Source organism: Miniopterus natalensis, chromosome 20 (genome assembly GCF_054644295.1).
Source record: "Miniopterus natalensis isolate mMinNat1 chromosome 20, mMinNat1.hap1, whole genome shotgun sequence".
Taxonomy (NCBI): Eukaryota; Metazoa; Chordata; class Mammalia; order Chiroptera; family Miniopteridae; genus Miniopterus; species Miniopterus natalensis.
In genome coordinates, this window is record NC_142100.1 from 18,914,382 (window position 1) to 18,985,233 (window position 70,852).

A 70,852-nucleotide genomic window follows, 5' to 3' on the forward strand; every position below is an offset into this window, starting at 1 on the left:
AGCCAATGCCGAGCCCGAGGAGGACTCGCTCAGGCCCTGCGAGCTTCCCTTGCCGGGTTCCAGCTAATGGGCGCCTGGCCGGACGTGGTTTGGGGTTATAATGCCTCATTTAGCTTTCCGGGCACCTGGACAGTCAGCGTGATTTTCCCAGGTGACATTGAGCGCATTATAAGAACAAAACTCCTTTCAAGGTCAGAAACGCCCAGAAAGCCACTGGGGCGGCCAGAGAGAGGCAGAATCGCGGGCCTCGGCCGCCTCTGGGCTCCCCGGCTTCCTGGCTGGAATTACACCCCTTGGGATCCTGCCAAACCCCAAGGAGAGGCTGATTTGGGCGGAGGAAGGAAAAAAAAAATCCATCTTCCCTCATTCAAAGGGCCACATCTCACTTGCTGGATGGCAGCCATGCGGTTATTGTAATCCCGGGAATAAATAGTCTATGCAACGTGACCCTGACCTACCTACTGCCCAGGCTTCCCTCTCCCTCCCCCGGCAACACACACGTGATTTTATCCCCTCTGACCTTCACAACAAGCCCCACCCCCATTTTCCAGAGGTGAGGCGACATCCCCAAGGTCACAGCACTGGGAAGGGGAGGGTGTGGTCTGTCTGCTTCTTTCTACAACATCGCCCCGCTCAGTGACTGAACCCAGTGGCACCTGCCCCTTGGGATTTCTAATCCGCTCTCACAAATGGAGAAACTGAGGCCCAGAGGAAGGGGCAACTTGCCCCAGTCACACAGCTGGGAAATGGTAGGGTGACTGGCCAGCCTCCATGCCCAGGATTCCTGCCATATTTATAGTGCCGGGCAGGCTTAGCGTCCCAAAGTGAAACCAAGGTTGAAAAGGACTGGCCCTGGGAAGTCCATGTAGGTGCCCTTGGCGTGGCTGGCAGCTCAGCTGCTTTTGACCTTGGGTGCCCTTGGGTAGGTCAACCCTCTGGGCTCACTTCTGGCTATTATGATGTAGGTAAGACTTTACATGGACTCACCTTTTCATTGAAATAAATTTTAATTGCAAATGGGCAACCAGGATCATGCCAAAAAATAAAACAGAGCCACCACAACAAATACAAGGAAAATCCAGCTGCATCCCCGGATTCCCACGTGTCTCCGTCACCTGCTCAGGGCTCCCTGTCTTTGAAAGGGAAAGAATGACACCTGAGAGGTGTTTAAGACCCATCAGCTTCAACAGGGACTTTGTCTTTGATGTAAAGAAAGGAGAAGTGAGAACTAAGTAATTCTGGCATTGCAGCTGACATTTAAGGCTGGGTCCAGGTGCCACCTGAACATCTCCCCCAGGGACCACCAGAGGCACCACGGCATCCACATTCCTCATTTGGAAGACTCTAGAGCAGGTAGGCCATCGAGGCCCTTGCAGTGCGAGGTTATGTCCCAGCCTCTCCGTATTTGTGGATGTGTGTGTCGGAGGGAGCGGTGTCATGCCCACCCCGTCAGGGGGAGATTGAAGGACTCTGTGGGGGTAGCCATGGGTGTCTGCTGGTTAGTGGCTGAAGTGGGGTCTCGCCTTCCCTTTGGAGCAGTTGGCACCCCACGGTCTCACCCTTCCTGTCCTCTTGGTCCATTCTCAGTTCTCCATCCATCGCTGGAGTCCTTCCCCTCTGCTCCTCCCCTCTCTCTCTAGGAGCCAGCCACGGGGGACAGGAGCTTGGGGAAGAGGAGTTGAAGGGATATGGCTGGGGGTGGAAGGGGTGTTTCTTTCTATAAACCGGGGGGGGGGGCAGGAGTATAGGCTTCTATTCCAGTTTCCCCCTCATTTGCCAGGGGGATCTTGGGCAAGTCACATAATCTCTCTGGGTGTCCATTTGGTTTTCACATATAAAATAATGCCATTTACTTAAATGAAAAATACATGTGTACCGATCAATATCAGTTTTGCAAAAATGCCTCCAAACAAAAAGATACACATTGCATAATTAAAACGGTCACTGACTGGCAGGAGTTCATGGGCAGGGTGATTGCTAGAAATGCAGGATCTCAGTGTGATTTAGAAAAGGCACCCCCTCTGGGCAGAAGCAGCCCTTTTGGATAGTGCAGGGCCTGATGGGCAGAGAGAATGAATGAATGGATGGATGAATGAATGAATGAATGAATGAATAGGGAGGGAGGGGGGAGGGAGAGAGGGAGGGAACTGCGAGGGGCCTGCTTGAAGCAGTGACGACATGCAGGGCAGAGTGGGATTACTCAAAGTTCTAAACACTAACATTTATTCCGAGATTTGGGGGTTCGACTTCCAGAACTTGTTAGGGCGAATCCCTTCTCCACACTGGTTGTTAGCATCTCCCATTGCATGACAAGGTCGCAGGGAACTGATGGCCTCGGGTGTGAACACAGGACCATATCCCTGGCCGGGGGCGGGGGCACCTTTGAAGCCCGTTTCTCTCCTTGCCCCGCTGTCTCCACCACTAATCTTGCTCACTGACCCCGGGTTACTGACACTCCATGCTGGTGGGCAGCGTGTGGGCAGCTCTGGGGCTCTCCCTGACCTGCATCTTGGCCTTCAGCCTCATCTCCCCTGCCTGGCTCCAGACCCCTACCTTCTTTGGTGTCTTCTCCTACTGCTCCTGGCCTCAGGGTGACAGCTGGAGCCAGAGCTGTGCAGCCTTCAGGTCCCTGGATGATATTCCTGACTTTGCGTGGAAGGTGAGTCCTCAACTCATCAACTCACTGGGACCTCGGGGGGGGGGGGGGGGGGGGGTGGAGGGGGGTAGACTATCAAACCCACAAGAGCAAAACAAAGACAAGCTCTGAACACCCCCCACCCCACCCCGATCTGAGCCTCTGACTCTGTAGGGGTGGGGTGGGGTCTGCCTATTTGCATTTTAGCGGACCCCCCGGGAGGATTCTAAAACCCACATAGCACCTTGGCACACACTGAGGAAAGGTGCCCCTTCTTCGGGACACTATACTGCCACCTGCTGGAGTTACTGTGATCAATATGCAAATCTGTGATGACCCCAAGGCATCTCCTAAGAGGCGCGCAGTGTAGAACCTGCACACACCTCCCTGCCCACCCTCTATGCACTGCCAGGTGGGAAAACCACCACCAAGGTGTTGGGCGCCTCTGTTACCATGCACATTACCGAATTCAACAGTGGGGACAGTGGGTCAGGACGCCCAGTCCAGCACCTCTAATTACCCGTGCCTTCCAAAGGCTGGTAATTACGAAGGTAGCCTCTCCTGGGGACCCTCCATGCAGGGAGTCGATACAGGCAGGGTATGGTGGTTGCAGATCTAGATCTTAATCCTGGCTCTAACACTTAATTAGCAGGATACCCTGAGGCAAATGACTCTACCTCCTTGGGCCTCGGTTTGTTTACATGTGAAATGGGGAAAATAACAGCACAGACCTCATGGGGTTTCCAGCCTCAGCAGCTGGTCAACAAGCAAAGGGAGCATCCTCCTGCCCCCAGCCCGGTCAACACCCTCTCCTCTCTCTCTTCTCGGCAAGTCTCAGCTGCGCTTCTCCTTGAGGCTGGCTCCAGTTGGCCTTTAATGCAATTCTCCTCCTGTCCTGGGTCCTGGCCCCCCAAGAGCCGCGTCCAAAGAGGGACAGTGGGCAAACGCCAGGGGTGCAACCAGCTGCAGGTAAACCCACTGTCACAGACACATGAAGAAATCCAGCTGAGACCAGAAGAACCTCCCAGCTGAACACAGCCCATATTGCTGACCCACTGAATCCCAAGCTAAATAAGTGTCTCTTTTAAGCCACTAAGATGTGGGGTGGTTTGTTCTGTGTTACTCCTGGGAACCGCAAAGATACAAGGGATGTGAAGTGATCCACCTGCCTTGAACTTTCTGGGGAGAGACCAGGCAGCTGTTGTGAGAATCTGTCCCCATCTGCGTGTGAGTCACTGCGGTGGGAGGACAGGTCCTTCAGAAACCTTTTTTTCTTTCTAATTAAAAAAAAAAAAAAAAAATCCCCCAAACACAAAAGCGAAAATAACCCAGATTCACACATTTCTCCGCGTATATATATTTTCTCTCTATATAGACACAACTCTTCAGTAAACAGTTACAAGAGATGCTGGTAACACTGAGAAAAGGAGAGCACTCCACAGACAGAACGACTCCCACCACTCGATGCCAGGACACGAGGACACACACGACATACAGAGAGACCTGGAGCAGCACAGAGAGCTGAATAAATAGGCGGTTATTCCAAACCATGGCCACGGACATGTCTCCGGAACACCGCGAGAGAAGGCAGAGAGGAAATCTTGTGCTGTGCTGTGTGACTAGTCTGTCATAAAATAAATAAGGATCAGAGGGCCTGGGACCTGGGTCTTGCTAACACAGCGTCCCCTGTGATGAGCAGCTATGCGGCAGAACGCACTTTTCTCTGGATGGGCCTTTCGCACATTTTTTTCCCATCTTGGGAAGCTGGGGGATCAGGGCAAGGAGATGTATGCTCCTGGGAAGCAAGGGCCACCTGGGCCTTGTCCATCCTGCCCCAAAGGCCCTGCACGGGGAAGGTGGGGGTCCAGATGCAGCTGAAGGAGCTGTGACCGAGGGAGGAGCCTTCCCCAGCACGCAGGACAGGGACTTCTCCAGTCCTGGTTTGCTCAGGGCGGTAGGACTCACGCATCCCCTGTGCGAACGCTTCAATGTGCTTGATGTGTCTCCTCCCGTCTCCCAAACCCTACCTGCCACTCTCTGTGTCCCCAATCCTGGTGCACTCTCAGAGCCCAGTTGGCAGGACTGCTTTCCTGGAGGACAGGGGGGCAGCTGAACCACCTAGCCCAGGATCTGTTGGTGGACTGGCGACCCTTTGGGAAAAGACACGGCGGGGACCATTTCCGGACCGAGCCGCCGTGGAGAGCACACGCACCTACCCTGGCTGACCTCCGTCTTCCTCTTCCTTCGTCCTGAGTGAGCAAGGGCACTTGGGGCAAAGCTGGCCTCCCCGGCCACGCGGCTGCACCCACACACGCGCCAAGCTGCCGGAGCACCAGGCCCAATGTGCGGGCGGAGAGGCAAAGTCTTTCCTAGGGGGAGGGGAAGGGGACAGGACTCTGCCCTGCCCGGGGGGCTCGAGGGCGAAACTCAGAAGAGCCTGGGACTGTCGCGAGCCTGCAGACACGTCTCGGATCCCACTGCCCTGCAGGAAGACGCCCTTCTTGAGAAGACATCTCTCCCGGAGTCACGTAGAGGAGGGAGATGAGAGAATACAACACATGGGACCCCAGACGTCAAGGGGAGGGGAGTGCAGGCCTCCCGTGTGCCTTGTCTAAATGGGAGGGAGCCCCGGGACGCAGGCGGCTTAGGGAGACAGGCAGCGGGGTGGGAGAGACATTGGTAGCCTCTCCTCTAAGCCAGTGGGTCTCAAATGGGGGCATTTGGCAATATCTGGGGACATTCTGGGTAGTCACAACCGGGGTGGGGAGGAGGGTACTGCTGGCATCTGACGGGTAGAGGTCAGCGGGCTGCTCGACATCCTACAATGCACAGGACGCCACCCCCAAAAAGAATGACCCCAAATGTCAACAGTGCCCAGTGCAGAAACCCTGCGCCAAGCGTCTCCCAGCCTGTCTTCCACATCTCCAAAGGCCCCTTTCAGAGTGCAGAGGGAGCCCCACAGACTCTCCTACACCCATTTCCAAAACAAGACCCTCCCCAAGTCTCATCCGACAAGACAGTCTGGAGGGATGGGGGAGGGAAGAAGAGAGAGGAGACCGTCCGGAGGCCTCGAACAAAGATGTTCCCTCCATCCACTGCCAACTCCCGCAGAGGAGAAATCCCAGGCACGGGCGATCTTTGGTCAAACAGGAAAACGTAAGGCTGAACGCAAGGGGCAACCCCTCGACCCCACTGCCAGAGTCGGGCAGTTTCTCTTTGCTCAGAAGTCCATGCTCACACAGACACCGGGGCCCCGCTCCCGGGCGGCCGGGAGGAAAGTGGGCAGGACAGGCGGGTGGCAGCTCGGCTGGCTGCCTGGGTGAGGTGGCCCTCACTTGTTCTCGATCAGAGTCTGCACCTTGTACACGAGGTCCCGGGCCAGCTTCAGGATCTGCTTGGTGTTGTGTCGCTCGGCCATTTCTGAAAGAGCAGAAGACGACATCTCATGAGCCTCCTTCTATGTCCACCCTCGGGACACACTTCCAGCACCTAGAGGGGTCTCTGGGGAGTCCCCATCATTGTCGGGTGGCTTCATCCCCAGAGGGGCTCTCGAAGCAGAGACCTCGGGGAAGGCTGGCACCTCTGGACCTCAGTTTCCTCGTCTGTAAAATGGGGATTGTAACAGTACCGACTTCACAAGGTTACTGTGATGATGTTGTTCAGTGTATGCTTAAAAAATGTTAGGTCTTCTCAGTCCCTTCCTACAAATACAATGTCTGAGAACTTTCTAAGAAAGCAACGCCCGGCACACAGTAGGTGCTTAGAGCACGAAGGGAGGGAAACGACAGAAGGGAAGGGGAGGAAAGAAAGCAAAAATAATCATTCTATTGAGAGCCCCACAAAATGATCAAATCTTTAAGGCAGAAAAATCCTAAACTTAGACCAAAATCACGGAGAAGTCATTTACCGGAGGGAAAAACGCAGTAAGACCACGGTTCCCAAACTGGGTGCCGAGGTACCTCCGAGTGCCCTGTGAACTCAGGAAAACTGGGAGGGGGGATGGAGGGGATGCTCCACTTCTGTTGAACACCAGCGTGCGTGAGTTCACAAACTACATTTCACTCCTGCCGATCACTTCATAGCCTTGCGCAGCTAGGTTTTCAGCAAGCGCTTGCTGCGATAGAAAGCAAGTGCCACGTGAAAATCGCGTGGACAGGAAGTGGAGGTGGGGGTGTCCCCCCTCATTCCAAGGCTCGAGAAGCTGGGCAGAGTCCAGTGGTGCACACCTCCCATTAGTAACTGGACTTACTGACATTGGGGTAGCTGGTGAGGGGGACCAGGGGCACTCTGTACTATCTCTGCAACTTCTCTGTAAATCTGCAGTTAGGCTAAAATAAAATCTTATTTTAAAAAATGTTTCCAGGGGAAGGTCACAGGTGGCATTTTTCTTGTTTTGCCTTTTCCAAAACCTCGTTTAGTTAAAAAACACACCACAAACATTATAAATAGTAATAATAGTAACAACAGCGTCCTGCTATGGGTCCCCTCATAAGGGCCAGGTGTCACGTGACGGGCTTTATTTACATCCCGTTTAATTCTCCTGGCAGCTCTGTGATTGAGGTCTTAGCACCAATATTATCCCCTGGGACCTGCATCCCAGAGACATGAAGTGACTCGCCCAAGGTCCCTGAGCGGCAGAGCTGGGATAGGAATCCACATCTTATCTGATTTCCAAGGCCATGCCTTTTTCATGTCACCTCCACCGCCTTCCTTTCCCTGCTTTTCTTACACACGTCCACCCTCCGAAGCAGACCCTGTTACCTCATTTCACAGATGAGAAAGCTGATGTTTAGAGAGAGACTATATGGCTTGTCCATGGGCGCAGATGGCTAGTGGCAGAGCCAGGGTTTGCCCCGAGCTTGATATCAACACCCATGCTCCTGCCAGATCCCGGAGAAAACATATCCTCAGCATTACAAGACGTCAGCTCGTCCACAGGGAAGAGACAAAGGAAATGGGCAGAAGCCCCCTCCATCCCCTTCACTGTGCCAATCTCAGTAACTCTCCACCCCTCCCGAGCCCCAGGAAGGGGCCCTCTAGAAGCCCCCAGCCCCGAGACGAGCCCCTGGCCACGTGGGTACCGTTAAAGAATTTGATGATGTCTGTGAAATCCATGTTGTTCTCCAAGATGATGTCGCGGTAGACCTCCACGAGAGCCAGCGCGATGAACAGGACGTAGTGGGTGGACGAGACGTGTTTGGCTGCCCAGATGGTCTCCCAGACGGAGAAGACGTCATCATAGACGAGCTCTGCCGAGACACCAACCCCAACGCGGACAGAGTCAGCCACAGAGCTCACCGTGCTGCCCACCCTCTGGGAAAATCCCAGGCCAGCTGCGCTGAGCTTCTGTCCTGGTGCAGCGGACAGAGCCCCGGCCAGGCGCTAGGAGACCTGGACTCTGTCGTTTGACTATCAGGAGCCTCAGTTTTCCCCATCTGTAGAATAGGCCAAGCAAATAAGGTGGGTTGTCTAAGTTTCCAGTTCTGACCTTCTGCAAGTAGGGGAACTGAGCATGTGCAGGTCTGACTGACACTGACATGTCCCTGTTCTGCCCCTTGACCAGTGTCCCCCTCTCTCCATCTCCTTTTGCACCCATGGGGGTATCTCCCCTTCCCCCTGCACACAGAGCTGGCTGCAGCATCTGGGTCTAGTGAAGAGATAGGCTTTCTGTGTCCAATAAACTCAGTCTGCATCCTAGCTCCATCGCTTACTAGCAAGGTGACCTTGGGCTAGTTACTCTCTCTCCTCATCTCTACGTGGGGTGATGCTCACAGTAGTAAAAGGCTAACAGGATAATACGTAGAAATGGCTCAGCACAGTGCCTGGCACTTAGTGAACACCTCCATACGTATTAGATATTATTCTTAGCATCACCCCAAATTTGCGCCACAGCAATGCACTGTGTTATACATCATTTCTAAGTCCCATGTGAAACATGCTCCAAGGGCTTCCAATTCTTGGTCTCTGATAAGCAGCACAACAGAATGGAAGGGGACTGGCCTTAGAAGGTCAACAGAGTGGGGCTCAGATCCTGGCTCTTTTCCTCCTAGCTCTGAATTGAATTTTTCTCAGACTCAGTTTCCTCATCTGTACAATGGGGACTATATCAATTCCTAATGCATGGTGTCATTATAAGATAAGGGAGGTGAACCGATCATTAAAACTCAGTAAATGGCTGCTACTCTCCTCCACTAGCTTTTGCCCTGTGGTCTCTTTTCCCCTGAGGCTCTGCCACAAAGAGCCTGGGAACAGGGCCCCAGTCTGAAGTCTGTACCTCGCTTGAAATCCAGCAGGAACCAGCGGTAGCAGAAGTAGAAGTGAGTGTAGTCCCCATTCTGATGCATCAGCTCAAAGAGCTCCGAGTCCAGGATCTGTCAAAGGAAAGAAAGGTGGGCATCGGTCTCCTGGGACAAGGCCAGACCAGAGGGGACAGCTGAATAAATGACGGTTCATCCCCATACCAGACACCTGACAGCCCTTAACAACCAAGTGGAGTTAAAAACGGGCAAAGGATTTGAAGTGGACATTAACCTAGCTCAACCTAACCCAGCTGTTTCTCCAAAACAGATATGCAAACGGCCAACGAGCACGTGAGAAATTCTCAGTGTCCTAAGCCATTAGGAAAACGCAAATCGAAATCATAAGGAGATGCCATTCACATCCACTGGGGTGGCTGTAATAAAAACGACAGACAGCAAAGCGCTGGCAAGGATGTAGAGAACCTGGAACCCTCGTATGCTCCCGGTAGGAATGTAAAATGGTGTGGCTGCAATTCTACTCCTAGATGCATCCCCAAGAGAAAGGAAAAAATATGCCCACAGACAAACCTGAACACGAATGTACAACATTATCCATAACAGCCCAAAAGTGGGAACCACCCAGACGTCCATCGACAGATGAATGGATAAACAAAACACGGTATATCCGCTCGCTGGGCTAGTATCTGGCAATAAAAGTGAGTGAGGTACCGCTACATGCTACAACATGGAGGGACCATGAAAACTCTACTCTAAGTGAAAGCAGCAGACACAGAAGCAACATATCACACGATTCCATTTATAAGAAGCGTCCAGAATAGATAGGCCTGTGAGACAGAGAGCGGACTTGTAGTTGCGGGGGGCTGCGGGGGGGGGCTGAGGCTCCTGGGTATGGAGTTTCTTTTGGGGGCGATGAAAGTGTTCAGAAATTAGACAGTGATGATGACTTTCGGAAGTGTGACTATTCTAAAAACCACTGAATTGTACATTGTAAAAGGGTACATTTTATGGTATGTGCTGTACATCTCAATAAAGCTGTGTGTGCACACGCGTGTGTGCTCACATGCATGCACAAAACAGACCCAAGGAAAAGGGCCAGTACAGTCACACATCCTTTTAAGGCTGGGCCATGACTTGTTCATTGCGTGTTCGCGGTGCCTGGACTGAGTCAATGTTCGGTGAGAATGAATCTGGTAGAACTGATTTGAGTTGTGGAAGACTGAGCTGAACTGAGGTTTTTAGTTCAAATAAGAGGTTAAGCTGAATTGAGTTTCTGAGTTCAACTCGGCTGGGCTGGGCTGAGTTGAACTGAAGTGAGTCAGGTAGGACCGAGTTACTGAGTTGAGTTAAACTAGGTGTGGCTATTAAGTTGACCTCAGGTCCACTGGGTTGAGCTGGAGCAAGTTATATTATTGAAGAGAACTGGCTCGTACCTGGATTAGTGACCTCATGTTGGCAAAGTGTGTGTCCATGGCGCCTCCATGGGGGAAGTTCTGGTTCATTCTCTTCATGAGCTCCGTGAAGCAGCTGAAGGCGAGGGCCTCTAGGGAAAGAGCACAGGAGAAACCGTCAGCTCCGCCACGGCCCAAGGAACAGGAGGTCCCAAAGCGATGGTCTCGGGCCCTGAGCTGGGTCACAGGGCCCAGAAACAGTGAGAAACTAGTTATTCCATTTCAAGGCATGCTCTCCAATCTTTTTTTGGAGGAAAGCCAGCTGACACCTTTACTGCTTCGGGTGGAGGTGGTGCTGAGGCACTCTGGGTGAGGCGGCCACCTCCTCTCCACCTCCTCAGGTCTCTGGCTGCGCAGGATGGGGCTGGCCCTGCGGATGGTGGCCAGGCGCAGGTCTGGGTGGTACTTGTTCTTGCAGATCCTCCACTGGATGCTGCTCAGGGTGGTCCGAGTGTTCTTGTTGATGGTGGTCTGCATGTAGGAGGTGGCCGGCTTTGGCTGGTTGGATCTCCACTTCATGATGACCCCTACACCTGTGCTATCGGTCGCCAGCTCCATGCCTACTGCCTTGTGCTGAACCAGCCTATTGTAGCAGAAGGATCTGAGGGCTTTCAAATTATTGGACTCAGTGCTGTATGTCTGCTTGTCCCTCGTGACCAAGAAGCTTGGCAGCTCTGTGCCACCATCCATTGCAGGTGGGCAGACATGGTGGCAGCTCCTCGCTGCAGCGGCCCAGTCAGAGAGAGAGCTGCTCTCCAATCTTAATTTCCTACCCCCTACCTTGGAAGTAATGAAACATTTTTTTCTTTTAGAAAATGATGGCGACAGCAAAGTGCTCTGTTTTAAAGATCTCTATTTGCTATAATAAAAACTTGACGATGTTTTGTTGATCCCAAACATTTTTTTTTCTTCTTTGAAATTGTACAGGGTTCATGAGATTCTCAAGTCTGGGAAACTTTTGGATTAAAACAGCAAACGTCAGTATTGGAAGGACGTTATGCAAAGAAATGGTAAAGTTACGTTGAGAAAAGCTGCTGTGAGAGTCACTACATACATTAAGAAACAGCTCTGAGAAGTCCCGCAATAAAGAAATCTGTTTCATACAGTTTAACCCAGTGTTTAAAAAATTTATTGGAAAAGGGTATCTTTCTTCTTCTTAAAACCTAGTAATGCTGGAGTAAGTTATGAGGTTTCCCAAGGCACAGCAGGATCTCACTCATCTTTTAAAAGACTATTTTTTAGAACAGTTTAGATTTACAGAACAATTGAGAAGAGAGTAGAGAGAATTTCCATATACCCCACACCCCAGTTTCCCGTCACTAACATCTTACGAAAGTATGGTGCATTTGTTATAACTGATGGCCCACTGATAATATATTAACTAAAGTCCATAGTTGTGTGGGGTTTTTTTGTTGTTTTTTTAATCTGATGCCCTTTTTTCTGTTCCAAGAAGCCATCTAGGGTAACACATGACACACAGTTGCCACATCTCCTTGGGTTCCACTCCGCAATGGGAGTTTCTCGGGCTTTCCCTGTTTTTGATGGCCTTGACGGTTTTGAAGAGACTTGCCAGGTATGCTACAGAATGCCTCTCTCCTGGAATCTGGACTGTCTGCCAGTACTTTGTTGAAGATTTTTGCTTTTATATACATAAAGGACATTAGCCTGTACTTATCTTTTCTTGTGACATCTTTATCTGGTATTGGCACCAGGGCACCAATGGGTCCTCATTAAGAACTGGCCTGAGAATGAGTTGAGAAGTGTCCCCCCTATTCCATTTGGGGGACGAGTTTGTGCAGAACTGTTATTAATTCTTCCTCAGGTGTTTGGTAGAATTTACCAGGGAAGCCAGCAGGGCCTGGGTCTTCCTTTGTATCTCATTCATGTCTGTACAAGCAGTGGCTAGCAAAGGCCTGGCTGGGTGGCAATAAGTCCTGGCCATCACAGAACAAGAGGTCTTTCTATTCTATGGGGACCTTGATGCGTTCAGCAGACAGGTGTTCTGAGCACCTGCGCCGACACAAAGTGAAGTTCAGCCCTGTCCTCTGCCGTAGGAAGGAAACTCCCCCCAGCCCTTGGGCAGGAAGAACACTCACCATCGTCCAGAATGACCAGCAGTGGGGCCAGGAGGTCACACATGCCCTGGACATAGCCGATCTCAATGTGCTGCCAGATGTAGCTGAGAAAGACACAGGGGCTCAGTGCAGACACCCACAGCCTGCCTCTCCCACCCACTCTTCCTCTCCTCCTCTGTGGTTCGGACCCCATCCCTCACCCGGACCACGCCCTCAACCTCCTGCCTGCATCTCCATCCCCAGTGTCATGCTCTTCAAACACTGCAGGCTCAGCCACAGGATGGCCTTCCTGAAGTCCAGCTCAAGGAGGTCACTACATTCTCAAAAACCTCCGCAGGCTTCCACCGTGTGACAGCACAGTGTCCAAACTCCTTAACCGGGGGGACAATGCATCTATAGTCTCCTCCCAACCCAGGTTCACAGCCTCACCCATCACGTCTCAGTACTTCCTCCTCTCTGGCCACACGGAGGTGGAATAGTTAAGAGGGGGTGCTTATTAATGAGTCAGAGCAGGGCTTAGGAAACCTTTTCTGAGAGGTCCAGGTAACAACTATTTTCAGCTCTGTAGGCCGTATCTTCTGCCTCAACCACTCAGCTCTACAGGAACAATCACAGACACGATGCAAACAAATGGGCATGGCTGGGTTCTAATAGCTTCTTTACAGAAACAAGTGATGGGCTGGAATTGGCCCGTGGGCTATAATAGTAGTTTGCAAACCCAAGTTAGAGTAGCAGGGAAAGAAGTCCAGAGTGTATTACTGAGTATAAAAAGCAAGTTGTAGAAAAATAGTTTATAGTATAATCCCATGTAGGTAAAAATTTTTTTAAACTTTAAAACATGTATGCTATTATATATCATATACTATTATGCATTATGCTATATTATATACATATATAGCTTTGGAGGAATAATTCCTGATATATTAGCAGCAGTTGCTTCTTCTGGGTAAGTAGTATTGATGGAAGGAATTTCTCTTTATACCTATGAGCTTCTGATTTCCTTGGTTGATTTAGGATTTTAATAAGCATGGATTACTTCCATACTTTTAGAAATAAAAGTAATTTTTAATGGGAAGTAGTAAGTAGCCCCAGATCTTGGCTTAATGAAATAAAGCACAGGTTCCAGAGCCCGAGAGGTGTGTGGATGAGCTCCAGCCAAGAGGCTGCCAGCCGGGGCGCCTGGAGCAATGCGGTACCCGCTGAGCCCCCGCTTCCTCTCCTATAAAGGGACATAATGCTTATCTCCTAGGCCTGCTGTGAGGATTAAGCGAGACGATGTCAGTCAAGGGCTCGGGATCGAGCCTGGTATACAGGAAGTGCCTAATAAGTGTCCTCTATTATCATCACCACTGCGTCCGATCCCCTGCAGGCGCGGCCCTGCCCCCGCTCCAGCCACCTGCACATGATGTTGCGCAGCTTCTCCAGGTTGGCGGGCGTGAAGTACCAGTAGTTGCGGTCGCACCTCTGCACGTCCTTCTCGATGCGGTGCAGGTTCACTGTGTACAGGTCCAGCAGCTCCGGCTGCCCGCAGGAGGGAAGCACAGGACAGTCACAGCCCAGCTCCCCTTCTAGAGGGTCCCGCTCCCGCCCCCTCCTGTCCTGCTGGAAGAGCACCCTCTACCTGGACCAGGTGGGTGTTTCATTTGGTTTCTGTTGTTATCATTTTCTAAGAAAACCTATCACTTTGTATGAGGGATATTTTAAAAAAATTTTTCTTTGATAAAACAAAACAATCCTATGAGGTGCATGGACTTATTGCTCCCATTTCACAGATGAAACTAAGAGAGTTATATCTGTAGCTGGAAATAGGTCCTTCTCTGCGGAAAACCAGGTAATAATAACGAAAGAACTGAACGGAAGTCCAATTCTGAATTACGCTGGACCTGAGGCCTTGACCCAACAGTCCTGATGAAACAGCTCAATGATGTGACAAGGGAAAAAAAGAACATTTAAAGGCCAACATTAATCCAAAAAGGCAAGAAAGTACCAAAGCTGGCTTTTGCCTTGAGGGAAGCTGCCGAAGGGGAGGATTTAAGCTTGGATTTAATGGTGGTAAGGAATCTAGTGAGGTTTTCGCATTAAGGCAGGACCCCAAAGAGCCAAACTAAAATATTCACAAGATGCTGGACCTGAGTGTAAGTCGAGATAGTTGCCATCAAGGCTGCTATGGACCGAGCGCTCACTGTCTGCCAGGCACAGAGGGCCTGACTCAGTCATTTTGAAAACAACTCAGGAAGACAGGGAAACTGAGCGACCCGTCTAAGCTGGTCACTTTGAACCCAGGACTGTTTGGCGGCACAGCCTGTGTTCTTTAAGTATTTTATCATCGCCTCCCCCGCGATGGGGAAAATGCAATGAGCCAAAGCCGTCTGGGTAACCGAGGTCTGGGCTCCACTCCCTCCCTCCTGGGGCTGTAGAAAACCGAGGGGACGATTCTAGACACTCACGGAGTAGGTGACGCCGCTGGATGACACAGGGGACGCCTCATTGTTGGCAGAAGTGCTCACGGCCAGAGACACCAAGGCAGGGAAGAGACTCTCCATCTCCGGCTCCTCTGAGAGGTTGTCCTCACTGTCCCCCCGGCTACACTTCTCCCCCTCGCTGCGCCCCCAGCCCTCCAGCGGGGCCGCCTCCTTCTCGGGCAGAGCCACGTCCATGCTGCCCGGGATGGACATGAACTCGTCCAGGCTCTCGTTGGCGAGGAGGTCACTCTCCAGGCTGTCCTGCACGGCCAGCTCCTCCCGGGGAGCCTCGTCCCTGGAGGTGGTGGCCTCGCTGCTCTGCCCTTCATCCACGCTGCTGTCGCCGGGTCGGAGCCTCAGGGAGGCGCTGCGCTGGGCGTCCATGACACTGTCCTCCGTGCTCAGGCTGGGCTCCGAGTGCTCCGAGAGGCCGGAGGAGAAGTTGTGGGAGGAAGGATGGCCAGAATCAGGGGAACACGGGCCATTCGCCAGGTTCCCGTTGGGGATCTTGGGCTGTTTCTCCTCCAGCCTGCCTTCCGCCTCCACCTGCTCCACTTCGTCCACAGACTCGAACACCTGAAGACGAGGTGCACAAAGACAGACGGACTAGGATGGACACTGGTGCTGCTTCCAGCAGTAACCTGAATATCCATCAACAGGGGATTGGTTCAGCCACGGAACATGCATCGGTGGAATACTACACAGTCAGTAAAAAGAGAGAGCAGAACAGGATGTAATACATGCTCCCATTTGTGAAGAATAAAAAAGCGACCTGCGTGCATGAACATGCACAGAACAATCCAGAAAGCAACACGGAAGCACTGCAGAGGGATTACTTAGGAATTTAAATGGAAGGAGAATACGTTTCACCATACAAACTTATGTGCACATAATTTAAGTAAAATATTAGTTAACAACATAAGGAACAGGCTAAACAAAGCATATTCTATCCATGTGGCTATTATGGATCCATTTTCAAAAGTAGTTAGATGCACAGATGACCCTTGACCAATGTTGGGGTTAGGGGCACCGACCACCCACATAGTCAAACATCCACATATAACATTTGACTCCCCCCATAACTTCATTACTAATAGCCTGCTGTTGACCTGAAGCCTTACCGATAACATAAAGTTAACACATTTTTATATGTATTAGATTCTGTATTCTTACAATAAAATAAGCTAGAAAAAATATATATATTTATGGTATTGTACATATTTATAAAAAAAAATCTGCATATAACTGGACCTGCACAATTCAAACCCGTGCTGTTCAAGGGTCAACTACACATCAAACACTATGGAAAAATCTCCAGAATACATCTCAAAGATTTAATTGTGGTTCTTTGTGTCCTTAGGCTACATCCTGTCAAGGATAGACCGTACAAGACCCTGTCACTTGAAATAGTTCTTCTCTGTGTGGTTATGTCACCAAGTTGGTTCACTGTTAATTTCAAATGTATCTTTTTTAATTTCTTTTGATTAAATTACTTTAAATTATGTAAAAAAAAAAATTTACCTAACTCCAAAGTTAAAACTAGAAAACATGGCATATTCAGGGAAAGGTAGCTTCTTTCCCTGCCCCCACCTCCCATTGGATTATTTTCTGGTCTGTCTTTCCACTGTTTTTGAAAACAGGTGCAAATACATGCACATATTAATATTTTTTTCTTTTTATACAACAAGTCTCATGCATACTTTTTGTGCTCGGCTTTTTTCTTTAATTTTGAGTAAGACTGAATTAATACCCTTTTTCATTGAATGAAATGGAAAGTTGTTGAACAGTAAATACATATAATGGTGTTGATGTAGAAATTTTAAGACTACCAGACATTGCAACATGGTGTCTACATGCTGTCTACATATTTCCGTGTGTGTGAAGTCTCACAGAGGGTCTGGAAGGATACACAGCCAATGGTGGCAGTGCTATTTCTAGGGAGGGCAAGTGGGGGTTAAGGATGGCCCAAGCCAAATTTAGCTTTCTTTGCAGTATTTAAATGTTTTTTTATAGGGAAAATAGATTCATATATTACTCACGTAATTAAAAACACAATCTTTAATGCTAATATAAAAGTTAAAACAAATAAACCATGTGACCCGGAGAGGATGGGCATCCAAGTCCATTACTCCAGGCTGCAGGGAGGGTGGTGGGCAGGGAGGAGGCGGGGCCTTGGGAAGGTCACCTGTGTGCTGCTGCTGGAGTCGCTCTGCAGGCGGATGTTCTGGTGGCCAGAACTGCAGCTCTGGGAAGACTAAGAGAAAAAGAGGCAGGAGGGAGCGTCATGAGGCTGCATGTTCCCGGCTCAGGGTCCCTGCCCTGAGCTCAGGAGGGGCTGCTGGGCTGGGAGTGAGGCAGCCTAGTTTTATCTCTACTCCTGACTTGAGCAAGTCCCCTCTCAAGGCCTCAGGTTCCCATCTGTAAAATCGAAGGGGTGGGAGTCTCACTTTCTGCTCCCTGGAGCCTCCCCAGAGGCCACACCACCCTCCGGGCCTCCACCTCCCACCCCTGCAAGCAGGAAGCCCCATCTTTACTGCTCTGTGCTTGACTCTGGCTAACATTTTAGTTAGACACAGAGTGACCTGCTGTATGAATGGCCTGATTTTTTACTCCCTCTCTGTATATGTGCTTTTTGCCCTGTAACTTCTACCTCCTGCCTGCTCTGATGCTAGGCTTGGCCACGTGCCCTGCTTTAGCCAGTGGGATATTAGCAAAGTGGCCAGGGCAGAGCCTGGATAGAGAGCTTGTGTGTGTCTCTCTTTACGATCTGCATTCACTGTGACAACATGCCCAGGTTAACCTGCTGGTGGATGAGATGTGGAGCAGAGTTGAGTCATCGGGGTATATGAGAGAGCCCCTGAAGGTCAACAAAACTTTCAGTTGAACATCAGAGCTCAGAACTGCTCTGCTGGCCCACAGACTCATGAGTAAAAGGAAATGCGTGTTGTCGGAAGCCACTGACATTTGGAGGTTGTTTGTTATGCAGTATTAGTGTGGCGATGAATGGCTGATACATCACTAGAGAATTAACTTTCTTCTCAGCTCCTGTTTTGGGCCCCTAAACTAGAGATTCTGTGAGACCAGCTATATCTGACTTGGTCACTGAAGTATTCCTGATTTTCCAGGACATTCCTGATGGTACCTGGCATATGGCAGGTACTCAGTCAGCATTTGTTGAATAAATGAACATCTAGTGCTGTGGTAGCTGCTTTATAGACACTATTTTATTTAAGCTACACACAAACCTCCCCTCTAAATGATTAGTCCCATTTGACAGATGAGGAAACTGAGGCCCAGAAGTACGGGTGCTTGCCTGAGGCCCCAGAGCTAGGAAATGCTGGGGCTGGAGTTCAAACTCAGGACTGTCAGACTCCAAAGTCGCCTTCCACCCAAAAACTAGGGGTGGGACAGAGTCTAGGCCAGAGACACCCAGGCCTACCACAGCCTGACAGAGCAGATCCTGGCCTTCACACCCCACCCTCCACTCCGAGGTGCCCCGCCATCACCTCATTGCTGATGGTGGAGTCCCGGTGCATCATCCGGTGGAGGTGACCATCCAGGCTGGCCCCTGAGGAGCACTTGGCCAGGGCAGCCGCGTGGGACTCCCGCTCTCTCTGCCGCACGATTGCCTCACAGCCCAGCCATTCGGACATGGTCTGTGCGTAGCAAGCATGAATCTGCTCGTCCACCTGCCAGGGCAGATGCAAGGTCACCCCAAGTGCTGGGAGCCCTGGGGAGACCAGGTGGCTCTGACCTGGGATCCTGGGCTCTGGAAACACCCATCCAACGTTCATGGCATAACATTCAACCAACATTAACTGAGCACCAACTACGTGCCAGGAAGAGGGAAGGAAGGTAATAAAGAAGGTGTGAATCTACAATTATCTCAAAATAAAGTTTGTTTAAAAACAATGACATCTGTGGCTTGTGCTGTGTTTCTATTGGACAGCGCTGCCCTGGAGCTTCCCGGCTGCCCCCCAGCTCCCTGCCCCAGCTTGGTCCCAAATGGGACCAGGGCTCCCCCAGCCCCACAGTACCAGGCTCCTTTTGTTGCCAAGGACCCCACTGCCCATCGGAGTAACCAACCTCCTTCCTTTCGGTTTCTGTCATCCCGAACTGGTAGTGGCCCAGCAGGAAGGGCCACACGGCCTTGCGGATCTCAGGCTGGATGCCCCCGTAGTAGATGAGGCGCAGCAGCTCCTGCTCCTCATAGCTCTGCGGGGGGGGAGAGGAGGGAGAGCAAAGGGTTTGGTCAACAGAAATCCAGGGGCAGCCTCGGGCCCAGCAGCTCTGCCCCCCAGGCCTCCCCTTAGAGATCCTGGCATGACTGGGCAAAGCCATAAGGACCCAATACCGCTGCAAGAGCAAAACCCTGGGAAGCCCTCGCCTGCCCACCAACAGGAGAACATTACGCGTGGCGTGGGAGCACCACACGCGAGCAGCAAGGGCAGGGGGTGCAGCTAGGAGAACCTACACAAACAGATGTTCACTGTGTGTTGATAAGTGGGGGAAAACCAAGATGCAGATCATGTCTAGCGTGAACCCGTTTTTGTTAAAAAGGAAAGGTGAGTGTATAATGAACTTCTACTTAATTTCCAGTCAATTTTGCATGCTGTGCTTTTATTTGGGAATATTACCTCGGGGTTTTTAATCTTGACTAAGTGCTAAGAAAATTGTTTTAAAGCAAATGAATCCACAGTGAACACTTGCTGCTGGTTCTGCATACACTGATAATTTTGAGGCACGCCAGGATGACTTTAACAACAGTTTGGTCTATTGTGGAGTAGATTTTTTCTCTTTCAAAATTCATTTTCAGGCAGAGGCTCTGCAGTTATAGTGAGTCAAGCTGGGGGACCAGCATGTCCTGTGTGTGTGTGCTCGTGTGTGGAGAGTGCCAATGGCTCTGTAGGGCACTGGGATCCTGTTTCCTCTCACCTCTTCATTTCACATTCCAAAATTAAAAGCTTATTTCTCATCTTAATGCTAGTCTTAGATGTATCCAGCCACAACAGCAAAACCCGCCATTCTTTTGTCCCTGTTGGGAATTTTGGTTCGTATTTCGTAGGACGGCCTCGTCAAAGCTGTTTAAAAACCAGAGAACTAACTTGTGGCTGAGGCTGTGAACCCTGCCTCAAAAATCCACGTGCTTTACTCCCAGAGTCCACAGCTGGACTCCGTTCCCCAGCCTCCCTTGCAGTTAGGTGTGGCCAAGTGACAGACTTCTGATCAACGGGATGTGAGAGGGAGTGACGTAAGGCCTTTCCAGGCCAGGGCTTTGAAGAAACAGGTGTATTCCCTTCACACGCTCCACTTCCCCTCTGCTGCCTGGAGGCAGGTGACCACGAGTCCCTGAAGGATGGTGGGGCCACAAGACTGACAGACCCCCCTGGAGGGCAGCGAGATGCCCACTCAGCAGGAATGCCCACTCAGGACTGTTAAGTGAGCAAGAAATATACCCCTGTAGTGGCGATCAACTGGAATAGCTGGGACTATTTATTAATACAGTTCGGTCTACCCTAATCCCTAACGCAAAGTGCAACCAAGAATGGTGAAAACATAGCCAACAGGTTGTGAAAGGTTTGCAAAAATGTTAGATGAAAAATATTTGTTTTCAACTAATGTTTCAACCAACTTATCCCCAGACTAGTGCCTCCCAAATTCAGGAGATCACTAGAAGCATTTGGGGAACTTTGAAAAAATATAAATTCTTGGGCTCCACTCCCAGAGATGCTAAGTCAGTAAAGCTGGAGTGGAGCCCAGAAGCCCATAAATCTTTTAAACTCCTCAGGAAATGTGCACTCCATAGGCTGCCGGGATTCTGAACACCAGGACCTTTTGAGAAAGTAACTGGCATATCTATTTAAATTTTAAATGCACATCAATCTATCTTATTTCTAGGAATCTGCTCTCAAAATGAAAGCACCAGTACAGAAATAAATGTGCTTATAAAGATGTCAACTATAGCACTGTTTGAAGTATTTTTTTAAAAAAAGAGGCCAGATATCTATATCATTAGGGAAAGATTTGAATTAATTATGGCCCACCCATATAGGCGGTATTATGGTTCTAACATTCAATATTTCACCTTGAGATATTAAAATACATCCTGAATATAAAAGTTGGTCACTTAAAATACAAATATAATGTCATGTCATTTAAAAAAAAATACGAGTTACAGATACATTTTTATAGATACATCTATGGATGTATCAACATAGAAAATGTATGATAGGGTCACACCAAACTAATCCTACTCAACTAATTCAGGGGATCAGAACTAGAGGAATGTAGCAGAAAGATGGTATTTTTAAAAAATGGTATTGTAAAAGCGTCTCTCCTTCAGAGTCAAACTTCAGACCAGCTCCTCTGAGCCCTTTCTGACGAGGCTTCATCTCTGCATCCTGCCCTCCACCTGCTTAGCCCAGTTGTAGCAAAAATCCTATTAGTTTAGTGAAAATCTCCACCTTGACATCTGATCAAATCCCTCATCCCCCACCCCTGACGTACAGATCTCTGGCCTGTCTTTAGCAAGACTCCCCTGCCCTTGATGGCTCCTCTTAGTAACTTTCCATCCAGTGGGCCCCTCACTCTGCTCACTGGCCATAAATCAACAGCTGTCTCTGCTGCATCTGGAATGGAGCTAAGTTCTATTCTGATGCCTCTTTTGCAATAGTACTGAATAAAATCTGCCTTCGCAGCCAAAATGTCAAAATGAAGATAAAATTTAAAAATTTGTATTCTATATATAAAATTTGCATTTTTCCATCATCGAACTGCTACGGTAAGTGGGCATTCCTCCTGTAATTCAGAAAAACAATCGTTTTTAGCAAGCATGTCAAACAACCCCTCTGCTTGTCTGGATTTGAGGGCCGCTCTGCTTTTCTCAGCCTCCCTGACTCTCACCCCAAGGGGCAGAAGCAGGCGATGGCTCTTGGAACTCTCAGAAGAGGGGGGGCCTTCAGTTTGGCTATGCGAGTCCCCACAAGCAGACGGGTCTGTTCCTTAGATGACAAGATGCCCCCACCCCCTGCAGTCTCTGTCCCACCGCAGGCAGAGCCAGGCCGAGCCTTACTGTGCTGTCCTGAAGGTACTGCTCCCAGATCCCAGCCGTCAGCCCATGTCCAGCATCGCAGGGCACGTCTGGAGACACAATCATGTGATTGACCAGGGCTGACAGGTGGGTCCTCACGGTGGACAGGTGTCTGCAGTAGGCAAGCCCTGTGGGGGGGAGAGGGGAAGGGTCACCATCCACCATCCAACCCTCCTTGCCTAGTCTCAGAGTCTCCCAAGTGCTGTCCACAATCGTCCTGAGCCCTCGTGACCCAACGTGTTCTCGTCACCCCCTTTTTCCAGGTAAGGAAGGTTAGGCTCAGAGGGGGAAGGCACGTGCTGGCTCGATTGCTAGTAGCTCTGTGACCCTGGGGAGGTCCTACCACCTTTCTCAACCTTGGTCAGGGTGCCGCCACCTCCTCTGCTGGAATCCAAGGTTTTTAATTCACAGGCTGGAGGCAGGGAAGGAGCAGGCAGGAAGGGCCTAGTGACTGCAGGCTCCCTGCGCCTCTGGGTGCCCCCCATCCACCCCGAGAGAGGAAGACGATGGGAGAGGTGGAGCTGGACAAACACGGGCCTGGCAAGGCATAGCCGAGAAGATACTGAGGGCACCGGTTCTCTTCAAAGAATGCCTGCCAACCTTCTCCCAATCCATCCTGGGCACCTGGAGGGCACGGTGCCCGGCACACGAGAGGCACTCAGCAAATACTGGCTTGTGTTTGCTTTGACTGTGCACCTTTCTTCTGGCTCTTCCCCACCATCTCATCCTGAACTCCCAGCGAGGACCCTGAACCTTCCAGAGCCTGAGGACTCACCTCTGCCTACGGTGATGATGACGTAATAGCTAACACTTACCCAGCACACACTATGTGCCAGGGAGCGGTCCCCTGAGTTTTCATAACTTAACTCATTTAATTCTCACCATCTTATAGACGGAGAAACTGAAGCACAGACCAGTTTCACCACTTGCCCAGGTCACACGGCTAGAAGTATGGAGTTGGGATTTAAACCCAAACTGCCTGGTTCCAGAACCTGGGCTCTCAACTGCCATCATTGAGCCATGTTGTGTGACAACATCATTCAAAACCCCGCTAAACCCCCTCCCCTCCATCCAGGAAGCTCTCTGTGCCAGGCCCTGCACTGGGCACTGAGGATAGGTCATAACAGAACAGGCAAAAACCTTGATCCTGGAGAGCTCACGCTCTCGCTGCCTCTCCAGGCACTCAGGGATATGGCCTGCACTGCTATTTCGCAGGCCCATGCAGGATGTGTTAACACTTTTCTAGCATTGTGAAAATATACACGTTTTTCTCTCCCCCACCTGGGCTGAGAGGCGGGAGGACTAAAACCTGCTAAAAATCGATATAGCAGAGTGGAAAAAACAGAGCCTCTGCAGTCAGGCAGGCCTGGGTTGGAGTCCCAGCCCTGCTGCTTATTAGCTGTGTGACCCTGGGCAAGTCACTTTGCTTCTCTGTGCCTTAGTTTCCTCATCTGTTAAAATGAAATACTCAGAGTACTTATGAATTTAATCTTTAAGTTCTTGGGAAGAGATCAGGCCACCTTTCTCTTCTGTTTCTGCCCATAGGAGAAGGGAACTGACAGTTACTGAGCACCTATGACGTGTGATGCTAGGTTCTAGGGTCCTTATATATGCTTTTCATTCAATCTTGAAGACGAACACTCTAAGGTGGGCACTAGGAATGCAACGGTGATTAAACCACACCCCGGCCACCAAGGAAACCTCACTGTTCACTGCCCTCTCTTGGACCAAAGTATAATATTTATACCCAATCTGTAGATGAGGAAATTGAGGCCCAGAGAAGTTAATGTAACTTCACCAAAACCAGGCATCTAGGAAGCAGGAGCACAGAGCCAGGCTCCTCCCCCTGAAATTCATGGCATGCAGTAGGCACACAATGAATGCTCTCTGGAGATTACAATGGAAAGAAGGTCAATACGCACATCCATAGAAGGCTCTGGAAAGGATCTGGTACTTCATATTGTCACAGAGAAGCTTCAGGGGAGCCCTGCAGGTGGAGGAAAAAGGAGACACTTAGAGCAGGTCCACACACAGCCCAGGTTTCCTGGAGAGGAGACAACTGATTATCTCTAGGAGAAGATTAAAGTCAGCCAGTCAAGGGGGCTGTGGGGGTATTATTTCTCCTAATACAGCATCACTGCCCCTTCTGCTGTCAGCGTGGGAGTCACTCCCCAGCTATGTCCCTGTGGTTTGGGCGGAGCTGATTCTAATCAGTACGTGACTTAGGCCAGAGTCACAGTGATTGGGTCAGAGGTGGTCATGTGATCCAACCTGGGCCTGTGAGAATCAGCCCTGGGATTTCCATTGGAACAACTGGGAAACAGGCACTTTCCCCTGATTAAGTTCCTGAGCCAAAGGGATATGGGGCAGGGCAGGGGCAGTGGCAGCTGGGGATCCGTTTTTACTACTGCAGAGAAGGGCCTGCCTGAGAATGAAACCATCACAGTGGCAAACAGAGGCACGTGCCAAAGAAACAGAGAGATTCCTGTTTTGAGCATCTGGATCCAGCCATACCTGAAGCCACTGCACCTGTGGACTTTTCAATTCTATAAGCAGATTTTCCTTTTTACTTGAACCAGCTTGAAGTGGGTTTCTGACACTTTCAGAAAGAGTTCTGACTTCTTAAGTGACCCAGCTGAGCCAAACTGAGCCCAACCAGGACACAGAGTCGGGCTGATTGCAAAGTAGATGATGCCTCAGAGATTCTCCTGGCATGGGAATTTGAGGAGGCTTTTTTGGATGAAAGAGGAGAGAGGAATAAGGCCCCAGCATTGTTGGAGAAAACAAGGATTGCTGAAGGGAATGTTGTGCATTCTTGCAAAAAATAGCGTAGAGGAAAATCATTCCAGGGGACACCCAGGAAAATCCAGGGAGACCGAGGTGGAGGCATGGCTGAAGTCCTCCAGCTGTACATGGAGGTATTAAATTTTAAAGTCATCCTTCTGTGCCCTCAGGTTGGTGAGGCTCAGACTTGCTCAGATTACATGAGAACAGCATCTCACTGACAGCTGTCAGTTGATCTGGGATGAGGGACTGAGAATCTGCTCAGGTGATGATGTTTCTGGTCCACAGAGCTTAGGAGACTTAAAAAAACTGAATCCAGCCCCCACCCTTTATATTCCTACTGCTAAAGACTGACCACCCATTGGGACAGAGCCCCAGCAGGAAAAAAGGATACCATCCTCCCAGGCCAGGCCAGGCCAGATCAGTGGGAAACAAGACCATTCCCATGAATGGGCTGAATGGTTCTTCCAAAGAGGCCAAAGCTCTACGTGCAAGGAAAGACTCGGTCTTGGGATTTAATTGTATACAATAAAATAGTGCCATTTATTGAACATTGCCATGCACCAGGTACCACATGCCAGCCACTTTAAACCATTATTTGCTTTGTCCTTACAAGAGCTTTATAAAGTAAGCATTAGTGTCCCCATTTGGTAAAGGAGCAAACTGAGGCATGCTTCTGGTTTCTGCCTTCCAGGGGCATGGGAGGACTGCACTTTCTGGCTCCTTGTGGACAGGGCCAATGAGGAATGAGTAGAAGTGACAGGTGCCTCGTTCAGGATGGAGCATTTAATTGCTAGTTCAAGTCCACCCACGCCACCTTTCCCTAGGTCACTGTGATTGGCAATATTCAAGATGGTGGTGGCTCCATCAGCAGGGCCTTTGATGTGGAGAAAGCAGAGTCTCCAACTGACCCATAGTAGACCCATGGCATGCATGACAAGTAAACCTTTGTTGTAATAGCGAGTTCTTGGGGCTGTTTGTTACTGCAACATACCTTGCTTATCCTGACTTATACATGTAAGGAAGCTCCAACAGCTAGGACTTCACAAGGGTAGGATTTAACCTAGACTAGGATTATTCCAGAGCCTCTGAAGTCAATGCAAGGCAGGTAACAGGTGTGTCCAAATCTCTGGTAAATCCTTCCAGTTCCTTCCATCCACAGCTCAAGCCCCTCATACCTCTCATGTTTGCAGCCATTGGTTGAGCCACCATCAACCAAGTCACTCTGCAAACAGGATGAGCAAGAAGATTTGTGGGTACTGGGTTGCCACAGGGACGGCAGGTTGCTCATGGAGACATCCATCAGGTCCTGGGGCACTGTGGCGGGCAGAAGGGGCAGAGGAAGAGCCCTGGTTGAGTCTATGTGGGTTACAGAAACCTCACCCAAAACAAGCAGCTCACTCCGAGGGCCAGCACAGGGATAGGAAAAGCCCCTCAATGTCACAGTAGGAAACAGCAACCCCAATCATTGTCTGAACCAAGTCCTTGAGCCCATGTGATCCAATGAAAGCCACAACCAAGATTTGGGGCCCCCCAGCAAATGGGTAGAGCTGATGCCAATGAGGAGAGAGAGGAAAAGAACAGAGAGAGAGGCCAGAGCCAAGAAAACAGGCCCAATCCCAGAGCAGGAGGCCAAGCCTCACACCATGTTGTCATTCAGCTGTCCTCACGGGGCTGACGTGAAAGGAAGGGGAGCCTGCTGGGGGTCTTCTGGGGAAGGCAGATGGTCCCCAGTCCCGAGAGACAGACTCTCTGGGTGGTGAGGCAGAGGGAGCCTGACTCATCTGACGTGGCAGGGCACACAAGGGCAGGAGCCCCGCGGAGCGCCCACTGATGAACATGAGGGCACCCGCACTGTCCATGGTGCTGAGTCATATAGCTGCCCCACCAACCGGGTCTCGAACAAGCTGGCGACCCCCACAATCATGTGGGGGCCTGTTAAAAAGTCGTAAGCCTGTATCCCACCCCTGACCTAAGGAATTAAAACCTTCTGGTCATGCAGCCCTTCAGTCTATATTTCAAAAACAGTTTTGACATAGTAGCCATGTTTGAGAGCCAAGAAGGCATGACTGATCTCCTAACTCCTGGACACTGGTGATTCCTGACCAACTGCTCCCAAGACACAGCATTTAAGTTTCCCTTATTGCTTTCCTTCCCAGCGTCATGGAAACCACAGCATCTGTAATGCTGCAGAGCAACATACCAGTGACCTAAAAATCACAACTTCTACAGTTAACTTCCTGGCCTCTTGGCAGTTTGAGACAGGTGCAAGAAAAATTATGTTCTCTAGGACAGGCTCAATAAATATTTTCTGTAAAGAGCCATGTAGAAAATATTTTTGGATGTGTGAGCCATTTGGGTGCTATGGTAACCACTCAACTCTGCTGTGTGGTGCAAAAGTAGCCATAAACAAAATGCAAACAAGTGAGCATGGGCGTGTTCTAATAAAACTTTATGGGCACTGAAGTGTGAGTTTCATGTCATTTCCACCTGTCACAAAATATTATTCTGCTTTTGATTTTATTTTCAGTTATTCAAAAAATGTAAAGACCATTCTCAGCCCCTGGGCTGTGCAGAATGAGGCTGATTTGGCCTGCAGGCCATTGTTTGCCAAGGCCTATCCTAGGGAATTAAGAGGGGTGCATCTCTGCCCCTGTGCCATGTGTCTTTAAGGATGACTGGTAATACCTGGCCTCTTCCCTTGGGCTCCAAGGCAGGGGGAGTTGTGGACGTAGACCCACTTGTCATCAGAGCTCAGTGGCTGACAGGGTCGGACCCTACCCAATGACTCAGGACAAACCTGCCTCCAGAATGAGGTTTGGGGGGGCCACCAAAAATTACACTACTCCTTCCCAAGCAGACTCACCAATGAGCTGGCCAAGAGTGACCAGTAAGCCCCTATAAGATGTCCTAGAAAAATGGTCCCAGTCTTAGTCTCAGGGAAGCGTTGATCGGTAGTGTCCAGGTGTGGCAAACCTGCCTCTGTCCCCAGCTCCTCCCACCCTGTAGACGTCACCAATGGATCCCTTTGCTCCTGAACCTACAGCACTCCAAGCTGCAGCCTGCAGGGTACAGGCTGGACAGCATCAGGGCATCGCTTTGCCTTTCACCTCCATCTCCACTGGGACCAAGATTCAAATGACAACATGGCAGAGGCGGCTGGCACCCAGTCCCAGGGGTGTGGGGACCCAGACATTACTGGGGGGCTGCTGCTTCGAGCCGGGCGTGGGGAGGGTGGCATCCCATCTGGCTTGTGCCCAGTGACTGCCCCTGGCCACCACCAGCACGGAGCGGCCTGCAGGAACCACCGTCCAGGCAGGGCCCACGGAGACGGGGGACGTGCCACCCAAGGGGTCGGGAACAACTTGAGACACAAAACAAAAAGCGCTGGTGAAATGGAAGGTCTGAGGTGGGCAGCACACTGAACCAACCAGAAGAGCCAGTTCCTCGAGGCTTGAACCCCCCCCCCCCCCCCCCCCCCCCCCCCGCCCTCAAGTGGCCAGAGAAACCCCTCAGGGCAGACAGACCCTGAGTCTGGGAGCTGGCAGTGGTGCCAATGCTAATAGAAAGAACCTGTAACTTAATACTGATTTGTTAAACAGACATCCATATAGTGCTTAATAAATGCCAGGCCTCCTTCCAAGAACTTTTCAAATAGTAATTCACTTAATCCCAACAGCCCATGGTAATGATGATCTGAGTAGCAACAGTCCTCATTCACTAAGCATCTGTCCTGCCGCAGTCAACCAGGCAAAACGCTGGCACATATGTTATCGTCTCCTGTGCTAGCGCCAAGCACTTCGCTTCCCCTCTGCTGCTTTGACCATTTATTGAGGGCCTACTATGTGCAAGGCTTTATTCTATGGGCTTTACATTGATCACCACATGGTTTCATTGAATCCTTACATCATGTTGAAGTATAACAGCAGCATAATAGCAGGTAACGTTTCAGTGCTCTCTCTGTGTCAAGTGCCTTATCTCATTTAATCCTTCCCAAAGCCCTATGAAATATGTGCTGTCAACATGCCCATTTTACAGATGATGAAACTGAGGCACAGAGTGTTAAAATGGCTTGCCTGAGTTCAACCAGGATTGTCACTGCCACTACCCCATGCCACCTGCCGGCCAGTGGCATCTTAATTATGCTCATCTGGGGGGTGCCAAACGGAGGCCACCAAGATATAAACTTCCTGATTCCAGGTCCCTTTGTTGGTCCCAGGATCAGACCTCTTGTTCTCTCTTTCCAAACGCCTAGGCCATTTTCAGGATCAGCTACGGGTGGCACCCGGGCCCGGGGGCAGGACAGCTTACCGAACTCGGACTGCAGGCGGGGGTAGACAATCCTGAAGACGTAGTCCGTGGCTTCGTCGTCTTCTTTGTCTGAGGACGTGGACTCGGCGGAACCCTGGGGGCTTCGCTTGCGCAGTTTGGGAAATACTTTGCCCTGAAAGGACATGTTCCAGTGCACAGTCCCTGGGACACACCTGCCCCCGAACTGCATGGCCTGTGGGTCTTGACGGGGTGCGTGTGAGCCCGCAAAGCCACCTGGGCAAGAAGGACCACGCCCCATGGCTGACCCCATCCCCAGCCTCCCGGGCCCCCACATCACTCACCTTGCCCCGCTGAGACCAGAGCGGGGGGTCCAGCTGGCCGTGCGGGAGCAGCCCGTTCTCCAGGCACGAGAGGAACTGCAGGAGGTGCCCTCCCTTGGGGAAGTGGAAGGGCGGCCTCTGGATCCCGTCCTGGCTGACCAGCACCACCGTCCCGCCGCTGTCCACTGCCATGTGACCCGGCCACAGAAGACCCAGCAGGAAGTCACTAAGGGGCATGGTGACGGGGCCCTCCCGGACAACACATCCTCCCAGGCCCAGACACACGGACCCGCTCTGAGGCTCTGGGACAGGCCTGGACAGAAGGTCAGGGGCAGTTTTACCTCCCCTAAGTCCCTTTCATCCTACCTACCATGGTCATTGGCTGGAAATTGTAGGACGTGGTCAAGAAGAGTGTGGGCGGCCTCCCTTCAGCCACCCACCAAAGGAAAAGGTAGCCCCAAACACCCCATGCCCCTCGAGCACCCTACAAATCCCCTGACCTATTTTTGTATGGAGGCTTTCAGGTCCACCCCTCTCAGGGCAGTACTTAACTGTTGCTAGCATGGATTGAGCACTAACTGTATGTAAGCACATCACGTCAGAGTCATCTAGTTGTAGTACTCAAAACAGAAGACATGTCTATTATTAACTATTTTACAAATATAAAACTGAGGCTCAGAGAGGTTATGTAACTTGTCAAAGGTCACACGGCTAGTAAGTGGCAGGGCCTGGATTTGAACCCAGGTCTACGTCATTAAATAAGCTTAAATGTTTCTGCACCTTGGAGGGCCACAGATCCCTTGCTTTCCAAAGCAGATAACTCTCTGCTTATTATGAATATACCTTCTTTGAGCTTTAGAGAGGAACTCTAGTTATCAATCCCAGATCTGTGGAGCACTGACTTTGGAGTGGCAAAGGCTCTGGAGCATGTCTTTGTGCCACCTGCTTCCTCACCTGTGAACTTGGAATGGCACAGTACCTATCACTGGGTGGCTGTGATGATTAAATAACAGGCATGTGGATACTCAGGACCATGCCTGGCACATCACAAGCACTCAGTAAGTACTGGCAACTAACACCATGGGTTTGATGCTGAGCCCTTAACATATGTCACTGATCCTCACAATAACCCCATGAGTAGGTGCTGGTATGACCCCCCAATGAGGGGAAACTGAGGCTCAGAGAGATGAAGTCACTTGTCTGAGGTTGCACAGGCAAGAAGAGGGTGAGGATGGGGGGCATCCAAGTGGAGTACCCCAGTCCTGTGCTCCCCATTGCAGTCCCTACCTTGCTGATGGCAGTGCAGGTAGACAATCTCCTCCAGGCGGATGGTCATGGCATAGTCCCAGTAGACGCTGGAAGAGGAGGGAAGGTTAGACTTGCAGGATGTCTACCCCCCTCATCGTGGGGAAGGGACCAGGAGGCCAGAAGACCACACCCATGGGCTCCAGGACCCACCTATCCCTAGCATCTGTATCAGTCTTCCCAGACTCTATTTCCTCCTCTCGGGGTCCAATTTCCTAAGGACCCCTCCTCCTTTGCCCCAAGTCCATGTGGCTGAGGCTGACCTCACCCACACTCCACCCCAGAACTCCAGGAATGGCCACCCATTCCTGATGGAGGCGGGACCAATCAGCGTATTTCACTGTTCTGGCCACAGTGATTGGCCACGGATGACCCCGTGACACAAGCAGAACCAATGAGATTCAATTACTGGATTTATTTTAGAATTACCTGGAAAGAGGGGATGGGTGGATGGCTATTAGGGCTGGGTACTCAAGTCCTATCTTTTTATTTATTTATTTATTATTTGTATTGATTTCAGAGAGAGGAAGGGAGAGGGAGAGAGAGATAGAAACAACAATGATGAGAGAGAGTCACTGATCAGCTGCCTCCTGCACGCCCCCTACTGGGGATCGAGCCCGCAACCCGGGCATGTGCCCTGACTGGGAATCAAACCGCGATCTCCTAGATCCTAGGTCCATGCTCAACCGCTGAGCTACGCCAGCTGGGCAAGTCCTACCTATTTTTATGTTGGAAATTCTCACAATCAAATGTTTTTAAGAAAGCAAGACGATGTAAGAGCACAGTAAGGATCAGATGTGGACTCAGAGTAGCAAAGACTATGGCTTCTCCTCCTCACCAGCTGCCAAGACCCCCCAAGCTGATCAGGTCCCCGCACCTTGCACAGTTTGGTTCTCCCTAAAATTGTCCCTGGTTGTGTGGGAACACAGGGCATTGCAGCAGGGAATCCCCAGTCCCGTGTTTCTTTACAGCATGACGCCAAAGCTTTTGCTGAGTCTTATAAATGCCAGGATATCAGAGGAGACACAGCCGTGGACCAGATGCCCACCCACTGACGCTTTCTGCTTCCTTTTTCATTGAGTGATGGGAAAGTTGGCAGCAGACGGGGGAATAGTTGCCATTTGTAGGCTTATGACATCTTTGTTAAGATACTTCTGGGTGGTGTTTTGGCCAGGGCTCTGCCTAACTCCCACACCCTAAGATTCTTCCAGTCAGTTCCCAGATCCTCTCAAGTCCTTGAGTTACCCATGAGGCCACCACTGCAGGAAGGTTGGGCCAAGCAGCTATAACAGCCAGATGGAGCAATGGGTAGGGTCAGGGCACAATCTTCCCTGTGCCAAGGGGAGGGGCAGGACCTGGAGCCCTACCTCTTCTCATAGTCCAGGTCTCCCACGGACCCATTCATTAGCTGGTTGGGCGTCCACTTCAGGGTCATGATGTCAGCCGTCTGGTGCAGGGACAAGTACCCTGGGACAGCTTCCATGTCATCTCTCTGCGGATAAAGAAGGACTCAGGCCTGCTCGTAGTGCCAAAGTCAACAGTGAACATGGTCCATTTAACTCAAGAGCCTTGGTCTTCCCCATATGCCTGCAGAGCTTCCCACCTGCTCTACTGTATCTCAAGTTGCGGCTAGGGGGGTAGAGAGGGCTGTCTCCAAGCCTCACCCATAGAGGCGACAGCCCCTCCACCGAATTCACCTCAACAACATTTGGAGACTGACCACTAACATTTACTGAGCATCTGGAATGCACTGAGCATGGCTCAGGGTCACGCACACTGTCTCGACTTAACCACCCAAGCCTGCAACCCCACCAGGGAGCATGGTTGCAGGCTTCCATCACTCTAAGGTGCGCATCTGTCTTCCACATTTTAACATACCTGAAATGAGGCTGCATCTTAGAGTCAACAGCATCTCACCACTGGGATGTGGCTGTCATTGCCTGATCTCACGCAACCTCGGTCACAGCTGCTCATACTGTCACTTCAATTAAGTTTTGTGCATGGTGGTTACTGCACGTGTGGAGCACAGGTGCTATTTTCAATGTCTTCCAACAGATTACACTGCCATTCAGCTTTGAATCGAAAAGCTACTGTGTATGTAGAAAGCCTGGGAATGCCCGCAGTTTGAGACCTTTTTGCAAATCAACAACCAACTGCAATGCTTGCAAGAAATGTTGCACCTCCCGTGCTCTGGATCAGAGGTCAGCAAACTTTTTCTGTAAAGGGCCAGATAGGGAATATTTTTGGCTTTGAGCTATACAGGCTGAGGTGCAGCCACTCAATGCTGCTACTGTAGCACGAAAGCAGCCATACACAGTAAGTAAACTAGTGGATGTGGCTGTGCTCCAATAAAACTGTATAAAAACAGGTGGAGGGCTGAATTTGACCCACGGGCTATATAGTTTGTTGATCCTTTCTCTTGATGGAACAGAAAATGATACTTGGTGGAAAAATAAGGAGATCAGATGACTCTAAGTCCAAAAGTGACACAGAAAATTAGACCCTGAAATGTAAGTCCATTTTAGGACTATGTATTTCAATTTCATTTTCTCTTATGTATTCTTAAGAGAGTAATATATTATTACTTTTTAATTATATCCAAATAAGTCTCAAAAAGCTCTTTCAAAAAATATAAAATAAAATTTTCAAGTAGAGAGGAAAACACTGTATATAATAGCATTTTTAATGTCCTGATGGTTATGTTTTAAAAATGGTGCATCTTAAATGCACGGCTTCTTTGGTCTCAGCAAATAGGATGTTGTACCTATTATGATGGAGATACTGAGGCTCAGATGCAGAAGTGACTTGCTCAGGGTCACCCAGTGATCGTAACTGTGACCACAGAGCTGGAGTGGCCAATGGCTCTCCCTCTGCTTCTCTCAGCTGAGCCCAAATACCACACTGACCCTAATGTTCCCGAGGAGGGGACAGCAAAGGAGATGTCCGATGAGCACAGGGGCTTCATACACCTTACTGGGCCTGTCCCAGTGCAGGGATACAGAAGGTCACTGGTAAGTGGCAGACTCTGGCACCAGCCAGCCTGAATTCAAATAAGAACTGTCCCTTACTCCGTCCATATGGGCCTTATAACAGCCCCTGCTTCAAATCAGTTGTTGTGAGGCTGAAAGGAGTTGATACAATTAAAAGCACTTAGCACAGTGCCTGACACATACAAGATGTTGACCTTGATATCCTAAGCATCTAACGCTTTGCAGGTTCCATATAAATGTTTGTTGAGTAATAACAAGAGAGAATGAATAGATAGATGGCTGAGTGCACGGGTAGATGGACAGAGGGACTGGAAAATAAATGGACAAACGGATAGATGGGTGGAAGAATATAAATACGGGCAGATGGATGAAGGAATGGTGGGAAATGCAAGAACAGAGGGATGGTAGATACAGAGACTGGAAGAGAAGTGACGAGCTGGCTGGCTGGCTGGCTGGAGATACGGATTGATGGATGGATGCATGGATGGATTCGATAGAAGGAAATATTGGGGCATGTAGATGAATGAATGAAGGAAATATTAGCATATGGATGAATGAATGGAGAGAGGAAGTATTAGCAAACGAATAAATAGATGGGTGAGAGGTAGATGGGTGGATGAATGAATGAGCAACCTGGAGCCAAAGGGAGTTTCTCTATAACATGGAGCGAGAGCCCCCGTGGAAGATCTGGGCCCAAGATGAGCTCTCACCGGCTGAACGAGAACGTTGTTTTTGCCGTAGAGCAGGGTGGCCCGGGAGTTCTGGTGCAGGGACTCCACATAGTCTCGGGCGGAGAGGGATGGGCGGTCATCCATGCTGCCACTCGAATGCCTCTTCTGGATCTGGTGGTGCGAGCGGAGGTAGAGGAAGAGGCCAGGAGTGACCTTCAAGGCCCTCACGCCGAGTCAGGAACTCAGCCTAACTCCCCCACAGGCTCCCACTGCCCATCCCACTCACGCAGAGGGCTGGGCGCTTGGTGGGCGAGTCCTGTCGCAGATGCGAACTGTGGATGCGGTGCCTCTGGACGAGCTCGTCGGCAGAGGGGTCGGTCCAGAAGTGATCCGCAGTCTTCATCTTGGTGTATTCGAGCGCACAGGGCCCCACTGCCGAGCAGATGGGGGCTGGCAACCCTTGGCTCTGGAAACTCCGCCCTCCCGTCTACCACCAGCTAGGCCACCCATTGCACTGCCCCTCTCCTCCAGCCAGCTGGGATGCCCCAGGGTCCTGCTAAGGCAATGCACAAGACCCGGGGAGCGAGAGATAGGGTACGGGTAAGTTTTGATGGGGGAGGCTGGGGGAAGGTGAGAGAGGCCCTTAGGAGGTGCCCTGTGAGCCGAGACAGTCAGATGAAGCTCTGTGCACCAGACCACTTACCCAACAAAGACGCAAGGATGGGGCCATCTACAGGGTCCATCAGGAGCGCTTCCTTTTCGTAGTATTTACTAGCAAGAGAGGAAAGAACATGCAGGTTTGGGTGGTGACCAGCAGGGGGTGCACAATCCACCATGGCCTGGTGGTTTAGGGCAGAGAGACTGGGTTCAATCCCCCTCTTGTCACGTGGTTACGTCTGCAAGCAGCCGCCCCATCTGCGAAATGAAGACAATAATGTATCTCATGGGGATGCTGGAAGGACTTTCGAGAGAGAAAACAGATGTAAGGCGCTGATTTTAGCACGGCGCGGGCGTGTAAGTGCTTAATACACGGCTGAAATAAAACCCTTGATGAGGCAAAGGGAATAACAGTTAGAAGGCTGCTGAGGCCTGGCTGGCTCTGTCTGCTTCTACCGCATCTCCCACTTCAGACAGGAAGTCATTTAGAGGCACGGACAATACCTACGCTTCTGATATTATAGAGGCGATAAAATGCTTCTCAGAGACACTAAGCGATTCCCCCCGTGGCCACATGGTTGGGAGCAGACTATGGGCTTAATCCACCAGAGAAGAAAGATCACCAAGATCTCAGGATCCTTATGCCACACTCCAAATGCGAAGACCCTGCATTGCTACTGAAGACCCGCCTCTCCCCAAGGTCCTAAGCGAGGCTGGCTCGGATTCAAACATCCAGTCAATGCAGACGGAGGGGAAAGAGAGAAAGCTTTGCGCAGGAGGGGACAGTTCCCAAGGCTGCCAGCAGGCGGGGGCCGAGCGCGCCCAGGCGGCTGGGTCCCGCCCGCTCACCTGCTGTTTTCCACAAGGTAATGCACGATTTTGTCCAGGACCTTCTCAAACAAGGCCGTGCGGATCCACAGGTGCTTGATGGCAAGCGGGGACAGGTTGGGCAGCTTCGGCAGCTTCCGCACATTCTCCTGGAGGCCCTGCATCTGGTTTCGCCTTGGAGGCCAGTAAGAAAGGGGAAAAAGATATTCACAGAGAGACCAGCATGCAAATGGGAACAGGTTCCACCTCTCTAGGAAATGAGGAAACAGCAGCTAAAACCATATTGCTCCTGGTAAATGCGTAGAGAGTTGAAAAATAATAATAATACCCAGTGAGCGTGAAGATGTCCTAAAACAGGCAATTTCATACACTGCTGACGGGTAAGCGAGAATCCCAAACTGATATCTCTCTCAACATCTATCTATCAATCTATCTGTCTACCTATCTCTGCTGGAAAGGAGAGTCCTGGATTATAGATTCTTCAGTGGCTCCGGACTGCCCTTGAGAAGCAAGCTTAACATGACAAGAGCTTGTTTCTTGGGCATCTACCAGGTGCTAGACTTTCCCAGAGGCTGGGGACATAATGGGAACAACACAGGTGGAGTCACCTGTCCTCATGACTTCAGGGAAAAGGGGAGACAGACATCAACCGAGTAAATAGTAAATAAACAACTAAATGAGTAATTTCAGGTGGCGATAACCACTGGGAAGAAAATACACAAAGTGGTACAAAAGAGAAACGGGGTGAGGGATGGGGTTTACCCTTAGCTAGGGGGAGGCCTGAGTGATGAGGAACCAGCCATGGAAGATGAGGGATGTGACCGGGGTGCACGACACAGCATAAGCAAAGGCCCTGGGGTGGAAAAGAGTCCGGCAGGTCCGAGGAGCAGAAAGGGGAGCGGAGAGAGTGCTGGGAGGCAGGAGCTCTCACAGAGCCCTGGGGGAGCATGGCCTGTCGGACTGGGGGACTGCTCCAGCCTGCGCCCCGTGCTCGGCACTCACGCGTTCTCGATCAGCTGCTCCAGGTCCTGGACCTTGCGGCTCAGCTCGTCAGCTGGTGGGAAGCTCTTGCCCACCTTCATGAAGAGAGCCGCGATCTTGTTGCTGCGCAGGAAGCCGGCCGCCCGCCGCCGCAGTCCATGCAGGACACAGGCCTCCACGGCCGCTGCGGGGACACAATGGTCAGCAGGCCCTGCCCTGCCCATGCTCCCCAGCCCCCGGCTCGGCTGGAGTTTCAGCCACACGGGCCTCTTGGAGAGCTGGGGGCCCCCAGAATCACAGATCTGTGACAACATCACAGGGAAAAGCATGTAGGCCTCTCCACCTCCCAGCCCCCTAGAGGGGGAGAGAGGGCAGTGGCTCACCCACACTCGGCCCAAGGTGGCACCACCTGGCTGCAACTTCTCCCAGCCCCTCCAGCGGTGTGACTTGGGCAATGACTTCCCCTCCCTGAGCCCATTTCCTCATCTGTAAAATGGGGACGGGATGAACATTAACCTCCTTAGGTTGCTATCAGAATGAGGTGGAAAAAATGCATGGAAAGCACTTAGCACAGAGCCGGGGGCTTAGTGAGCGCTGTCCCACTGTTACCTATCCCTCCCCTTGATGGGGGAGGGCAGGATAAACCACGGGACTGTTGAGTGTCATCTACGTCAAGAGTGGCATCATCATCACTATTGTGATTCCAGGAACATCTGACATTATAACAGGCTCCTGGGTGGTGTCCCCAGTCATCTGAACAGAAGCTTACGGGCTTCTCCACGGGGCCAAGATCACAAGAGGGAAACTATAGCCTGTCCTGCATTACGAGACACTCTGATTGTGAAATAAATAGCCTCTTGGGGGGGGGGAAAATGACATGTTCCCACCTATATGGACACACTGATTATGAGCTGAATCCTGACTTCAGGGACACACAAAACACGTGTCTCTCTAGCCCTTAGGAATGTACAGTAAGGACCTGGCAGCGGTTATTTCTGGAGCCTTGTGAGCGTAGCTGGCACATGGAGAGAGGTCTGGGTCACGCTCTGAGCCCTGGTCCTGCCTCCTCTGCTGAGCACGCTAGACACCATCCCTCAGGATGTGTGAACGGCTCTTAATTCCCTATTTTTTTTAAGGCCCCATCCATCCTCTCCCTTTAGTTGGCAACAGCCTCAGGCAGAGCGAGGAAAGGACATGGAGCCTGTGCCTCACATGCCTGCGTGGGGTTCAGAGTCAAGCTTAATTTCTTCTCTAGGCTCTTCTGTATTTCCCAGTTCCCTAACCGAGCCCCTTTGGAATCCAAAAATAACCTCAGAGTTACAAAGCAGAAAATGACGTGAGAACCCCCGCTCGAACACGCCACCTCCCCGGGGCAGCCCGCACGGGAAGAAGCCACTGTTCAAGGCCACGGGCCACGGACTCACCACAGAAGGAAATGATGTGGCTGCTGTCCTCGTGGACGAACTTCCGTGTGACGGCCTCCTCCATGATCTGCTTCACCTGGAAGGCAGAGGCAGCTGGAGGGGAGCCCCCGACGCGATTTGGGGTGCAGACCCCCCGGCCTTCCCAGGCTGTTTGGGACACTGCGATGACTGCTTTCCCCCTACGACCCATTCGCCAGGTCTCCTGTAGGTCCACGGCCTGTGGCCCGGGACAGCTGCACACTCCACATTTTACTGCATTATTCATTCAGGCTCTTTGCACGGCAGGCAGGCTTCTCGGGGTCACACAGAATGTCATCTCCTTCCCTGGCCGTGTTATGTAAGGCAGCCCTCCCCTGCCTCCACCCATCCCTCTTACAGGGACCTTGTTCTGGAATACTTACACTATTCCTGTCCCGTGTGTGTTTAGTGTCTGCCTAGAACACACTGCTGTATCCATGGAGCCTAGTGCTTAGTAAGAGCAGTGCCTGGTGCATAGTAAGCGCTCAATAAATGTTTTCTAAGTGAGCGGATGAATGAATGAATGAACGAATGAGTGAAGCAGGCTTATAAAAGAACCAGGAAAGTGCCATGTAAAAATTCAGCCCTGGAATTGGGCAGACCTGGGTTCAAATCCCTGCTCTGCACTTACCAGCTGGATTTGTGATCCCATTTTGGGGAAACAGAGGTTCAGGGAAGCGAAGCAACTCGCCCGGAGCGGTGGAGCTAGCCCAGGGCTGAATTTTTCCAGTACCTGACCTACTGAATGGGACTCGGGGGTGTTTATCAAGCCTTCCAGGTGATTCTCAAGCACACTCAGACTGCAGTAGAGGACTGGAGGGGAAGGAGCAGGACAGGGGAGGGTCTCAGTGAAGCCCCACAATCCTTAAGGAAGAGCCGGAGCAGTCCCGGCTCCTGTCCAGGGACAGCCAGGCCCTTCTCCTGGCCTCCCTCCCGCCCCCATCAGGCTGGGGGAAGTGACGGGTCCTGGCCCTCCTCACCCCAGTCACAGGGTGCGGCACCCTCCCTTGTCTCTCAGCATCCCCCGCCTCAGTCAACAGCCGCTTTATTAAATTTGCCCTAATATACTCAGTTTGGGGAGCCATCTGTTTCCTACTGGCACCCTGACTGTACACACACTGTGTCAAGTCCACAATGCAGAGCAGTGATGGCTCCGTTTACAGTTGTGGATCCTGAAACTCAGAAAGGGTGACCCCTCTCTCAGGACACACAGCCAGTAAAGTGACTGCAGGAAGGGGACCGTGGCTGTCCGGCTCCAGGCCTCTTGTCCTGGGGATGGATGGGTGGTGGAGGTGGGACTGCAAGTGAGGACCTCTCCCCACCTCCCCTGGCTCCCAGATGTGGGCTAGAACCTCTCCCTCAAAGTTAATAACAGGCTGACATTCCCAGGCCAGGAGAAGAAATTAAGAAGGCAATGTGGATAGGAGCCTCCCCCAGAAGGTCATGGAGAGCTTTCCAGAAGACGGCATCGTCTCACTGTAGGAAGAAAGAAGCTGCTGCCCGGGGGACACCCCAGAACTGTGGGAAGGGGAGAGGGCCGGGCAGCCACTAAAGGCCTCTGAAATTCAGCCCAACCACCTCCCCACCCTCAGCCTCCCAGACATGGACTTGAACTTGGTCCACTTTGAAGGGACCTCGGGCTCGTCTGGGAGCAGGGCAGCAGCAATGTGGCAGCCTGGCTCCTGGCAATCTGTGCGATTTTCTAAGCTTTGGCCCAGAAACCTGCCTCACCAAGGAAGCACAGAGGCAGTGGTGTGGTTGGTGTGACTTCGGAGTCACACGAACCGACACTTACATCCCAGCTCGGCCACCGTGTCCCAGGTGAGCTCAGCCAAGTTGTGCACCCTGCTGGTGCCTCAGCTCCCTCTTCTGCAAAGTGGAACCTATCGCCTTGCGGGGCTGTGATGAAGATTAGACGTGCTGTTAAGCGTGAAAAGACAGGCTGGGCCAGTAATAGTTGGAGTTTTGTGACGCTGGGGCTCACTGGCCCGCAGTGGATGTTCCAAACCAGGGCCACACTGGCCTCTGGGCCTGGCCTGGCCCCGCCCCTCCACGTCAGACCTCCGAGCACCTGCCCATCTCTGGCCCCACCCTGCAAACCCTGTGAAACCAGCCCGGCCCTCCAGCCATCCCTCCCTCCACCTGCAAATATTTAAACAGCATAAAAGGAGGCTTTATCTCAGGAGGGAGGCAGGCAGGCAGAGAAACCCTGGCCAATCTGCAAAGCAGGAAGGGGAGCTCCTGGGGCTCCCAGGCCTGCCCTGTCTACTCCCCTCCTGACATCTGCCACCCGCCCACACCCAGGTTCCCTCACGCTGCCCACCTTGAACCCTGCCAGGTTCCAAATGCACTTGCTACTCCTCTCTACCTCCCCACACTGTGCCGAGTTCACGCTCTCGAAACTCCAAAAGGAAACAGCACGGCCCTGTGTCCAGAGCTATCGTAAGGATTACGGAAAACGCAGGCAGAGGGCCTCAAACAGGACCCAGAGCACAGCTGGCACCATATAAAGGGAGGCACGGAGCACTAAGAACATGAGCCTGAGAGCCACCAGACCCAGGTCAAACTCCAGCTCTGCCATTAGCTGGGTGACTTCAGGCCTCAGTTTCCTCATCTGTGAAATGGGCATGATACCCGCACCACCTCCCAGGGCTGCTATGTGAGAATCCCATAAAAACACGCGCAGAGCTCTTGCTGTTCTGTCCCAAAGGGTGTTTGCTGCTTTCTGTCCTAAAAGAGCTGCATTTGATACCAGTCTTTGCAGATGACACTCATCACGGTCTCGGCTACTCAAACTGATAATCTCTGGACCTGGTTTCAAAGAACAATGCAGAACGGAATTCAGGAAGAATCTGCGGACATTTCATGATTATTTCCAGTATTACATTTTTCATCATTCCTGAGCTGATGGCCATTTATAAAAGATACCGGGAGGCCGAGGAAATCAGCATGACCCAACTAGAAAAATTATCGGGGTGTTTCATTAACAAGAATCAAATTGATGCCTTAGTAATGGAGAAACCAAAAGACACCACCTCAGTGTGATCTTATATTAAACCTGGATGCCTCAAATCTCTTGAGCATTTTAAAATAGAAATAAATTCTGGCTTTAAAAACTTAAAAAAACAAAACAAAACATGCGCAGAGCTCACCAAGAGGCACGAGCTCAGACCACCCTGTCTAAAACAGAGCATCTTGCTTTATGCCTGTCCTTAGAGCTTGCCACAGTCTGACTTTCACTATATACCTGTGGGTTTATCCATTTCGTGTCTGTCTCTCGTGCATAGATCTGGAGCCCCTAGGACGGTGCCAGAGCATGTGGAAGGTGCTCAGTATCTGTCTGGTAATCACTCTGATTATATTAATCACACTAGTACCTGCAGCCAATGCTTACTGAGTTCCGTTCCTTGAAGTGACCTAAGCCCCTTGGACACCCACTCACTTGTTTGTTATGTGTGTAAGGCTGGGGTTGGCAAACTTTTTCTGGAAAGAGACAGACAACAGCTATTTCAGGCTTTAAGCTACGGCTGCCAGATAAACCACAGGGTGCCCAGTGAAACTTGAATTTCAGATAAAAAAGGAATTTTTTTTAGTATATGTACACACAGGAATAGATAACTTGTTGTTCTGAAATTCAAGTCATTCTGAAATTTTATTTGCTGAATCTGGCAAACCTATCTTCAGGCCACAATAGTCTATGTCGAATAGTCTCATTTTTACAACCCTTTGAGAACGTAAAAACTGTTTTTGGCTCAGGAGCAGTACACAAACAGGCTGGGTTGGCCCACAGGGCCCCGTTGAAAGCACCCAGCACAGTGCCTGTGGCGCACAACAGACCTAAATAAACATCACCAAGTGTCACCTGCTCCTCAGAGGCCTGCTGCCTCGGTCCTGACTCAGGTGGTGGGTGGCTGGCCCTGCAGGGGGGTGAGTAATGCTGAGCCAGCACTGGCCTATGAGAGGGAGGCCCGAAGGCAGGCACCCTGACTCTTACATTTGTAAGAAACTGGCAGGTGGAGAGAACAGTTAAGTAGGATGCCTGGGGGGCCTTGGGGAGGCTTTAAAAATAACTCTCAGCATGTGGGGAAAAGAAGGGGATGACTCAAAGGCCCCTCGACAGCCACCAACCACCGGGGCTGTGCTGCTCTGCAGGCACCCCAGCTGCTCGGAACAAAATGCACCCACCTAGCCCTGGCAGGTAGTTCAGTTGGTTACAGCATCGTCCCGATACAACAAGGCTGCGGGTTCGATGCCTGGTTAGGACATATAAGAATCAACCAATGAATGCATAACTAAGTGGAATAACTAAGGAATGTTTCTCTTTCTTTCTCTCAAATCAATATATATATTTAAAAATGCACATACCTTAGCAGGCCAGCACCTCCGGCCCTGGTTCAAAGCACTGACCCTTGAACACAGGTCCCTGAAGGCAGTGCCACGGGCTCATCTCCCTGCCTTTGCTCACGTAGTGCCTTCTGCTGGGTGCCCCTCCATGTGTGCTCCAGCTGGCAAACTGCAGCTCAGGCTACAGCCTGGGTGTCACCTCTTCCTGGGAGCCTTCCTGGACTTTCCATACCCCAAGTGGGAATAAGTGTGCTTCTTCCACATTCCACTAACATTTGCCTTCCCAGCATTTATCACATGAACCGCAACTGTTGCTCATTCACTCAACATTTATCAGTGCCTCCTATGTGTCTGGGGCGACATGGCAATCAGAGTCCCTGTCCTCATGGAAATGACAATCCAGCAAAATGTAGTCATTAAGTAAATCATGCAAATGGGTAATATTTACAAAATGAGACCAGTTTTCCGCAGCAAAAGAACTTGGTTCTATTAAACAAATAACTGAAACTGGGTAGGTAGGGAGGTCATGGAGGGCTTCCTGGAGGAGGTGAGGCTCCAGATCTGAAGTACAAGTAGAAGCGAACTCTGTTGGCCTCAACTCTAAAGCAGAGGGAAAAAACTCTCTCCTGCAACTGCCCCCACAGGCCGCCTTGGAGCTCAGAGGAAGAACAGATGTATGGACCACGTGGCAGGGAAAAGCACTGCATGGAAATAGCTGGTGGTTTTTTATTTTTTAATTTGTTATGGGTGAGGCATGCAGGAGGTGAGAGATGATAGGGGATGGAACAGGGCTGGTGGTGGGTGGGGGAAACGGGAATATTTTAGGAAGCTCCAAAGCCTAGACACAAACAGACATGGTGGGAGGGACGGGGGAAGATGGTGCCACCTGGCAAGCTGTGACTGTTTCCACGGTGTGGCCCAATCTTCCTTTCCTGCCAAATCCTGTCCCTTCCCCTTCCCACATCCCAAGCTCCGGTCGAAGGTGCCATTCCGTCTGTGTGAGCCACATGATTCCCCCACAGTCCCCTCCACCTGATATTCTCGCCCATTCCTACTTCCATCTCCAGCTCTGGAAAAACCACTCAATCCTCTTGGACCTGGTGCTCTTCTTTTCATTCCCTCCTTAAATCTCCAAAGTTGACATGATCCCCCCTCTTCAGAGCTCCTAGAGTAACACCCACTGTATAGCTATGAACATTAGATTCTGGAGTCTAACTTCCAAAATTCAAATCCCAGCTCTTGTGCTCATGATCTTGGGCAAATCATATCCCTTCTCTGGGCCTCAGCATTCCCATCAGTAAAATGGGTGACATTAGTAGTTGCCTCCCAGCCATAAGGTAATACATCAAAAGCATTAAACTCAATAGCAGCCCCGTAGTAAGTGCTTTACACATTTGTTTTAGGTCATGACAACCAGCATTGATTTATAAAGTGTTCGCTGTGTGCTGGCACCATGCTTAGGGGCATTATTTCACCTAATCCTCGAGGTAATTAGGTAAGATGGGTAATTACCCTCCCCATTTTACAGACAAGGAAATGGAGTCTTGGTGAGGTTAAATGACTTGCCCAAGAGCACACAGCTTGCAAATGGCAGGGTGGAGATTCAACCCAGACTGTCTGCCCTGCACGGAGCCTGGCACAGAGCAGGTTCACTCATCCACTCAACCGATACCGACAGGTGCTTCTCACAAGCCGAGTGGGTGCTTTCCATACACGAGCCCAAAGAATCAAAACCACCGTGCCGCATGGGTGTCCTTGCCATGATTCCCATTTTCCCAATGAGGCGGCTGATCTGGGAGGGAGGGGCAAAGATCACCTGGCTGTGAAGGGGCTGGGATTCGAATCTAGGTCTCCTGCTCCACTGTCCCAGGTCAAGGTGGGGACCCAAGCAGCCAGGTGGCCAATGCACCTGCTCCCTTAGGCCAATTCAGGCGACTGTCACAGTCTCAGTCAACTCCCTGCTCGCAGAGCCAGGTCCAGCAGCACCTGCCAGCTCCACCTCTGCCCCAGCCACCCTCTTTCTGCATCTTTCATCATCTCTCCCAGGACACCCAGCGCCTCCCAGCTCCCTCTCTCTGTCACACGTCAGTTCCTAGAAGAGAACTGCGGTAACGAAAAGAAACGTCCAACCTGAAGTGCTTATTACAAAGCGAAAGAGGCCCCTCCGAAAAGGATATATACTGTGTGGTTCCAAGTACGACATTCTAGAAAAGGCAAGACTATGGAGACAGCTGAAAGATCAGCGGCTGCCAGGGGCTGGTGGGGAAGGAGAGATGAACTGGCAGAGCAGAGAGGACCTGGGGGCAGTAAGACTGTCCCCTAAGGTATTACAGTGGGGGACATGTGATTATGCATTTGTCCAAACCCACAGAATGGCCACCACTGAGAGTGAACCCAGGTGCCACCGTGGACTTTGGGTGACAATGAGGCGTCGGAGGAGGTTCATCATTGTAACAAAGGGCCTACTCTGGTGCCAGATGTTGACGGTGGGGGAGGCTGTGGGTGCGGAGACAGGGGGTGTATGAGAAATCTCTGTACTTACCACTCTTTTTAATGTGAACCTAAAACTGCTCTAAAAAAATATATGTCCTTAGACAGGCTAAGGGCCTCCTTCCAGATGGGCACCTCCATGTCCTCAGTCTGCCAGCCTGCCAGGGACATTGGGGCCTTCACAGAGGGGTGCCTGAGGTACCTGGTGCACAGCTCCCTTTTCTGGGCTCTCTCACTCAGTTCCAAGACAGCCTTGTTTCACCCCTCCGGCCCACACATGTCCATCCTACCCTGACATCCTAGACACCGAAAGCAAAGCCACATGAGTGTCCAGCAGTTGTATCCCTGTGATGGGAGTGAGCAGGAGGGGAGGGGACAGCAACCATAAAGCAGTGGCCTGTGGCTCTTCGGTGTTAGAAAGCCCCTCCCTCCAGCTCTTCCTCCTAACCTGTCCTCAACGTGGCTGCGGGCTGGCAGGAGGCAGGAATCTCTCACTCAGCTGCTGCCAGCCTGGCCCCAGTTAATCATTCACTGGCACGCTGTAAACAGGCGCCAGGCACTGTGCCCTAGCAGTGCATGAATTGGCCAACCTGCCACGACCTGGATGGAAGGGTGTTCTGGGCCTCCCACTGCCGCCCTGCAGAGGTGCCTCGGACACCCCTTGACAAGGAGGTTCCCCCCGGGCCTGATTCTGGAGCATTCACCTGGGGCCACCTTGGCAAAGGTCCTTCTGGCCAACCTCCCGCGCACGGTCATGGCTGGAGGTGACAGGCCCTGAAGACAATGCCCTGGCCGCCCCTGCGCCCAGGGGAAACGGCCTGTGCGCTTCACGTTCCCAGCCCACACCCTGGCCACCAGCCAGCTTCCTCCGGGGGCTCTGCCCACTGCGGGTGGCAGCTCCCCTGGCAACGCGCCCCACTTCCAGACCCACGGGCCTCGTGCGGACTCCCAAGCGCGCCCAGGTTCTCTGGAAGGCTGCCCAGACCGTGGGGGTCGGGCAGCTGCAGGAAGGCAAGAAATGAAAATTCGCAGATGGTTACTTAAAACACACACAGCGTGAACCAGAAAACAGCCCACCCGAGCCTGGGAGGGAAAGCAGCTGAATGTCGTCTGAAGGCTGGATCAGCATCCCGGCTCTGCCTCTTACGGGCCGTGTAACCCGACTTCACTGCCCTGTGCTTTGCTTTACTCACCTGTAAAACGAGATAATAAACACAATCTACCCCCCGAGGTTGTTTTTTTTAAAGATTAAATATGTTAATGGATGTAAAGCACTTAGCGCAATGTCTAGAACATGATAGGACCTTCTGGAAATGCTCTAACCCTGTGTTGTCCAACAGTATCACTAACCACACGTGGCTGCTGAGTACTTGAAAACACGGCTAGTGCGACTGAGAGAGTTTTTTTTTTACCCCTCACTCGAGGATATGTTTTTATTGATTTTTAGAGAGAGAAGAAGGGGGAGAGAGAGAAACATCGATGTGAGAAACACTGATGGGCTGCCTTTCGTACACACTCTGACCAGGGATTGAACCCACAACTTAGGTATGTGCCCTGACCAGGAATCGAACCTGCAACCTTTCTGGTGTGCTAGACATTTTTTATTTAATTATACGTAATTTAAATATAAGTAGGCACATGTGGCTCGTGGCTCATATTAGACAGTGCAGGTCTGGGATATAGCAGGTGCCCAATAAATGGTAGTTATGAGCATTATGAGGGGTTGTTATCATTAGGGGGCTCACTGGGTTAGAAATCAGGAGGCGCCATGTCATTTCTGAGCATGGCCCTATACTGCACTGACCTGTGTGTCCTGGCATCTCGCAGGGTGGTTCTGAACCGTATTTGGGTATTTGGGTTGTGGATCACTTAGAGGTACTGATGATAGCTGAGGACACCCTCTCCACGTAAGTACAAAGTGCTGGTACAATTTCAGGGCTTTTACACCCCTCCCCCAAGCAGAAGTCTCTCATCCGGCAGACACCTGGCACCCAATAGATACCCGGGCAGCACCTGGGCTCACAGCCAGGCACAGAACACAGGGTGGACACTTCCACTGCTGGAGGCTGAGCTCCAAAGGCAGGCACCCTCACGCCTCTGAGATGGACTTTTGTGGCTTCTCTGCCTGGTTTCCATCTCCCTGTCTGGTCCTTTCACCTTGACTCTCCTCTGGGACCCCTCCCTTGCTCTCAGAGAGCCGACTGGGCACTTTGACTCTCACGCTGGACGAATCAGAGCGCTCTGTCCCACAGTGATTGGCACAAAAGCAGCACATGACCCAGGCTGGTGCAAGGAGACTGAAGACTTCTGCTTGAACCATGGGAAGGGGCAGCTCTGTTTCTGTTGTGATGCCAACCTGGCAGATTGTGCCCTGAGAGCTGCTGGGCAACATTCTACCTCCCCACAGAGAGAAGCAGAGCATAAAGCACCACAGAGAAAGGCAGCACAGAGAGAGACGGGGGTCCTAATGACATCATTGGAAAGCCTGGATACAGCTGTACCTGAAGCTGGACTAACTCCAAACTCCCCAAACCCCTAAACCAATAAATTCATTTTTTTAGACTCTTTCCCTTTTCACTTTGTTGATCTATTTACTTATTCTAGCTGGTTTTATGAGCAAGTTATTATCCAACTTGAAATGGATGGTCCTGTTCTGCTGCTTCTCAGCTATGTGACCTTGGTCCAGTTTCTTAACCTCTCTGAGCTTCACTTTCCTCATCAGTAAAGAGGAGTTGCTGGCTGTGCCTACTCTACAGGAAGGCTGCTTTGTGGATTAAATGAGATAATGTAAAGCATTTACAGCAGTGTTTAATAAATGGCAGCAGCTATAATCCTAGCTTAACAACTAAACATAATTTACTAAATAATAATAATTAAAGAATTCACTCAGTGCCCAAGTATCACCATCTCTTGAAGTCTTAGGACTTCAGTTATCTGATTTTTAAATGGGGCCTTACTGTAAAAGGACCTGTTCCTGTCCTTTATAAACACCCACGATCTGAGTTCCTTCAAGATGTTGCAAAGAAGAGGCACAAAAATCTATCCATCTCCTGTGTTCTGGGACTACCAAAAGAGACAATACCATCTTCCCACTGAAGTTCAGCACTCTCAGCCGCCTCGCCCAGGCGCTCCCGGCAGCTAAGGCTCATGAGGGGTTCCGACCTCCTCGGGCTGAGGGGTTACCTCCAAGGGGCCCAGAGCCACGGAACTCAGAGGGAAGCTCCAGCTGCCCCCCCAGATGGCCATACAGCCAGTCAAGGCCCAGTCCTCCTGATTCCCACTCAAGGGCTTGTCCCTTTGGAGCTCATAAATACCCCTTCCCAGTCTACAGCACTGCTCCTGTGGCCACAGCACCCCCAGCCCAGGGTTTAGTCAGAGAGGACGAGATCCCACACTGAGAGAGACGGGGTCGGGGGGGTCCTAATGGCACCACCAGAACCCCTGGATTCAGCTGTACCTGATGCTGCAACTTCAGATGGGACCAGAAGGAGCAGCAAAATGTCCTTATGGAACTCAGCCAATCTGACTCCTAACTGGGTGAGCCAAGCACAGTACCTGGCTCACCCACAAATACCGTTGGATGCCTGGCGGGCAGGGATGGCACACAGCACTGCTGCGCGGCAGGTGATGCCCCCGCCGTCAGATACACAGGAAACTGAAGCCAGAGACGTTCACGCAGCCACTGAATGGCAGGGCCTCGACCTAACCTCGGGGCTGTCCAGTTCCAAAGGGGGACCCTTTCCCCGACTCCACGCTCTCGGCAAAGCTCATAACCACACGCGGGTCACTGATTTGGGCTCCAGAGTAATGCAAAGCAGGGTTCCGGAGCCAGACCCCCAGGCTGTAGCACTGACAATCTCTGTGCCTTTAGGTAAGTTACTTGCCATCTCCTTATCTAGGAGAGTGGTTGTCACCTCAAGGGGTGTTGAAACAATTAAATGAGGCCATCCAGATAAAATGTTCAGTACATGCTGTCTTCAAAAAAAACCTTTATCCCATTAGAATGGCTTTAGTTGAGCCCTTGGTTTAAAGGCTCCCAAAAAGTCTTATCAGCTGTTGAGTTTTAATAAGTCTTAAATACAGACTTGGCAAATTCAGAAGACAGAAAATATCAGCAAGACTTGGCTCTCAGAGAGTGACGTCAACCAAATTAGATGACTTGAGGTTCTTAGAATCCTGGAGCTTGTCCAATCTCGTCCACTTAGAAAGCAGGGGAATGAGACAGGAAGAGGGGACCTGCTAGGAGGCCACAGGGAGGTAGGGGCACAGCTAGCACAAGGCCTTGGGTGACCTTGTTTCCCACGGTGATGACAAAAGTACCCTTCCTACCTGCCAACCAGCAACAAATGCTCCCACCCTCTCCCGGAGCCCCTCCCGAGGTCACTGCAGCGGAGACCCAGCCAGACTGCACGGGAGACGGGACTAAGCAGGGCCCCTGCTGTCACATCGAGCGGGTGCTCTGAAGCCCAAGCCACCGCTATCAGAAGCTCCGGAAGCGGCATTGTCAGAGGCCTGGAAAAAGGCACGAACACGCACCGACAGATACGGCTGCATTATTCAGAGAGAGAAGTTCTGCCGTCTTAAGCCTGAAAGCGTGACACACAGAAATGGTTTGAGTCAACCCTGCCGGCATCCAAGAGCCCCAAAATATCCCACCCAGATGTCAAGATTCCTTCTGCAAGCATTTTTGGAACCCCCGCTTGGCCCAGCAGGGGAGTAAAGGGGGAGCTGTCATTTCCAGCCTGAGAACTGAAGGCTCACAGGACAATATAGTTTCCTGTCTTGCCTAATGACTTTGTGCCCCTCCATCTGCCACCCGCATTTATTGCTCTCCCTGCAGCCTGAGCAGTTACAGCAAAGGTGTGTTCACGTTTTCCCCCTTGCTCAAAACCCTCTCACGGCCCCCACGTCACTCAGAGTAAAAGCCAAAGCTTCCAAGGGACGACCAGCCTCCTGCTCCTTCTCTGACGACATCCCCTCCTCCGTTCGCTCAGGTCCCTCCAGCCCCACTGGCCTCCTCGCCCTTCACCGCTCCCGACTCAAGGCTTTGTACATGCTGTTCCCTCTGGCCGGAACACCCTTCCTGCGGCCGTCGGCAAGGCTCCCTCCTTTCCTTCAGGGCTCTGCTCAAATGTCACCCCATCAGAGGGGCGACCCCTGACCCTCCTCTGGAGAGCCCTTCCCACCCTCCTCCCCAGCCCTTTCCAGCTTTAGTTTCCTGGTGTCTCCGCGGACTGCCTGTGTGACCTCAGAGCAAGCTGTTTAAGGTCTCCGGACAATTATGCTCCCTCTCAGGGCTGTCTTGAGAACGCAGGAGGAGATGCCCAGGGGAGCATTTGAACAGGGCCCAGCACAGAGGCTTCTCAGTCTCAACAGCAGTGTCCTACGGGCTGGACACTTCTCGGTCGGGGGGGGGGGGGGGCATCTTGTCACTGCAGGAAGCCGAGCAGCATCCCTGGCCTCTACCTACTCGATGCCAGTAGCAACCACAGTTGTGACCACCAAAAATGTTTCTAGACGTTGCCAAATGTCCTCTAGGTAGGGCTGCCAGATTTAGCAATATTTACTTATACTAAAAACTACTCCTTATCTGAAATTCAAAATTTAATTGTGTGGCCTGCGTGCCATTTTGGTGACCCTACCTGGGGGCAAAATTAAGAACCTTCGTTAAGAATCGCTGGGTTAAAGTGGAACCACCATGAGGTCCCGGTAGTAACATCAGTTGCTTCTCTCACCTTCCTCCAACCTTCTTAGAATGTCCACCCCAGCTCATCGCTTACCACCCAGAGGACGGGAGGCTCAGCTCCCCACACAAGCCCAGCTCAGCCCTGCGGTGATGGCTCCCGATGGCAGCCCTTCCATCAGCTCTAGTCTGCAGACCTAAAGTAGCTTCCTCTCCAGCATCCCCTTCACCCCCAGCACTCTTCCTGGGGTCTGCCCTCCTGCCAGCAAGCCCCTGCTTCTTCCTCCAACTAAGTGGCCTCCCAGGCCAAGCCTGGAGGCAGGAAAACAAGGCAGTTAGTCACTTTGCTTCCGTTATCAACTCTGAGTCACATGGCTGGCTCCTTTAATGGCAGTCGTCATGGCGACGGGAAGCCCTGTGCCTGTTCTCTCTGGGAACCAAAACAAAATTAAGTGGTGGAGATGGGGAGGGGTAAGGAGGGGATGGTGAAGGGAGCCAGGAAGGAGCCAGCATAGAGCTGGTTGGATTTAACTGGAGGAAATCAGGCCGCTGGGGCCACCCTGTCTCTGGCCTTCCCTTGGTGGCACTGGGGAGACAGAAAAAAAGAATATGCCTGCCCTGGTGAGGCTCAGGCTACGGTGGTGGGTGTTTTCACACTGTTTATCCTGACAGTTGAGTAATTTTCATCCCCACTGAGAATAAACTGAACCCCAGACACTTGTGAATGTAAAGAGGGACCTCATCCAAGACTGCAATCTACAATCTACGAGCAATCAATTTCAGCTCCTCTCTCCCCTTTCCTCTTCCTCGGCTCCTCCCCACTCCTTCCCTCTTGCTTTTATGATAGGACCAGGTGCTCTGTCCACACTGTAGCACTGTTCTTTCTCCTGGAACTCCCCCTACTCCGAGACCTCGGGATTCCTCATGTTCACAGTGCTCCCTCCAGCCACAAAGTTTTTACAGATGCGGTTCCCTCTGCCAGGAATGGCTTTCCTCTGTCGCTTCCCACCTTACACCTGGAAAGGCCTACTTATCGCTCTGGTCGGGGAGCTCAGTTGGTTAGAGTGCTGGCCCCATACGCCAGGGTTACAGGTTCGATCTCCGGTCATGGCACATAAAAGAAGCAACCACTCTCTCTTCTCTAAAAAAAACAATAAAGAAATAAATTTACATAGCCTTCACATATCTTCTTAAACATAAGATAGGTTTAAGATCTGTAACTGCACGGGGTTACTTCTCCGTTATGTGTTCTTGTGCCGCAAAACAGCTCTTCTTCAGACCCTGCTGCACAGCCTCTAATGATCTCTTTAATTACACTTGGAATGTCTGCTGGGGTCTGTCCACTGTCCTGGAATGGCAGCCCCAAAAGGGCAGGGCTTATCGAGTTCACTGCTACACCCACAGAATCCAGCCCAGCCTCTGGCACACAGATGCCCCCCGGCAATAAATGCACTGGCATTTGAACCCAGCTCGGGCTCATCCCAGAGGTCCTTCCTGACCCCTTCCTGGGGCTGGGGCACAGTGGCTCCCGGAGTCAGCACTGGACAGAGCTCCCAGCCCTGCAACCCCTGCTGGCCTTCGCGGCTTCAGCGGCTCAGGCAAAGCTGATGGCCTGCCTGGCTTAGCCACAGAAACTGACTGTGAAGCTGCCCCTTCCAGAACGAAGGAGATGAGGAGCCCTGGGGAGACTGTGACAAGCAGGGATGTGGCTGCTTGAACCCCACGGTGAGAAGGAACATCTGACTTGACTCTCAGATTTTTACGCATTCCACTGACTCTCTGATATTAGGGGGACGTGTTCCCCAAAGAGGAAGGAAAGGAGAGAGGTCTGCTTTGGGGGGAACAAACCTGTCACCATGCCATTAGGGGCACCCATGCTGAACAGGGGGCTCACAGACAGAAGACTTCAACTTGTCCCTCTTCACTCGGCTGTCCCTTGAAACATCAGTTACTCTCTGTATTCTCATCTGTACAATGGACATCTTGCCACCCACACATGCCGAAACTATGATTAAGGAGGGAGAGCCTGGCTCAGGCAGACCTGGGGGTCCTCAACTCTGTCCCTTCTTAGCTATGTGCTCTCGAGCACCTCACTCTACCTCTCCGAGCCTGTTTCCTTGTCTATAAAGTGGGGACAACCTCACTCATCTCACAAAGTTACTGTGCACTCAGGGTAAGTGGAAGCTCTGATTACTAAAACCAAGTGCCCCAAGAAATACAGAATTTAGAAACAGCCACCAATTTGTGACTGTTAGTTTCTGTCTTCTGAGTACAGATCCGGAGTCAACAGGTACTTGAGTCCCTTTGTCTAAACTTGCAGGGTTCTGCCCCTGCACGTCTCAGGTACCAAGCAGGATGCCAGGAGGTCCCTCTGATCAGATGATCTCCCCCCAGAACCAGGCAGAAAGCTCATTCCGTGTCCCAAACCCAGCCCCTCCCAGGAGAGAGGACGCAGGTCCAGGACACTGACCACCAGGGACAAAGTGCTCCCCCCAGCCTGGCCAATAACCCAAACTAGACTGATATGATGGGACCTCCAAGGGCACAGGACCAATGCTCCCTTCTCCAGATGGGGAAACTGAGTCCTTGAGAGGGAAGGGGACTTGTCCATGGCACCAAGGGAGCTAGTGGCAGAGCTGGGACCAGGGCCTCAACTGGAGCCCTGCCCAGGTGCAGAAAGCACTGCCTGCCCCAGATGCCTTCTGCCTGTGCCCCCGCCCCCCCCCCCATGCAACCAGCCCACCATTTCCTTACAAACACAGCCATTCCAGGTGAAAACATCTGGAGAGCACATATTACATCTAGGTTTGGCTAAAGAGTGAACAAAAAGACCTCAGGTTTTTTACACTCTCCCCGAAAACAGCCATGAGAATGTGGGGGCCTGTAGGTTTTGTTGGAAAGAGGGTCTAGACGGAGCTTTCTTCAGGTCCCCACAGGGGTCTCTACGAAGGCTGAGCTGAAAAGCTCTGGCCTTTCTGGAGGATTCCACGTATCCTGTCTGTCTACTTGTTCAGAACGGCCAGAATGTGCAACCAGCCCTGGAGCTGATTCTTGAAAGAACATGGGCACGCCACACACACACACACACACACACACACACACACACTCCCTGAGGAGGGAGGGGCAGCAACAGGTCGATGTCTGCCACCAAGCGGGAGGGGCTTCTTGCTGCTCAGCGAGGACACCAGATGCGACACCCCAAACACACACAGAGGCACAGGGCTCAGGCCAGCCCCCAAGGTCTGCAGGCTAAGGATTCCAGATGCGCCAGTGACACCGGCTCAGCAGCAATGAGGTCCCCGGCTGAGGGGTGTGGGTGACCTGAGGAGGGCAATACACACCCAGTCACAGCCTCACTCGTTCACATGCAGGCTCACCATCACACGTCACATGGATACACACACACGGATATGCATACACAGTCACCACCTCACTCAGTCACACACAGACTCACGCATCACACATCACACACACATGGATACACACACACGGATAAGTAAACAGTCACAGCCTCACTCATTCACACAGATTCTTACATCACACATATATACATCATACTAAAAAATACAGACAGACACTCAGATACATGTACACACAATGCACAGAGATCACACTGAGATATCTCCAGACAGGTGCACAGACATATTCAGATGCACACTCACAGCTGCATGTCCATACCCACACAGGGGTATACATGCGTGCACATACATGCACGCACACAGAATCCAGGCGTCTCAGTGTTCCCCCAGACACCCATCACTACAGAATCCCCCCTCTCTGCAGGGGGTCATGGGCTACCAACTCTAAAGGCTAGGCTGGGCACCCTGCTGGCCCCAGGGAGAGAGGGGGGAGAGGGGGCAGAGGGGCAGAGGGGCAGAGGGGCAGCTGAACCCTGTCTGATTCTCACCCTCCTTGGTGCGTGGGGGTGAGAGGCCCCTGCTGCCAGGAGAGAGCGGGCACATGCTCACAAAGGGAGCAGCCCACTGCCCAGGGGCACTCAGGGAGGGAGCCCCCTGGCTCCTGGGGGTGGCTCCAAGGACTGAGAATTCAGAAAGGGGGGGCATCGGGACGTGTGGGGGGAGGTTTTATTTTCCCAAAGGGTTATCTTTCCCTTTTCCTGAAGTCTGGCCCTCGTTCTGCAGCCCCATCCAGACCCCCCCACACACCCTAGGCGCCCCCAGGTGCTTGTCTCCTTGGGGTGAGACCCACCCACCAGCTTCTCCACTCGAGTGGGTCCTCCCCAGGCAAATGCAGGGGTGCCCCCAAGGCTGGAGAGCCCTCCCACTGCACCCACCCCAGGACACCGCAGAGAAAAACATCCAGAGCTCCCCCATACCTGAAGCCCCCACCCCCAAACTCACCTGCCTCCCTCCTACAGGAGGTGAAATACCCACCCAGGGGAGCCCACAACCGGGGTGGCCGCCCCCTTCCGCCAGCGGCCACCCCACCTTTGAGACTTTCCTGGGGGGGAGGGGCTACGACCGCCCCGTCCCCCAGGGGTTGCGCCCCCCCCCCCAGCACCACCACCACCCACCTCCTTCTTGACGGTGCGCAGCAGCCTCTGCCGGGTCTCCGCCCCTGTGGGACCAGACGGGAGGGCGACGGGTCAGCCGGGGCCAGGGCTGCACCCCCGCGCCCCCCGCGCCCCCCGCGCCCCCTCCGTCCACGCGCCCCCCGCGCCCCGCCCCCGCGCCCCTCACCCGCGGGCCCCGAAGCCATGGCTGCGCGACGTCCCGAGTCCCGGGCGGCGGCGGCTCCGGGTCGCTGGGCTCCGAGGCTGCGCCCGCGGAGGGGCGGGGCGGGCGCCGCGTGACGTCAGGAGCCGTCACACACGTGGCCCCGCCCCCCGGAAACAGCGCGGGCCGCCGGCTGCCGCGGCCAGATGCAACCGCCCCCCCTGCGCCTCTGTCGCCCCGACCTCCCTGCGCCCCCCCCCCCCCCGGGCGGGGCAGGGACGGGCGGCAGCCTTTGCGCCTCGGTCGCCCCGACCTCCCTGCGCCCCCCGCGCCCCCCGGGCGGGGCGGGGACGGGCGGCAGCCTTTGCGCCTCTGTCGCCCCGACCTCCCTGCGCCCCCCCCCCCCCCCGGGCGGGGCAGGGACGGGCGGCAGCCTTTGCGCCTCTGTCGCCCCGACCTCCCTGCGCCCCCCGCGCTCCCCCTTGCGGGCGGGGCAGGGACGGGCGGCAGCTGCGTGCCGGGCGGGGCCGCGGCGGGAGAAGCTGGGCCCTCGCCCCGACCTCAGTGTTCTCATCTCTGAAACGGGTACAGCGGGATTACGTCGTGGGAATGGCGTGAGACTCCAGTGAGGCAGTGAATGTAAAAAACGCTTTACACACACCCGGGGGGGGGGGGGCTGCACCCACAAAGGCCACTGCAGCTGCTCTCCTTACCGTTCCCAACTGTTAACACCGTTATGGCTGAGACGGTGACGGGTGTGCTGGCTCTGCATCCAGGACGGGACAGGCCTGAAGTGGCCCCTTCCCCCACCACATGCATGTCTTTCAAAGAGTGGAGTCCTCCCAGGAGCCTGTCCCCAGTGGGGCGCAGCTGTCAACCAGATCTCCAGGGCTGTGCAGGCTATGGGCTCTGTGCGACCCAGGCTTGTTCCACCAAGTTTCTGACTGCACCCATCCACAATGCAATTCAGGTCAACGAATATTTACTGAGAACCTACTATGTGCCAGGCTACTGTGCCCGGGAAACTGAAGTGAGCAAGACAGACAAAAAAAAAAAACCCTGCCCTGTGGAGCTTAGGAGGCAGACAGCAAAATAAATAAGTGAATGATATAGTAGGTTGGAATATTCTGGAGAAAAACAAACTAGGCAAGGGAGACAGGGCAGGCCCAGATGGGTGGGGTTTGTATTTTGAGGTAGGGTGGCTGAGACCAGGCCCCGCTGAGAAGGTGACATTTGAGCAAAGAGAAATAGGAGTAGGCTGCGGAGGTTTTGGGAGGAAGAGCAGTCCAGGCAAAGGGAACAGCAAGTGCAAAGGCCCTGGGGTGGGAGGTGCCCACTGAATGTGCCAAAATAGCAAGGAGGCCAGTGTGGCCGGAGTGGCATGAGCAAGTCCACTTTAAGGATTTGCCATCCTGCCCCCAGAACCCCTCCTCGCCCCCTGTCTTCAGTGCTCCTTTCAGAAGGACTGAGAACAGCTCAGAGAGTGCCCTCTCCTTGCAGAGGTGAATCCAGAGCCTCCTCTTTTCCATTTGTCAGTGTCTGGGGTCTTTGCCCATAAGTCAGAATTTATTATATTCTGGAACCTAATGCAATGACTCTAAAGTTCATTTGAAAGACTCGCCAGGAATTTTCCAGTGCTTAGCAGATTTAGGTTTTTTTTTTAGTCCTTATAGTTTTTTTCTAGATATAGCAAACCGAACATTACGTTACCAGAGCACCATGGACAGTGCAGAACTGAATTTAAAATCAGAGCTGAGGGTGCACGCAGGTTTCTATGAGATAACAGTGGAATTTCAAAGCGGCGGGTAAGGTTAGGATTACTCAAAAAAATGTGTCAGATAACTCTCTCCCTCTTAATTAAAATGGGTATTCAGGGTGTGGAGCAGAGATTTAAATGCCAAACAAGGCAATTATACAAATATTAAAAGAAAGAACTTGTGATTTAAAAAAAAAAAAAATTTAAGTGCAAAGCCAAAGAAACCTGGAAGCAGTCAACAAAAAGACTGACACCAAAAACACCCTTTTTCAAAAATGACCTCAAATGCTTGAAAACGTACAGACGTCTCACACTCCTGCTTTGCCCTCCTAGACACGTCCCACCTCATTTGAAGAGGTCCCGTTGTTCCAGTTGCCCAGGCCAAAGCCTTTAGATTCAACCCAGCCTCCTCTTACCTCAAACCCCTCGCAGAGCCAGCCAGGAAATGCTGTGGCCTCAGACTCCCAAGGCCAGCCAGCCCCTGAGGATTTGTCACCTTCTTACCACCTCTGGTCCCAACCGCCAGCGCCCCCTGCTGGACACCGCCAGTGGCCGCCTATCCGGCCTTGCTTTTGCCAGGGTCTTCCTCTCTGTCCTCAACACAGAACCAGGTAAATGGGTCCATGCGGCTCCTTTTCCCACCACCCCATGTGAGTTTCCATTTTCTCAGAGCAAATTCCTTCAGATGCCCCCCCCACACACACACACACTACCTCTCTGATTTCTCCTGCTTGTCTCCCCCTGGTCTGCTTTGCCCCACCTGCACTGGCCACCTTGGGTTTCCTTGGACATTTCTACCTGAGGAACTTTGCTCTCTCTTGCCTCCACCTATGAGCTCCTCTAACCTGATTAACTCACCCACTTCCCTTCCTTCAAGTCTTTGATTGTCACCGAGACACTGCTGTGTCCCCTATTAATTAACGCAGCCAGCCCCTTCACATCCCACCTTCCCAGTAACTCCCAATTTTCCTTTGCTATTTTTCTGCGTTTCCCTAGCAATTACCGTACTATGGCTACATACGTTATTTGTTATTTTTATTTTATGTCACTGCAATGTGAGCTTTTCAAGGGGAGGCCCTTTGCTTTATGCCCCGATAGCATCTGGCACGTGGCAGGCATACGATAATTTTTGGATGATGAATGAGCATAGAGATAACACTACCCTTTATTTCTGTCTCTTAAAAATCTGCGGACTCAGCCACCCGGTCAGATCCAGCCTGAACTCCAGGCACCGCAAGTGGAAAGCCAAGTGGCTGAGTCTGAACAACCAAGTGGAGCAGAAAGAGCATCTCAGTCTCCAGGTAAAAAAAAAGAGGGGGGGGGAGAGGAAGGAGATGTTAAGAAGAGGTTAGGTGAGAGTGTATACGTGTCCAAGCTCACCAAGTTGTATTCATTAGTTACACGCAGAGTTTTGTACACCAGCTGTACCTCAGCAAAGCTGGGGTGGGTGGGAGAGACACACAGTAAAGAGCCTGTTGGGTTTCATAGTGTGGAATTTATCCCCAAGAGCAAATTGTTGGGAATAATGTTGGGAATTAAAGTCCAAGTGGGAGGGACTGAAGAAAATGTAGCAATATTTGCTACCAAAAAAAAAGAGAAAAGAAAATGGTATAGTAGATGGAGGAAGATTTTTTTAAATTAGACAGTAGTATGCTTTTATGTCGGTGGAAATCATCCAATAGAGGGAGAAACTGAAAAAACAGAACGCGAGAGAAAGGGAGCATGTCCTGCTGGGGAGGAAGGTCAGCCCGTCTACATGAGCTGTGGATTCTCACCCCAACTTCAGGGACGCCGGGGACACGCGGCCTGCTGCGGTGTCGCTGGATTCCCGCCTGGCTTTTCAGAGGCCTCGGTGACGTGTGAAACGAGACCCCTGGCTGAGCTGGCTGCTGGGAGGAAAGAAGGGGGGTGCACAGGAGATCCGAGTTGAGATGAGAAAGTAGGAGGTGGTGGGTTCTGAATGGGAGCGGGGAGCGAAACTAGGGAATTTGGGCTGGGGCTTCGGTGACCCTCGATGTCTCACTCACTGTTGACGTGAGCAACCGTCTGAGAGGCCTGGGCGAAGGCCTGGGTGCGAGCGGGCACCCGCTGCGCCGGCTCTGCGGGTGCGCCTTCCCTCCTCACCCAAATCCAGTCCCTGCAGATTCCTCAGTGGCAGGGAACAGACACCCGCGTCCTCACAGAGGGGCCTCTCCGTACCCGCTCTACAAGAATATCACCCGTAGCCTGGAGACCCCACCCCAGGGTGCTTCCTGAGGATCACCAGACCCTCCCAACCTCTGTCACCAAATGTCCATTCCACCCACCCGGTGGCACTGTCCCTTCCCACCGGCGATCCTGTCCACATCAGCCCATGGAAATCCGTCCAGGAAATCCTTTCTCTCTACGCCCTCCGAGTCTAGGTTGCTAAAAATTGGCACCAGGTTTTTTGCCGCTAACATTCAGAAGAGCTGACCTGCGATTCCCCTGCCTGCTGCTGGGGTGGTGTCAAGAGTCCCCTGATCCAGTGAAAGCAGGGTGGGTGTGTCCCTCTGTATCTGTTCTCTACAGATATGTGTTCAAGGCTGACGTTATTTCCACCGTCAATATTTGGTAGACTTCAGAGCAAAGGGGTGTTGTCCCCTGCTGGGGACACCAGCACATGTGAGTCCCCTTCCTGGCTTGTCTGCCAACTTTTGTCCCAGCCTTTGAAGCTAATCTCTCCCAAATGTCCTCATGACACTGTCACTTCTCCTCCACTAGATGCTGCTCTACACCCGCCTAAGACAACCACGGTCCCTGATTCCTGGGTCGCAGTGTGGGGGAGACACGCGGGTGATGTGCTCAGTACTCCTTGTTCGGAAGGCGGATGGAGACCCAAGCGCTTCCCAGGCTTCCCTGACGTCATGGTGACATTAACTCCAGCAGCTACGACTCACCGAGTCCTCAGCCTGCCTGTGACGGAGGAGCCCCCTGACTTGAGACTCTCAGTGCTGAAGTCCTAGGCAGACTGCGATCTTCCTCCTTAAAATGGTACAGGCTGGCCAGGCCCTTGCCAATGGGTAGAGCCTGCCCACCGGCTCCCCTGACCCTGCACGTGAGCACTGATTCTTCTCTGTTCCGGGCCATCTTCCTCTTGTCGGGACCCTGTGTCACTCACCCTTGGTGCAAATGTTGGTCCTGGCTGATGTGATCGTCTGCTTGGCGCCGTCCCATGGACTCCTCATCTGCCTCCCCCGACTCACTCAAGCCCCTCTGGCCTCTTACCCACACGACGGCCAAGGGACCTTTCAAATAAAAAATGATGTCGAGACCGTCTCCTCCAGTGCCTGGAGCTGGAAATCCTGCCACAATTCCCCAGTGTCCCATTTTAACTGTCCATTGAATGGTACCAACTAGACAGTCTCATCGACTAGGACCAATATTTGAACCGTGAGCCAAATTGTTCAAGGTCCTGGCAAGAGAAAGATCATATGGAATGGAAAAGAATCGGTTCTTACATAAAGTATCAGGAATAAAGCTTTGGGATAGAGAAAAGATCCCTGGGAAGACCCTCAAGAAAAGGCTTGGCCTCTGACTACTTCTTGCCCAAATCTTACGCCATGTTCTCTCCATTCATTCTGCTCCAGCCTCACTCGCTGGCTTCCTGGCCTCATGCCATCATTCTCTCCTGGGCCACAGGGCCTTTGCTCATGCTCTTCCCTCTGCCTGGAATATTCTCCAGGCCTCTACCCTACCAACTGGTGCTTGTTCATCCTTGAGATCTCAGCTCATGATTGGCTTCCTTGGGAAGCTTTCCCTGACCTCACAGTCCACATAACAGCCCCCTCCCTCACAGGACCCGGGTACCCCTCCTTCATGGCTCACAAATTCACACGTGCGTGGTTGCTCGTATCTAATCCACTCTCATCTCCTCCATCAGCTCCTTAAGGGAGCGACTATGCCTCTTTCAATTGCCATTGTATTTCCAGCACTACCGCCGGCCCTAGTAGGTGTTCAATAAGTACTTGTTATTGGATAAATGATGAATAGTAAATGTTCAATATATATTTGAGATTTTTTTTTTGGAATGGGGCAAAACATTGCTAGGTCTGTAACGTTACCAACATAATTCTTCTTGAACCGGTAGCAGCTCAGATTTCCTCCTAGCTCAGCACAATAGCTTTGTCTTCAGAAGACATGGTCCTAGATCTTGGAATTTGGGGGGGCTGGAGATTGGTGGGAGGTGGGGAGGAAAGAAAGGCATGAGATAGCGAAATTTTAAAATTTTGATGAAAGGCAAACAACAACAACAACATACTACATATCCATTGCCCTATCATTTCATGAAAGAAAGAGCATCTTAACACCTAAATGAGAGGAAGGCCTTAACTTCAGAAGATAATCATAGCCCTTCCCAGTGTCTTTCCACTGACATTTTGCTACAGAAAACTGCCACCGGTGTCTGGATTTGCATCTTGTCTCCAGGGCTCCCTAGCTGTGTGACCTTGGGTAAGCAGCTTTGCCTCTCTGTTCCTCAGCGCCTCCTTCTTGGGGTCGTAGTGAGGCTTAGATGGTTTAACCTACAGGAAGCCTTAGCAGGCTCCATGCACTGCGTAGGCTGGTGGAGAGGTGGCATCTGCGTCACTCACTGGACAGCAGCGCCACCTGGTGGCTCTTTGTCCCAGAGCACAGACGAGCAGCTTCTGCAGAGCGACCGGGAGGCCTCCACAGGCAGCCAGGCTGAGGCCGAAGCAGGGAGAAAAGCCATAAATATTCATAAATCATTCAAGGCTCGGGCCTGTCTTCCTGAGAATAAACTTTGTTCCTTGGACGCTACTGTCCAAGCTGTCAGCTCCACAAGAGGAGAGAAAATGAACTCTCTCTCCCTGGTCCCCCCAACGATGGGAGCTACTTTATTTGGGGTAAGGGGAGCTGTCTCTTCACCGGGGCTGACAGGACAGTGGGCCTTGGCACTGTCACCCACTGGGTGTGGGGTCACCATCAGCCGCGGCCCTCCCGCCTCTTGCTTTCCTGTGAGGTCTGAAGTGTGAAAAGGAACCAGCACACTGAATGTAGACGCCGCTTTACGTTCACAAAACAGGGACAAATGTTCAGTTCTGTGCTCTCACCGATAAGGGTCTTGCACTGTCGGAGCCATCAGCGGCTGGAAACAGCCCTTTGTCCTCAGAAAAGGAAAGTCTGAGATCTGAAAGCCGACTCGAGCACTCTCTCTTTTTATATTTCTTCCCCAGTGCGAGAGACTGACACTGATTTTCCTTTCTTGTCTCTGCTTGCACATTTCCATTTAGCCTGTGAGCCTGGGAAGGAATCTCAGCAAAGGACAAAGAAGGTGGCTCTGGGAGTAGGGAAGCTTGTGTTTGAAACCTTGTTCTGACACTTGCTGATTGTGTGACCTTGGGCTAGTCACTGTCTCCTTGAACTTGTTTTTGTGTCTGCAAACTGGGAATGATAATAGTATACCCCTCAGGGATTTGATTTGAGACTTGAGTGTGTTAATCTACCTCACAATCTCAGGTGCCTACAGAGGCCAGACAGGCATGGTGAATGAGAGAAATGGGTCAAGTGCAGGGCAACAGGGAGTGGTGGAGACTGCGGTTAAGCAGGAGCAGAGATCTCAAATAACAGGGACAGCTGCTGGTCAGCATCATCTCATCCAGGGCACTCAGGCACTTGATCCGGGGCATTACAGACAACCTCAAAATCTCAGAATTTGGGGGCTGGGGTGTTCAAGAGTCTCTGACTGGCCTTTGGCACTGCTGGGCTTAGCTGACCCGAGAGGATAGATTTGGCTAGCAGCGAAGTGTGGCAGAAAGAACTGCAGGCCCAATGCTGCCAGTTTTTTTCAAACGTTCAAGAGAAACAAGCAATCGGCTCCATTTTCCAATGCTGGCAATTAAACATTTTAAAAACAATGCCTCATGGTCCAGACAAAACCCTGTGTTAGCTGTGTGACCTTGGGCAAGTCTCTTAACATCTCCAGGCTTCTGTTTCTTCATGGATAATGAGGGTAAGGATACACCTAGCTCCTGACCTTAGCAATTTCTATAAATTACTTCGTTTAACCTTCCCCTCAACATGACAAGGGAGGTGTTACTAGTATCCGTCATTTATCAGATGAGAAAACAGAGGTACAGAGGAGCAAAGTAACTTGCCCAGAATCCCACAGCTAGTAAGTGGCAGGGCTATTGTGAGGCTTTAGAATGAAATCATGCATCCAAAGTGGTCAGTGAATATTAGCTATTGTGTCATTGCTTTTATTACAATGAACACATGTATGCAAGGTCAGTTCTTGTACTTAATTTGGAGGTCAAAGTGAGCCAGTAGGCTTTGACCTGTCAGACAAAGCCCAGGGCCAGCTCGAAATTATGTGGCATGTATTTTTACATAAGCATCGGGCCACCCTGCCTTTGGGTTCCCTGAGATGATAATTAGGTTTAGACCCTGGAACAGTCGATGGATTTTCATCTCGGGGTGACCACGCCGATCGTGACCTGTAATTTACAGCTGAGTTACTCTGAAATCAATACAGATTTCCTCTTCATCGAGTGGGCTGTAAAGCGTGGGTGACAGACGGCCCCGAAAAGCAGTTGACATGGGAGTGGAAAATTTGCAGGGGCCTGGAGAGGGGCCAGGTTATTAGGGGAGAGACGAAGTAGAAAGTGCAAGAGGCCGACCTCTGTTCAGTGGGCTGTGGTCAGAGCTGGCCAGAGTTCCCACTGGGACCAGCTCAGGACAGAGGCCTGTTGAGAGAGGAGCTGTGATTGGCAGTGAGGAGTATTAGAGAGAGAAGGGGTTTTGGAGATGGGTAGGATTGGATTTGTATTTCCACTGTGCAATTTCCTACCGATGGGGAATCGGACTCCATTCCCTTGGTTTTTTCATCTGTAAAATGAGCAATCAACTGAACCTATTGCTCAGAGGAAGACGGAATGAGTCTATATTTGCAAAACACATGTTTTTCTACAATGCGAAGCTGTCAAGTTCTGTTAAGTGTGCAAGAGATGTACTCCAAAATAGAAATGACAAAATAAACCTCAACTAAATTTTAATAAGATGTGGACGACAGAAGGCCGCATTTTGTAGGGGTTATACGCACAGGCTTTGAAGCCAGACCAACTTGACTTTGATCTGGGCTCTGCCACTTGCTAGATGGGTGTCTTTGTACCAACCACAACACTTCATTAAGCCTCTGTTTCTTCATCTGTCCGGCAGGAACGATAATTGCATGTACTTCAGAGGGTCATGGTGAGCACTAAACGAGTTAATGTTAATTAAGTTAACATGTCGTGAGAGGGTCACATAGCAAAGACAGAGACGTCCTCTAGGGACTGAGAGCAGCCCCAGCTGACAACCACCAAGACAATGGGAACCTCAGCCGAAAGTGCGAGGAACTGAATTCTGCCAACGATTTGAACTTGGAAGGATCCTCAGAGCTCCAGAAAAGAGCCTGCAGACACCTTGACGCAGCATTGAGAAGGCCCAGCTAAGCTGTGCCCAGACTACTGAACCCATAGAAACCGGGAGATATTGGGTGTTATTTTAAGCCTCTAAATTTGAGGTAATTTGTGATATGGTAACAGGGAACTAAGATATTAAGTACCTAGCCCAAGGCTCCAAAGCTCCTCATTGACAGAGCCAGGGTTCAGGAGAAGAGCGAACTTGGTGAGAAATAGCCGGCCAGAGGGGTTAAAATGCAAGTGATTTTCTGATTAGCACTCAATTGCCTGGAAAATTCAATTAATCAGAACCTCTAATTCCTGGGCCTTATGATTAGTCAGGGATTTTCTGGATTTGAAATCAAGTTTTCCATGGCAATCGGGGCAAATACCGTGGATGCCTGATGCTGCTGGAGAAACTCAGTGACTGTAGAGGTGGGGAAAGGAGTCGACTCCACGTGTTAGGAGCAGGTCCGATCCAGGCAGCCAGGCGCCTCCACTGTGAGAAGGGACGGCATCGGCTCATTGAACAGCAGCCCCTGATTTATGCCTCTGCTCTATTTCTCCCCACTGGGCCCCATGCGCTGAAAAATTACATCTCTGGATGTATGATCTATTCCTTTTAAAGAAAGAGATTGCGCCTGGCCTGCGTGGCTCAGCTGCTGAGCATCGACCTAGGATCCAGGGGATCGCGGTTCGATTCCCGGTCAGGGCACAGCCCCGGGTTGGGGGCTCCATCCCCAGTCTGGGGCATGCAGGAGGCAGTCGATCAATGACTCTCATCATTGATGTTTCTATCTCTCTCTCTCCCTCTCCCTTCCTCTCTCTGGAATCAATAAAATATATTTTTAAAAAAACAAAGAAAGAGATTGACTCGTTGGGGGGGGGGGGGCGGTCTACCAATTAAATAGCTACCACCACCACCGAAATAACAATAGCTGCTCAGGTTAGGGCCTGGGGTTTCTCACGTGCCATTCCCTCCCCTACAACCCCCTTTCAGCCTTTCTCTAGCTACCTCTCCAGCTCTTTTTTAGGCCCTCTCCTCCCCTGTCTTTTCACCTGGAAGCCTTCTCTGTCCAGGCGAGTGCTCACGGCACCTACCTCTTCCTCTTAGCAAACCCACTGAGCTTGTAAAGTCCCCCGACCCTTCCCTTCACCTCCACGAGACCTATGAAGGCAAGAAATGCACCACCGCAGCCAGCACAGAATGCATGTGGAAGACTCTCATCAAACCTTTATTTGACGAAATGATATTAAAGTTATTGGCGTCTGAGAAGATTTTTAAATGATTTTTAAACAATTAAGTAGGGTCAGTCTTTCAAACAAATGGGTTTTGGAGCAATGACCTTGATTGGCCGCATGCCCTGTATGTGCTAGGAATTGTCAAGCCTATGAAATCCCCAACTCATTTGATGATCCAACAACCAGATAAACAAGGAATGTTTGCCCCCATTTTTCAGTTGGTAAACTGAGGATGGGGGTGGTTAAGTAAGTTGCCCAAGAAAACCTTATGACTATGTGATGAGAGGCCAATTCACGTCCCCAATCACCTTGTTGCAACTCATGCTGTTGTGACCAGTGACTTCTGAAAACAGAGGAACAGTTATCTTCAGCAAGGATTTACCAAACGTCAGCCTGGGAGGTGGAGGAGGGTGTGATATGTCATTAGCCAGAGTCCCTCCCTTCTAGGGGATCAGCATCTGGTAGAAGAGATGAGATCTGGAGAGAAGGGTCTAGGTAATGCTATTATGCCGGGATCCATGTGGCTCAGCCTGGAAAACTGTTGCGATCGAAAGAACACCGTCCAATGCACATTCACTTACTGGGATTTACCAACACTGTGAAGGGGACTCATAGTCCACACAAATATTCCTTTTCTAAAAATATATTTTTAATTGATTTTTTTGAGAGAGAGGAATGGAGAAGGGGAGAGAGAGAGAGAAAGAAACATTGATGCAAGAGCAAAACATCCTGCAAGCTCCCTGCCAGGGATCAAGCCACAATCTGGGTATGTGCCCTGACCCGGATCGAACTGGCCACCTTTCAGCACATGAGACAACGCCCAACCAACAGAGCCGCACCGGCCAGGGCCACACGAATATTTCTTAAACCTCTCTTTCTATCCCAACCCCAACCACCTTCTCCACTCTTAGCTGGTGCACCTCTTTCCCGCCTCCTCTTGACTTTTGCATTAAGATTCCACATCCCTGAAGCTCCAAACAGCTGGCAAAACCCAAACCAGCCCCTTCGACCATCTACTAAAAGCCATGGCCTTTCTCCCAGAGAAACGTTCGAGTGCATGTGTGTGCGCACACACACACACACACACACCACACACACACACAGGTGTCACTGCTCCGCCTATCATTTCAGGTTGCCCACAGGCCTCTTGACTCTCACTAGCAGTTTCCGAGCGAGAACCCCAGCCACCGGCAATCTGAAAAAGCCTTGAGTTCCTCAGCACCCGCCAAAAAAAAAAAAAGAGCTCCTCCTCTTTCCATGTGCATGAGAAAACTTCAGAAATTTACGTAAAAGTAGATGCACCCCGACCAACCGAACCCCAGGCCTGCTGCTTCGGAAGCTTGTCTTTCTGCAGTTTCCAGCCTGCAATGGCTCTCTCTTCCAGGGCGCGGGGGCCTCTGGAGTTAAGACAGCAGATGACAGTGGCCTTCGCAGCTCTGTAGCTGTTGGATGCTGCTGGAAAGAGCTGGAGCCAACTCTCCTGTGTGGTGTTTTTTGACTCTGGGTTCAGGTCCCCAATACCCAGGATGCTTTCATTCAACCACATGTCATGGTTCTGGAGGCCCGCAGGTCCCCAGCACTGCAGTGTTAATGCCCGATGGCCCTCAGTCAGCAGGGACGCCGGAAAAGAATTAGAACTCTTGGTGAGACAAATTATTTGCTTAAGAAATAAATTCGAGAACCTTCACATTTCTCTCTATAATGATGCTGTTTTCAATGCCTTGTGTACGGATGTCCTCAGTGGGAAGCAGCAGAAAATTCCGAACAACCCTGGATGACTCAACCTTAGCCTTCATGGCTCCTGAATTTTTTTATTTTTATTTTTTATGTTTAGAAAGGCCTTGGCTAACCCTGAGATTTTTTATGTCCCCATTTTTCTCTTTCTAGAACAATGTTTCCCAAACCCCAGTTATTTTAATATCACTTTCAAAATGTTTACCCTATAACATTATTTTTTAAAAAGATTTGTTCTAATAGCCAGCCTCTATAGCTGTGGCCCAGGCAATATTATTCATGAAATCAAGGGGCTGATGTGTTTGTTATTTCCCCTCAAGACACATTAAAGCAAGTTCACAACTTTAAAAATAAAGAACACTATCCATGTAACATCAAAAATCATTCCTGACACCCCCTCAGTGGTATCCTTACCATGTCTTGAGAACACACCGTTCTAATAATGCTGTTAGGAGCTGAAAAAATGAACTTTGATGAATTGTTCATTTTAAATTCTATTTCCTCTTTTCAAATCATCTGTTACATGCCTACTATGTGCCAGACACTGGCCTGGGCACATGCATGCTCATTATTTCATTTAATTCTTTTTTATCTTTTCTTAAAAGATTTTTTTTTTTTAGTGATTTTTAAAGAGAGGCAGGGAGAGGAAGAGAGAGAGAAACATCAATGTGAGACTATAACATCGATCAGCTGCCTTTTGCATGCCCCCCACCGGCCATCAACCTGGGCATGTGCCCCAACTGGGAATCGAACTGGCAACTCTTCGGTGCACAGGACGACACCCAACCAACTGAGCCACACCTGCCAGGGCTCATTTAATTTTTGCAACAAACCTTTGCGGTTGCTATTGCTCTTTCCATTTTCCAGATGGAGAAAAAGAATCTCAAAGAGATCTCAGGGTCTTGCCCAAAGTCACACAGCCTATGTCTTTTCAGAAGGACAGGACCAGGTACCCAGCTTAGGGTAACAAGAAACCACCAGCCATGATAAGACACTGGTTGACCTTAAGTACCTGGGTACAGGCTTTCTAAGGCAGCTTCAGCTCCTCTATATAGTCCAACCGAACTGGGGACATTTGTTTGTGAAATGTCTCTGTGTTCCAGCAGCCTAGAATGTTTCCAAGAGTTTCTCAAAATCCAGCAGAATAAATATCAGATTTTTTATTGCTGACTACATAATAGGAATACAACTTATTACCGTTGGAGCCCAGACTTTTGGCAGCCTCCATAAATCTGGTGCTCCAATTGACTCCACATGCATTTAAGCAAAACCCAGCCCACGGAGGGGGGCAGTGGATGTAATTGGAATACGGAGTGGGGCTTCTAGATTAATCACATTCTGAATATTAACTGTGCATTATGCTGATTTCCTTGTAAATATATTCAGAAGCCCCAGCGTGTGTGCCTGACTCGGGCTTATACAATCAGAATAGCAAATGTCCTGACTTTAGGGTTGGAAACAGTCCCAACGGCCGTGGATGAGGCTGGGTTTCATTTCCCCCGAGAAAAAAAATATTTCAGGCCTCTCCAGGAGGCCTCCAGACACAAGGCACGGTTTTCCAACACCAGAGGGAGAAGCAGTGTTTGTTTTCAAGTATCCGGTTCAGAATGGATTTTGCCAAAACATTTTTATTTTTATTTTTAAATATGTCTTTATTGATTTCAGAGAGAGGAAGGGAGAGGGAGAGAGAGATGGAAACATCAATGATGAGTCATTGATCAGCTGCCTCCTGCAGGCCCCCTGCTGGGGATGGAGCCTGAAACCCGGGCCTGTGCCCTGACCGGGAATCGAACCTTGATCTCCTGGATCCTAGGTCGACGCTCAACCACTGAGCCACACTGGCCGGGCCAAAAGACCGTTTTTATAGTGAATTCTTGGAGGATTTTACGGCCCTGAGACTTCTTTAGGAATAAGCCCCCCTATGATTGTCTTTACGGGTAGGCAGTGGGGGCAGAAGGTAGTGGAGGAGAGAACAGGATGGACAACGATTCAGGTTTAGAAGGCAAATCCTGAATGAGCCCTAGATCCACCAAGGGCATCGCGGGTGACCTTGTTGCGTGAGAACAGTCGGAGTCCTGTGAGTCACATGAGGCATCAATCCCAAAGCCAGGCTTTCACCTGCAGGGTCTCTGCTGGCTCGCTGCAGCCCTGAGAGGCAGGCAGTAATTTCCATTTCACAAATGCAAAGCCTGAGGCTTGCACAAGCTCTGCCCTGAAGACGTATGAATAAGTAAGTCCCCGCAGAAGGGCCGACACCTGGGCCCAAAGTTAAGGGGGCACCAAAAAGCTCAGCAATCGAGAGCAATCATATTTTAATGCCATATGTATTTTTTAATCGCTGCAAAAAACCTGTGAACAAGCTTGCAAAATTTTAAATAAATACAGGATTTGCTGTATTTAACAGGGCTTTTGCTGAGCTGCATTGAAGCCTAAGGAAAGGGAAATATCAGTAATACCGACCTGTTTTTGTCTTGATTGATGAGCTTTTTCACTTCCAAATTGTGTGCCCGAGGTGGGTGCCTCTCAGCCTGGTTCTGGCCCTGCATGGGAAATAGGATTATCTCCCCAAATCACACAAGTGACCGTGTAGACTCTGATCCAATCCCTCTGGGGAAAAAAAAGAAAATCCCTGTTACCTACAGGAAAGAGGCAGATATCCAAGCCTGGCTCGGAGAAACTTCTGGAATCGAGTGAGCACAGACTGCATGCCCTGAACCAGGCTCTGTGATTTACACGCATCAAATTATTATTAATCTCTGAGCTAAGGACACAGGCCCTGGACTTAGACTAGGCCTTGGGTTTGGATCCTGCTCTATCATTTATGAGCAGTGTGACCTTGAATGATGAACTTAAAGTCCCAGGGCCTCAGTTTTATCCCCTAAAAAAACAACAACAAAAAAAACAACCACCAAAAAGCAGTAATAGAGTTGCTGAGAAGATTCAATAATTAAAACAAAAATAATTGTAAAAGTACAGTTGGGACCCAGCCTCTAATTTAATAATTTAAATAATTATTATTCTATTCTAATTTAATAATCTCAAAAAACCCATTGTCTTTATTTTTTAGCTGAAGAAATTAAGACTCAGGAAGGCTGGGTAACATCACGGTGAGTAAGTGGTGGAGCCAGGATTTGAACCAGGGCGGCTTACCTCTTCCCCACCCCCTTCCTCGCCGCATGTATCCTCCCTTTCTTGCTATTAGCATCCAAAGTACAGGCCCTGGCCCCTTCTGAGGCCGCGAAGGCCTTGTGTGCCGGCATTGGGAGGTCAGAATTACAAAGCAGGAGTC

The 70,852-nt window shown here is 51.1% G+C and overlaps 2 protein-coding genes and 1 pseudogene across 2 annotated transcripts; 1 reads left to right on the forward strand and 2 right to left on the reverse strand.

The window, feature by feature from the left end:
- The first annotated feature begins 2,458 nt into the window (after window positions 1-2,458).
- LHFPL7 (LHFPL tetraspan subfamily member 7) lies at window positions 2,459-3,630 on the forward strand. The gene is made up of 3 exons (XM_087828791.1): window positions 2,459-2,659; window positions 3,171-3,174; window positions 3,491-3,630. The coding sequence occupies exons 1-3, from the start codon at window positions 2,459-2,461 to the stop codon at window positions 3,628-3,630; spliced, it is 345 nt and encodes a 114-aa protein (XP_087684917.1).
- Window positions 3,631-3,968: 338 nt separating this feature from the next.
- On the reverse strand, window positions 3,969-55,456 carry SGSM1 (small G protein signaling modulator 1). The gene is made up of 26 exons (XM_087828792.1): window positions 55,438-55,456; window positions 55,272-55,315; window positions 38,203-38,278; window positions 36,800-36,962; window positions 35,819-35,971; window positions 35,016-35,083; window positions 34,599-34,744; window positions 34,352-34,483; window positions 32,019-32,143; window positions 30,634-30,701; window positions 29,368-29,531; window positions 29,066-29,198; window positions 27,954-28,118; window positions 25,933-26,071; window positions 23,893-23,957; window positions 21,953-22,098; window positions 18,967-19,095; window positions 18,387-18,569; window positions 17,066-17,134; window positions 14,866-15,456; window positions 13,815-13,939; window positions 12,440-12,522; window positions 10,326-10,435; window positions 8,910-9,006; window positions 7,717-7,884; window positions 3,969-6,055 (listed from the first exon to the last, which is right to left on the reverse strand). Exons 1-26 carry the CDS (start codon window positions 55,454-55,456, stop codon window positions 5,967-5,969), a joined length of 3,450 nt encoding a protein of 1,149 aa, XP_087684918.1. The 3' UTR covers window positions 3,969-5,966.
- LOC107533846 (large ribosomal subunit protein eL28 pseudogene) lies at window positions 10,566-11,050 on the reverse strand (annotated as a pseudogene).
- Window positions 55,457-70,852: the final 15,396 nt, after the last annotated feature.

What these genes read in the sequence shown, in the direction of transcription:
- LHFPL7 (XM_087828791.1), top strand. Translation starts at nt 2,459, where the DNA reads ATGCTGGTGGGCAGCGTGTGGGCAGCTCTGGGGCTCTCCCTGACCTGC.
- SGSM1 (XM_087828792.1), bottom strand. An exon ending in GACCTGGACTATGAGAAGAG is followed by an intron (nt 30,702 to 32,018) that starts GTAGGGCTCCAG and finishes CTCCTCTTCCAG; the next exon opens with CGTCTACTGGGACTATGCCA. An exon ending in CCGCCTGCAGTCCGAGTTCG is followed by an intron (nt 28,119 to 29,065) that starts GTAAGCTGTCCT and finishes TTGTGTCTCAAG; the next exon opens with TTGTTCCCGACCCCTTGGGT.